Source organism: Lolium rigidum, chromosome 2 (assembly GCF_022539505.1).
Source record: "Lolium rigidum isolate FL_2022 chromosome 2, APGP_CSIRO_Lrig_0.1, whole genome shotgun sequence".
NCBI lineage: Eukaryota > Viridiplantae > Streptophyta > Magnoliopsida > Poales > Poaceae > Lolium > Lolium rigidum.
Genome location: NC_061509.1, coordinates 88,874,381 through 88,946,469, shown reverse-complemented (window position 1 = coordinate 88,946,469; position 72,089 = coordinate 88,874,381). Strand labels below are relative to the sequence as shown.

The window sequence follows — 72,089 nt, the reverse complement described above, 5'->3', positions numbered from 1 at the left end:
TCATGGTCTCCGACAACATTGGTAACGCGGAGAAACTTGAAGAACTCCAACTTCACATTTTCTTCTTTTTCCAACTTATAGCCGGAAAATGCTCCCATCCTGCGGGACTTCATCCATCGACGATCCGAAATACATTTCCGGGTTACTTCCCTGCTTGCGAATGAGAGCCCACTTATCTTCACGCAATTACCCGGAATCTTAAAAGACTCAAACGGTTCCGCCAATTCTGGCGCCATTTTCGCGCGATTTGTGCGGTAACTTATCTCTAGCCATTTTTACCGTTTAGGGTTTAGGACACGTGTCACGCATCCAACGGTGCGACGCTTGCGTTCCGACCACAGGATGCGGAGCACGAATCTCGTCCCGCCGGCCTATAAATATCCGCCGTCGACGCCTTAACCCTCATTCACCCCCCTCTTCACCTCTCTGCCGAGCGCCGCCTCGAGCTCCCTCTCCGCCGTGCCGGAATCTCGCCGGAGCTTCGCCGGAGCTGCTTCGCCGCTGCGTCGAGTTCATCCTGTTCTTAACATCAGCGAGCCACCGTGCGGAAACCTCATCGCCGGCGACTCCGACCACCGCAGAAGCCATTACGGTGAGTTCTCGAACTTCGCTCTCGCGCCGTAGTTGGTAGGGATGAATTTGGGGAAGACGATGCTGGATCCGACTAAAGAACGTTTTCCGCCATTCGTCTTTTCTTCAGATGTCTTCAACAAGTCTGCCTCCAGCCTCTGAACCGATCATGGCCACCCCAATCTCCTCCGCCCCTCCACCTTTCGTCCCAGTTAAGCTGGGTCCTTCAAAGGATTCCGGCAAGGAAACCGAAGGGACTTCTGCTAACCCGGAGAAAGCCTCCGGGGAGGATCAGGCGGAGCACAAGGCGGAAGAGTTCGCCGCCAAAAAATCAAAGGCTCGTCAACGAGATGCTGAAGCCAAGGGAAAATGGTGGCCATGCACCACCACCAAGGCGGAGCTGACAAATCTCGAGGCGGAGAGCTTCCTTCAACCCGGAAGCTGGAGGTCAGTTCCTAATGCCTTAGCCCCAGCTCCGGAGGACAACGAGATGGTGCTGACGAAAGCACTGGTGGAGCGGGGTTTTTCATTTCCGCCTTCGGACTTTTTCCTGGAGATCCTGAAGGTTTATGGGCTCCAGCCCCATAACATCTCTCCGAACAGCGTGCTTGCGATCAGCAATCACGTCACCCTGTGCGAGGGCCATCTCCGGGTAAGTCCCGAGCTCCCCTTGTTTCAATACTACTTCACCGTCAAGAAGGAGAGGATCCGGAACTCCACCGAGCTTGCAACATGCGGATCCATCACCTTCATGATCCGCCCGGGCCGCGTCTACCCCCACACCGACCGCCACAAATCCGCGCGGTACTGGTCTGGAGGCTTCTTCTACTTGAAGGACGTTTCCGACCCGGCGAGCACAAGGAAGCTGCCGCCGTTCAAGAACTGCCCCGCCACCGAGCTTCCGACATGGACGCACTGCCCTCACCTCTCCGAAACGCCCCAGCTCACACGCGCCGTCAGGCGGATCTGCAAGCTCACGGAGGAGGGGCTGACAGGGAAGGACTTGACCCTTTCCTGGTTTACCAAGCGGATCCAGCCGCTCCAACATAGGGACCAGCTGATGTTCCAGTACACAGGGCGCGACGACCCAATGCGCGCCACAAAAGACAACCTTTCCGCCGACGCCATCGACAAGAGGATCCGGCTCCTCATCAAGGTTCCGCGTGAACTTCACGTTCACGTGTGCAACAAAGACATTCACATGAATGGCTCCGGAACCGCGGTACGTCGTCTCGACTTTTTAGTCCATTGCTTTTCTTCGCATTCAAACTTTTTTGTTTAAGTGTTTAACATTATGCATTAGCTCGAGGCGCTCGAAGAAAGTGAACTCGGAACTCTGCTTCGGGTTCCATCCACCGGGAACACGGATCCGGAAGCTGCATCAGAGGCGGAAGCCCACGAGGCCCCGCGCCCTCCTAAGAGGAAAAGGCCTGCTCCTTCCAGCCCCGCCGCTAAGCGCGCCCGCGAAGTGCCTAGCACTGCGGCTACCCGGAAAGCGGAGGCGGAAAAGAAGCGCCTCAAGCTGATTAACACCAGCAACAAGGGGCAGCCCGCCATCCAGCACTTCTTCAAGCCTTCCGGGTAAGTGTCTATTTCCGAGATCCAAGTTCTGGCTTCACGAGCAATCCCTCACTTAATTGTTATGCTTTTTTTCTTTTTACTGAAGCTCCGGCAGCCAGCCCCCCAAGGCCCCAAAGGTCTTGAAGAAGAAAGTCAAGCCGTCTCTGGCTTCAGTTCCTGTTACTCCTGAGGTGGAGGTCCCACCCAAAGCTTCATCTGCTTCCAAGCCGGATCCCAAGGATGTTATTGACCTTGAAGACCTTCCGGAAGATCCCGCCGACCACGGCGATTCCGCCAAGGGTGCCTCCTCGTCTGCCCCTCCTCAAGATCAACCAGGCGCCACTTTCGTGGAGCCCACCGAGGAAGAATATGAGGAGAAGGTAAAGCTCGTTCAAGCCTCCAACGCGATCCGGGTGGACCCTCGACCAACTCAGTCTCTGCAAAAGCTTACCCTCGCCCAGCGCCACACGGAAGTTTCCGCCATGCTGAACAAGGTCTGGGGGAAGTCGGATGAGGAGATGCAAGAGCTCACCGTCCTAGAGAACGATTTGAAAGAGTTTTTCGCCAAGCACAAAGAAGTGCGGCAGGTAATACTAGCCCCAAGCATTGGGTCAGACATTTTCGTGTAACATGTGTTAGCCGATGCTTTCTCAAGATGTACCTTAGGCGGAAATTTAAAATTTTATTCCTTCAAGAATTTGAATTCCTCGCCAGCCCCCCAGATTTTAAATATCCGGCTAACTCCTCTCTGCTTCTCAGACGATGCGGAAATTGCACGAAGATCTCCGCGTTCATGTATTGGAGCAGATCACGGAGATCGAAGGGCTGCGTCAGAACGCGAAAAACAGCCAGAAGGCTATCCAGCTTCTTGAGACCCGCCTCCGTGGTACGAGATCCGAGTTTTGATTTCGTATACTGATATAACTGTTCATGATGTATGATATGTGCAACTTTCCGCCTTCAGAAGAAACTGCCAAGCACTCCTCGCTTGATGAGCTGTCCGCCAAGGTCAAGGTGCTTGAGGCGGAGAACGAATCCCTCAAGGCCTTCATCCAAGAATCCTCCAACAAGGATACTGAGGCGAGGAAGGAGCTCTCCGAGAAGCATGCCCGCGACCTGGCGGAGCTGAATGAAAAACTGAAGAAGAGCCAGGGTCGTGTGACTTCCTTGGTAGCCAAGAACAAAGTTCTAGAAGCGGAGGCGGAGGCCATCGACAAACTTATCTTCCGTAAGCGTTTTTCCGTGTCGTTGCTCCGACTACCTCATATGCTTTTCTCTCTAACGGAACTGGACCTCCTTCTTCCACAGCGAGCCTTGGCTTCGAGTGGTCAAAAGAGTCGAACCTGAAGAGGACGGAGGCATACGATGAAGCGCGGATTTCCATTGACGCGTTATTTGAAGCCTGTCACGGAATCGCCAAGACTCTGTCTCTGAAGAAGGCCAAAACTACAATCATCGATACGATGACCAATCTTATGGAACAAGTGCCGGACTTCATTAAGGATTGGCAGAGATCTTCTGCACGCGGAGTCGCCTCCCTGGTCCTAGCCACCTGCAAGGCTCACTTCCCTGCGCTCAACTTTGCGGATGTTGCGCGCGGAGCCCCAAAGGGTTCCGACATGGGCGCCATCCTCGCGGAAACCCAAGGATACGAGCAGTTGTTTGTCAGGCGAGTGAATCACTCGTTCTGGTATAACAAGTACGACCTGCCTCAGGGATTTTTCGATGCAGAGGAGGAAGAAGGCGAGCCGGAGTATTACGGGGAAGGATCCGGGTCAAGCATCGAGCGTTCTGGAGAAGGCTCTGGTGATGACTCCGAGGGCGGCTCCGGCGACAGCGACGGCGACGGCTCCGCCTACCAGGAATCTGAAGAAGAGGACTCCGAGTAGAGTTCCTGTTTAAACAAAACAAAGTTGCATCATTTTGGCCCCAGAGTGGGTTTGTAATAAGACTTTAAATTCTTAAGTAGCTAGGGACGAAACAACTATGCATGGGGCGGAAACACTTATCCTGCTATCCGTTAATATTATGCGCATGTTTCGTTTTATGTCGGAAAGCAAGTGCTGATTTTGTTGTTTTCCGGCTTACCCGCTTGACCTTCCGCGAGCCGGAGGACCTTAGCCGGAAACACTCGCCAGCGGCGACAAAGCCCAATGGCAATCCGTCAATAACCGCGGAAACAAGCCCCCAAGCATAGGTGCCGGAAATTGCTACTAGGAATCCACGAGTTCGCAACAGATAACAATTTAATCAGAAAACTTAAGCTTACGTCCTAAAGGACGATTTTTAAAAATCACAACTTTTATACACGCCTAGGCGGAAATATCCAGCTCTGCGGTTTTAGTCGGAAAACATACATGATCTAAAAGTGAACAAGTAAAGGAGGTAAAAGACTCAAAGAGTGAACCACAAGCTTTATTTCATTGATCATGTATAATTATTACAGAGTTTGTAACTCGGAAAAAATACGCTAAGTGTAGAAAAGACGTAGCTGTGCGATGTTCCAAGGGCGATCTGTCTCGTCGTAGATGTCATCCGGATCCTCACGCTTGCGTTTCCGGTGCCAATTAGCAGGTCTGTCCTTCAGCTCTCGGAAATCAACAAGGTAGTACGATCTGTTATGAAGCACTTTGCTAACGACGAAGGGTCCTTCCCACGGAGATTGCAGCTTATGGTCTTTCACCTGACGAAGGCGGAGGACCAGGTCTCCTGCCATGAAGGAGCGATTCCGAACTCGACGACTGTGATAGCGTCGGAGCTTCTGCTGGTAAATGGCGGAGCGCTGGTCGGCTAAGTTCCGAGCTTCCTCGATCAGGTCCATAGATAGCTGTCTGGCCTCGTCAGCTGTTTCTTCATTGTAGGCGGAAACTCGCGGTGAATCGTGGATGATGTCGGAGGGAAGCACGGCTTCGGATCCGTATACCAGGAAAAATGGTGTAAACCCTGTTGACCTATTAGGGGTAGTTCGTAAACTCCACAAAACAGCTTCCAACTCGTCGGCCCAGGCTCCAGCTGCTCGTCGCAGCGGTTCTTCAAGGCGTGGCTTAATTCCTGACAATATTAGGCCGTTAGCCCTTTCAACCTGACCATTTGATTGTGGATGAGCCACAGATGCAAGGTCCAGTCGAATCCCTACTGTCTCACAATAATCCTTCAATTCTCCCTGTGCGAAGTTTGTGCCATTATCTGTGATTATGCTGTGTGGGATGCCGAATCTCATCACGAGGCTGCAGACAAATTTTAGTGTCGTAGCACCGTCGGCTTTCCTCACTGGCTTTGCCTCGATCCACTTGCTGAACTTGTCAACAGCGACCAGAAGGTATTCAAAACCGCCAGGAGATGATCTTTTTAACTTACCAACCATATCGAGCCCCCAGACCGCAAACGGCCAGGTGATAGGTATGGTTTTCAGCTCTTGGGCTGGAGCGTTTGGTTGAGTAGCGTAGTACTGACAACCTCGGCAGGTCTTGACTATTTTATCAGCATCTTCTTTAGCTGTGAGCCAGTAAAAACCTAGCCGAAAAGCTTCTGCAACGAGTGACCTGGGGGCGGCATGATGCCCGCAGTCCCCTGCATGTATCTCTCTGAGGATTTCAATGCCATCTTGACTGGAGACGCATTTGAGAAATACCCCTGTTGCACTTCGTTTGTAGAGCTGTCCATCAACGATTGTGTAGGATCTTGCTCGTCTGATGATCTGTCGCGCGAGGACCTCGTCCTCTGGCAACTTCTGATCGATGAGGTAGTCCAGGAAAGGCTGTGTCCAAGCCGGAATGATAGCCATCACTTCTCTAGCCGGAGATACTGCCACCTCTGGGTTTTCCGGGTTAGCGCCCTTCACCGAGGGTATCCGGAGATGCTCCAGGAAAATTCCAGGCGGAATTGGCTTCCTGCCGGATCCGAGCTTGGATAGCATATCTGCCGCTGTGTTGTCATCTCGCCTGACGTACTTGACTTCGTATCCGAGGAAATGTTTGGCGATCTCGTCAACTTCGTCTCTATAGGCCGCCATGACGGAGTTTCTGGCGTTCCAGGTTCCGGCTACTTGCTGTGCCATCAGGTCTGAATCTCCGCAACATATAATGTGCTTGATCCCTATCTCCTTGGCGATGCGCAATCCGTGTAGTAGAGCCTCGTATTCCGCTATATTGTTTGTAGCTTCGAAGTGTATCTGCAGAACATACTGCAGTTCTTCTCCGGTAGGAGACTTCAGGGTGACTCCGGCTCCCGAGCCTTGATGCTGCTTGGATCCATCGAAGTGCATGACCCATGTCTCAGGTTCCGGCTCCAGGTTCATATCCGGAGCTTCTGTCCAATCTGCGACGAAATCTGCCAAGACCTGGGATTTGACCGCGGTCCTGGCTTTGTAGTTGATGTCGAAGGCGGATAACTCAATGCCCCATTTTGCTGTGCGTCCTGTTGCGTCAGCGTTGTTGAGAATCGTTGACAGCGGAGCCTTGCTCACGACTGTTACTGGATGCTCCTGGAAGTAGTGTCTCAGCTTCCTGCTGCCTAGGAATACTCCGTAGGCTAACTTCTGAGAGTGAGGGTAGCGCTGTTTGGACTCCGTAAGGACTTCGCTAATATAGTAGACTGGCCTTTGGACTCTGTACTCGTGACCTTCTTCCTGTCGCTCCACCACGATGACGAGGCTGATGACCCTGTTGGTAGCTGCCAGATAAAGGAGCATAGGCTCTGACTCTCCTGGAGCTGCTAGGATAGGTGGGGAGGTGAGTATGTCCTTCAACCCTTGAAGAGCTGCATCCGCTGCCTCGTCCCAGACAAATTTGTCTATTTTCTTCAATAGCTTGTACAGGGGAAGTGCCTTCTCGCCAAGACGGCCAACAAACCTGCTGATTGCTGCGACACAACCAGTGAGCCGTTGCACATCTTTGAGACAAGATGGACTTTTTATACACAAAATTGCCTTGATTTTTTCCGGGTTTACTTCAATGCCCCTGTTAGAGACAATGAAGCCAAGGAGTTTTCCAGCTGGTACGCCAAAGACGCACTTCAGCGGATTCAACATCATCTTATACCGATGGAGATTCTCAAAGGTTTCTGTGAGATCGCTGATCAAGTCGGATCCTTTCCGGGTCATGACCGCGATGTCGTCGACGTAAGCGTGTACGTTCCGGCCTATTTGGTCCTTCAAGCACCGCTGCATCGTACGTTGGTAGGTGGCACCTGCGTTTTCAAGCCAAAAGGCATAGTAACATAGCAGTACGTGCCAAACGGGGTGATGAATGAGGTCGCCTTTTGGTCAGACTCCTTCATTCGGATCTGATGATACCCGGAATACGCATCAAGAAAACACAGAAGTTCCGCCCCTGCCGTCGAATCAATGACTTGGTCAATGCGCGGCAGGGGAAACGGATCTTTCGGGCAATGTTTGTTCAAGCCAGAGTAATCGATGCACATTCTTAGTATTTCAGTGTTCTTTTTGGGTACAAGAACGGGATTTGCGATCCAATCAGTGTGGATAACTTCTATTACAAAACCTGCCTCTAGTAACTTTGCTAATTCCATTCCTATGGCGCGACGCTTCTTGTCTCCAAAGCGTCGCATAGCTTGCTTCACCGGTTTAGCCCCGGGTTTATGTTGAGGTAGTGCTCGGCGAGTTCCCTTGGTACTCCGGACATGTCAGAAGGCTGCCATGCGAAGATATCCATGTTAGCGCGGAGGAACTCGACGAGCGCGTCTTCCTATTTGGGGTCCATGTTGGCTCCGACCGAGACCTGCTTGGAATCGTCGTCTTCCTTGAAGTTGACTTTCTTGGTCTCTATCGCGGCCTTGAAGGAGGTTTTGTGCTCGGAGATCTGCTTCTTGGTGGTCTGCATTTCAGTCGGATCCACCGCGGCTCTGTAGCCTTTCAGCTCTTCTCCAGATATCACAGACTCTGCGAAGGCGGCTTCGCCTAACTCGCACTCATGAGCCTTTTTGTAGTCTCCGGATATGGTAATCATACCCTTAGGACCCGGAATCTTGAGCTTGTTGTAGATGTAGCACGCTCTTGCGTGGAACATGTGGTAGGTGGGCCTGCCGAAGATGACGTGGTAGGAGCTCTTGAAGGGCACAACTTCAAACGTGATCTTCTCCTCGCGGAAATTGTGAACATCGCCAAAAGTCACGGGAAGTGTGATGCTGCCGAGGGAATTCGCCTTCTTACCCGGAACCACGCCATGAAACTCAGTGTTGCTGTGTTTGAGCAGTTCATTGGTGAGGTTCATCCGCTCTAGAGTCTCCAAGTACATGATGTTCAAGCTGGCTCCACCATCCATGAGGCATTTGGAGAAGTCATACCCGTCTATGCGAGGACTTACAACCAAGGCGTAGCATTCTTTTGGCACAATGGCAGGGTGATCCTCCCTATCAAATGTGCACGGGACTTCCGACCACCTGACATATCGCGGCACAGCCGAACCGTGGCGTTCGGGATCCGGGTAGCTGACTTGGTAGCGCGGACCGTTGGGGTTCCGAGGAAAGTGTGGTAAGCCCCCACGCTCTTTTTCTCGAATGGGTTGGATTTACTCGCGGACCCTGCCTTGGGATCCGGCGAGTTATCATCCTCATCCATCGCCTCGGAACTCGTCTTCCTCTTTGTCCTTGTTCTTGCCCTTGCCTCCCTTGCCGCGTGGGCGGTGCTTCCGGGCTCGCTTGTATCCTGCCTCTGGGTCGTTCTTTAGATCATTGACCCACTTGCAGTTGCGGTTGGTGTGAGTGGATTTCCCTGTAACCGGATCCAAGTGGGCCAGGCAGGGCATGTCTCTGTACTCCTCATAGGTTTGCGGGGCGCGGGATCCACCAGCTGTGACCTCAGTGCCATGCTGCTGACCCCTGCCGGCTCCGCCTCCACGGCCGCGTCCTCTTCCGCCTCCTGAACCTCCGTGTTGAAACGCCATGGCGACCATCTCGGATCCGCCACTCTTCTGGTCATCAGGGTTCTTGCGTTTATGGCTGCTGCTGTTGTCGTTATCACGGTTCTTCTTTTGTTGATGTAGGGGGATTGCTGTAGCTGCGAGATCACCGCCTGCGTCATCATCGGCGGCAGTATGATCACTGGCAATGGAGATCATTTCATCCAAAGTCAGTTTATTTGAGTTAGCCAAACGAGTGAGCGTATGCCTCAGCAATCCTCCCCTCTGCAGTCCACCAATGAAGGCGTACATGGCAGTGGTGTGGTCGACATTTTCGCACTCGTTCCTGCATGCCAACCATCGTGTGAGGAAGTGTCTTGAGGATTCTCCCTTCTTCTGGATACAGGCTTGCAAGTCGCTTGCCGTGGCAGGTCTTTTGTAGGTGCCTCTGAAGTGTTTCTCGAAAGCGGTCTTCAGGTCAAACCAGCAAAAGATGGAATTCTTCTCGAGGTCACTGAGCTAGATCCGGGCTGGACCTACAAGGTACAACTGGAGCATGCGGCAGGCGATATTAGGGGTTCCTCCGGCAAAGGTTACTGCGTTATAGTAATCCTTAATCCAGGTATCCGGCCTTTCGGTGCCATCATAATGCTTCAGGTTTCCGGGTAGCTTGAGGTTCATCCTTGGCTTTGGTTCCTCTCGAATCATCCTGCCAAAGCACTTCGGACCAATGTAGTCGGTTCTGTATTTGTTGAGGCGTTCCCGTGCGTCGCGCGGGCCGTGGCGAGGAGATTGTGAGCGAGAGCGAGATCTCCGGCCGCCGTCTCCGCCTCCACCTCCGCCGCCACCGCTAGGTGGTGGTGAGGGAGACCTGCGAGGGGGTCGATCCGATTTCTTGCTTCCGCCTTCAGATTCTCCTCGGCCTTCCCGGTGCTGGCTCCGGCTCCTGTGGCTGCCTTCGCCGTGGCGCTGGCTGCCCTGGTCGTTCTGGCTCCGGCGAGGCTCCAGGTCGCGCTCCTCATTCCGACTCCTCCTAGGCTCGGGCTCACGATCGTTGTTCTGATTCCGGCGAGGTTCCGGCGTGCGCTCCCTGTTTCTGTTTCTTGGCAGCACGTTGTCGCGGATAACAATCCCACCATGCCCCTGGGGCCTGGTGTTTCCGGCTGGACTACGGCGGCGAGGGGGACGCGGGTAACCATTAGGTGGAGGAGAGGGGTTGCGGTACTTGTCTCGTCCAGAGTACATTGCATCCTTTCCCTTTCTTGGATCTGATGGAGGCGTCCTTGATGGGACGGGGATTGGATTTGGGTGTTCTCTGGCTTTCCTTCTGCGTTCCGAAGATCCGGTTCGCGATTCGTCATCTCGATGGCGGCACCGTCGTGCGCGAGTGGAGACGCAATGCTCCGGGTTAGATTCCAATCTGCGCGAAGTGTCCGCCTTGCTCTGTCTGCCTCATTGCTCGAAGCGACGAGCGTGCGAACGTAGTCGATGTCGATCTCCTCGTTCTTTTTCTTCAAGATCTCTGCAGCCTTCGTCATATTGTCCTTTGGGGTTGCGAACGGCTGCTGCTCCGTTGGAGTTGCGAAGGTGATCCTGCGGGGAGCTATCAAGTCGCGCCGGACCCTTTCGACCTCATGATGAGCTTCAACGATCTTGTCCTCCCAATGCTTTCGGAGTTCCTTGACCTTTGCCAGTCCTTCGTCCACCTCCTGCTCACGCTGGATGAAGTCTTCCACAAAAAACTGCGGCGTGCTTCCTTTCCTCTAGCATGGCGGCTGCGGTGTCCTTAAACTTCTTGGCTGTGGCCAGCATTTCCAATCTCTTAGCTTCTAACGCTTCTACGTCTTCGGGAGTAATGGGTTTGTTAAGAATATCCGAGCGATAAACTGCATCCATGCCTGCTTGTGCAACCATCTCTTCAGGTGACAGGAGGTCCTCCGAGGAAGAATCCCTGCGGGGTCGCTCCCGTGACATTGGAGATCCTTGACGGGATGGCTGAGGGTCGGATTGGGTGGTTGCCCCTTCTGATCCAGGTTCTCCCAGCACCGCTACGGTTGCAAGTACTTGCTTAGGCTGGGCGGAGTCAACTTCAGGCTGATCACCAAAAACGTACTCCCCTAGCTTGCGGTTGAACTCGTCAGTATCCATGGAGGGGGTATCTCCGGAAATTGGGCTCAGATTGCCCAAAATCGACTCTTCAGCCGGAGTTTCGCTTTCTCCGACAGGCTCAGCCTGATCCGGAACAGCGTCGTTTTCCGGTGCCTCTACCTGCTCAGGACCAGCTCCGTCTTCTTGAGGGGCGGTTCCGGCGGTATGGGCCAAGAAGTGTACGAAGTGGCACCTCTGCTTTTCTAACACCTGGGAGACCCAGGCGGATCTGCATTGGTCTTCCACCGTTATTTCCTGCTCAAGGGTGGATTGGGTGGGCTTTGAAATTTCCAGATCCGAGGCGGAATCTTCCTTGGGAAGCTCCTGCATCTCAGATCGGATCTTTGCGACTCGCGTCCAGCTCTGCGGCGGTCGCGTCTGCGTTACCTACCAGTGGGTTTCCGTCGGAATCGACGGTTTCCCCGATGAAGATGTGTATGCCGCCAACTGGGACGATGGAGAGCTTGACGGGGTTTGTCCTAGCCGGAATCCAACACTCATCCGGGGGGACGATCGGCAGATTTCCGGCGTAGAGGACGCGCCCCACAGCGATGGTGTCGTCGTAGCTTCCCATGGCGGAACCCTCCCGGTTCCGGCCTCCAGACGCCGCAGGCCCCACGGTGGGCGCCAACTGTCGTTGCCTAATCGACGATACCCCGGAGGAGGGATCCTCACGAGGGGGAGAAGAAGTAGGGGCCATAGGGCGGAGTGCACACGGGACGGTGGTACGCGATTTACCCAGCTTCGGAACACCTGCACGATGACAGGGCCTACTGCTGCTTGTCTGGAATTATCTGGGCGCTTTCGCGATGTTACAATGAGTTTAGGTTCTTCCTCTAGGGCTCCCGGGATCCGGCTTATAAAGGCGCACGGATCTAGGGTTTACATGGAGAGTCCTACCCGGATACAGGTTTCCTAACTACGGTACAATGTCTTGCCGTGTACGCCAAGGATCCGCCCTTGCATCTACGTCGTACCGGATCCGGGTCCCTTAATGGGCCTCCATGGATCCGGGTTCCTCCTCAAGGTCGGTCGGATCCGGCTCCCTGCTCCTGGGCCGGACATCTTCCGTCAGGATCAACAGCAACTGGGCCGCCCGATGGGCCACATGCCTCATCACCATCTGTGGGCCACCCGGGCTTGCCGGATCTAGGCACTGTCGATGGTACACCCATGAAGTATACCCACAACAATCGCAAGACCAATGACTCAACTGTTGAAGAAGGACAAGAAGTTTGACTGGACTGATAAGTGTGAAGAGAGTTTCCAGCAACTCAAGCGCAGATTAACCACATCCCCAATTTTGATCAAGCCCGATATCACCAAGCCATTCGACGTCTATTGTGACGCATCCAAGATTGGTCTTGGATGTGTGTTGATGCAAGAGGGCAAGGTGATATCATACCTATCAAGGCAACTGAAGCAACATGAGCAGAACTATCCAACCCATGACTTGGAGTTAGCAGCCGTAGTCTTAGCCTTGAAAGTTTGGCGTCATTACCTCATGGGTAATCGATGCGAGATCTATTCGGATCACAAGAGCCTGAAGTATATTTTCACCCAGAAGGAGATGAATATGAGGCAACGGAGATGGATAGAGTTGATCAAGGATTATGATATGGAGATTCACTACCACCCCGGTGATACGTCTCAAACGTATCTATAATTTCTTATGTTCCATGCTACTTTTATGATGATACTCACATGTTTTATACACACTTTATGTCATTATTATGCATTTTCCGGCACTAACCTATTAACGAGATGCCGAAGAGCCGATTCTTGTTTTCTGCTTGTTTTTGGTTTCAGAAATCCTACAAAGGAAATATTCTCGGAATCGGACGAAATCAACGCCCAATATCTTATTTTCCCCGGAAGCTTCCAGAGCACCGAAGAGGGGCCAGAGGGGAGCCAGGGGGCCCCACCCCACAAGGCGGCGCGGCCAAGGGGGGGCGCCCCCCTATTGTGTGGGCCCCCCAGGACCCTTCCGACTCCGCCTCTTCGCCTATTTAAGCCCTGGTGACCTAAAACTTCGATACGAATAAGCCACGATACGAGAAAAGTTCCAGAGCCGCCGCCATCGCGAAGCCAAGATTCGGGGGACAGAAGTCTCTGTTCCGGCACGCCGCCGGGACGGGGAAGTGCCCCCGGAAGGCATCTCCATCGACACCACCGCCATCTTCATCACCGCTGCTGTCTCCTATGATGAGGAGGGAGTAGTTCTCCCCCGAGGCTAAGGGCTCTACCGTAGCTATGTGGTGCATCTCTCTCTTTGTGATCTAGTTGAATATCATCTATGTGCTACTCTAGTGATGTTATTAAAGTAGTCTATTCCTCCTCCATGATGTAATGTTGACAGTGTGTGCATCATGTAGTACTTGGTATAAGCTATGATTGTGATCTCTTGTAGATTATGGAGTTAACTATTACTATGATAGTATTGATGCGATCTATTACCCCTTTCATAACCTGACGGTGACAGTGTCCATGCTATGTTAGTACTCGGTATAATTGCAATGGTCTATTATGCACTCTAAGGTTACTTAAATATGAACACCGGATGTTGTGGAGCTTGTTAACTCCGGCTTGAGGGAGCTCTTGTAGCCCTACACAATGAATGTTGTTTGTCATCCAACAAGAGAGTGTAGAGAAAGTAGCATTTATCTATTCAGTTATGTGATCAATGTTGAGAGTGTCCACTAGTGAAAGTAGGATCCCTAGGCCTTGTTTCTAAGCATTGAAACACCGTTTCCAACAAGTTCTGTTACATGTTTGCTTGCTGCCATCTTTATTTCAGATTGTTATTACCACTCATATTCATCCATATCACTTGCATTTTACTATCTCTTCGCCGAACTAGTGCACCTATACATCTGACAAGTGTATTAGGTGTGTTGGGGACACAAGAGACTTCTTGTATCGTAATTGCATGGTTGCTTGAGAGGGATATCTTTGACCTCTTCCTCCCTGAGTTCGATAAACCTTGGGTGATTCACTTAAGGGAAACTTGCTGCTGTTCTACAAACCTCTGCTCTTGGAGGCCCAACACTGTCTATAGGAAAAGAAGCGTGAGTAGACATCACCCGGCAAGGCCAATGTGGTAGCGGATGCCCTGAGTAGACTGCCGTGTCAGTTGAATTCCATGATCGCAATAGAACAGCCTAGTTTGTATCAAGAGTTTGAACAGTTTAGGCTTGAACTAGTTAGTGAAGGATTCTTAGCCAGCATTGAGCTCCAGCCCACTTTGATGAGTCAAATCAAGGAAGCTCAGAAGGGAAATGCCAGCATTGATGGAATCAAGAGTCAGATAGCTGCACGAAAAGCACCGGGATTCACCGAGGATGAAGAAGGAGTTCTTTGGTACAACGGACGCCTATGTGTGCCGTCAGATTCAGAATTGAAGCAAGTCATTATGAAGGAAGCCCATGATACCCTGTATTCCATTCACCCCGGAGGAACCAAGATGTATCAAGACCTAAAGGAACAATTTTGGTGGCACGGAATGAAGCGAGAAATTGGAGGCTACATCGCCAAGTGTGATATCTGTCAACGAGTCAAAGCAGAACATCAGCGACCCGCAGGACTGTTGCAGCCATTACAGATTCCCGAATGGAAGTGGGATTCTGTAGGAATGGACTTTATCACAGGTTTGCCCAAATCAAGTAGAGGAAATGATTCCATTTGGGTAGTGGTCGACAGATTAACCAAGGTCGCCCATTTCATCCCTGTCAAGACCACATACCAAGGCCCAAAGCTAGCTGAGTTATACATCTCCAGAATAGTCAGCCAGCACGGAACCCCGAAGTCTATTGTGTCAGATAGAGGATCTCAATTCACCTCAAGATTCTGGCAGAAAGTACATGAAGGACTAGGAACCCGGCTGAATTTCAGCACAGCTTATCACCCGCAGACTGACGGACAAACCGAGAGAGTCAATCAGATTTTGGAGGATATGTTGAGAGCCTGTGTACTAGAGTATGGATCCAAATGGGAAGACTGCCTGCCTTACGCAGAATTCTCGTATAACAACAGTTAGCAAGCCAGCTTGCAAATGGCCCCCTTTGAAGCCCTGTACAGAAGGAAGTGCCGTACCCCTCTGAATTGGTCGGAAGTCGGAGATAGTCAAGTCTTCGGCCCCGATATTCTCCGCGAAGCCGAAGAGAACGTTCACAAGATCTGTGAATACCTCAAGACAGCCCAGTCAAGACAGAAGAGTTACGGCGACAAGAGACGCCGAGAGATGACCTTCCATATCAGAGATTTTGTGTATCTCAAAGTCTCACCCCTCAAAGGAATGCAGAGATTCCAACTCAGAGGAAAACTTGCCCCCAGATATGTTGGACCTTTCAAAGTTCTGAGTCGCCTAGGAGAGGTCTCATATCAGCTTGAACTGCCGGAAGAAATGTCAGCTGTGCACAATGTGTTTCATATATCATTACTTCGGAAGTGCCAAGAAGTGCCAGAGAAGACGGAGGTGTTCAAGAACATCGATCACAGATCTGTTGATATCAACAAGGACCTGACCTATCGCGAAGTGCCTACTCGCATCCTTGAAGAAGCTTTCAGGACCACCCGCACTAGGAGTATCAAGTTCCTGAAGATTCAATGGAGTAACCATACCGAAGACGAAGCCACTTGGGAGCGAGAAGAAGATATGAAGAAGGAATTCCCCGATCTCTTTAGTACCTAGTTTTTTTTTCTTTAAGATCTCGGGACGAGATCTTTTGTAACGGGGAAGGGTTTGTAACATCCCAAAAATTTCAATCAATAAGAATGGTGGTTTCCAAAATTCAAATTTAGCAACTAACAAAAACTTTTATTCTTGCATGTAGTGTTATGCATAGTATGTGTGTACTTGAGTGATCTTGCCATGATGAGTGTTTGCAAACCTTACCAATGTATTAAAACCCTACACTTGATCCCTTGTGATCACCAAGAAAAGCAAGAACAAAAAGAAAAGAATCAAAGTTAGAAAATCACAAAATACCTCACATATGGTTTATGCTATTTTTGCAAATCTTGAACCTAGACCATTTTGGTTTGCACCATTGGTTGGAAATGGTTACTAAACACTTATAAACACTTTTGGAATCAAAGAAACTCAAATCAAAATGAAAATAAATTGAAATTCCAACTCACATACACTAATGGTCACCTGTGACAATTATAGCCTGATGCCTACTTTGAGCCCTGTTATTTAGAGATTTCTAAACTACACAATGCCAACTCTTTGCACCTCATCAAATACAACATCAAAGTGAACCACTTTGCTCAAGAACTCATATGCAAACTCTTCTTGGATTCAAAGATATGATCAAGCAAAGTGAGGACTTTAAAACAGATTTAAGATCATATGCATTTTGTGATTTTGCAAATCAACTCAAATTTGACCACCACCACCACCACCAGTAGACTTCAATTATTATATGATTACAACTCATCAAAATTCATTCAAAAATTCAAAACTATTTGTCTTGCGGCCATTTCATCAAGCACCTTATGTGCAATAATCTGCCAACCCTATGCAACCTTATGTCCAGCAGTTCTTTGCCTCCACCATCAACCCTAGGTCATCAAATGTACTCCACCGACCTCTCTGAACATTGCCAAGCACAATAGACAAGGAGTGGTACTTTGAATCATCACCAATTTGACCTAAACAAACCATGCCGTGGCATGGCATGGCCACTCTCTTGCTCCCCCTCTCTCTGGTGCACTCCAACGTGCACGGCCTTGTCAACTCGCTTCCTCTCACTCCCCTGAGCGTGCAAGACACGTTGCTCGAGCCAACGGTGCACCACACGCGCCAGGACGTGCACGCCCAGAGACGCCCACGCACGCCAGAGCGCGCATGGTGAGCGTCACAGACACGCACGGCCACGACGTCGTCTGGTCACCTCCATTGCCCCCTCCCTTTTCTCTCTGCGCCAGAAGGACCCTCGTGACACCAGCAATGCCATGGACAAGCCCACTTGGCCGCGGGAACCCTGTGCACGACACCAGGGCCGACGCCATCCGCCACAGACGCCAGGACGCGAGGACGATGACGAGCGCCACGGACCCTCGTTTTCACCGCAATCACGCCCTGCATCACCGCCAGGACGTCGCCTGCTCGCCTGCGTCATCGCCAGGACCTCTCCGCCCCTGTAGACGCGTCGTCGATGATGACCTGCCCCGCTCCTCTCGGCCTCGCCTCGCCGCTATAAAAGGAGGGCCTCCCTCCTCAATTCAAGCACACCACTCCTCCCCTCTAATCTCACTGAGCCTCCTCGACCTCTTTCCCCTCTCCAATCCTCACCGTAGCCATCCAATTGATCGCCAGAGCCTGCGGCGGTGCTGAGAAGGAAGACGTCGATTTTGGCCCCCATTGGAGTCGCCGTCGGCACCAGCCGCCTCGCCGTCATCCGCAACATCGTCCTGCATCAACGCCGTCGATCGCCGGAGCCCAGGAGCGCCGCCGACTTCCTACCTCCGCCGTGCCAGCACCTGCTTCTCGCCGCCGACGACGACGACGCTCCGCCGTCGGATCATCGTCTAATCCAACGCCTCACACGCTGCGTACCGTTTCGGTGAGTAACCCCGCCGACTAGTGGCCCCCGCCTGTCAGGCAGCCCACGCGTACTGGACGCGTGGTGGGCTGGCCTGTGCGCATTTAAATGAATTGGGCCCAGTTATTTTCCCCTCGGCCCGTTAAATTCAAATCCGAATTTCTGTTTAATTAAAAATTGCTCACAAATGCCATTTTCAAATTTGAATAGTTTCAAATCTACTGGGCCAAATTTGATGAATTTGGTATTGTTGGAAAGCTTATGAAAAGCTCTTTCCAACTCCATTAGTATCAACTTCAAATTCGTTGTAGAATTAATGTGACAAAAATAACAAGGCAGGGACTTATGTAACTTCAAACAATTTTAAAAATCAACCCTAAGTGATTTTGAGTTGATTCCAACTCTCATAAATCACATTTCACATACTCTACAAGATTATGCGAAAACATCACCTAGTTGTTTGTATGATCATGGACTAGAACAAAATAGTGGCTAGGTGGCCATTTCTAGTCCATTTACACTTATCCAAAATGATTTCTCAAATAATATGAGAGGTTCCCTCTCATTAAAATTATGGTCCTAAGCAATTCAAAGTGATGTGTCGACTTAGTCTATATCATCTCATATTGGAATACTTAGAGACATTAAATTGTTGTTAAAGTAAGAATTAAATGGTATGAGGTTAGTACCTCATTTAAATCATTTTCCCCAAAGGATAGATATGAAGTGTTGCCCTTGAGCAACATGAAATCATACCTTATTATTATTTGAGGAAATTAAATTGTAAAAAGATTCAATGAGAGGAAATTATTTCTCTCTTACAAGTTTTCTTAACACACAAGCCAAGCCCCCTTTTGTGATTAGGGTTATGATGAATGAATAGCTTGTGTGAACCATGTGTGTGCTAGTATAGCCTTAAGACTTGTGTGGTGATTGTATACCTCGTATTCGATTTTAGACGCTAGTACCGAGGAGTATCAAGAGGAGGAGGAGGTCTACTTCCAAGGAGAAGAAGACCACTTTGATCAATACACCAACCAAGGCAAGCTAATATTCTTGCAAAGTGCAAAGCTCTACAAGAGCAAGGCATTACCCCAATTTACTTTATGCTCAATGGTCCTATCCCAAGTTTTTACTTTACAAGCTTTATTGAAATTGATTTACCAAAGTTACTTTTGATTCATGATTTCACTTGGTTAGTATTGGATTGGTACAAGAGCATCAAAGTTAGCCTAGAAGCAATGCAAACTACTTAGCACCCCTCATATTTAGTTGCTAGTGCTAAATTAAAAATGACTACTCTAGATGGGAACATGTGATTTTGAAATGACTTTGAAAACCTTGGAATGATGAGTTATTCCATTGAAAGATTTTGAAGGTGAATGTGACTTGAATTGAATTGGTGAACTTGATAAAATTTGATGATTGAGTTGGATGCGATACCATTCCAATTCTTGAGTACCCCCACAATACCTGATTATGGGTAGGGCTTAACTGGAAGTTTATGTATCTTAGTATGGGTTCCCTCTAAACAAGCATCATAGAGGTTATGCCGAGGCTGCCTCCGTTAAAAGTGAAATGACGTGAAATGAGGTGAATGTACGACCCAAGCCCTGTGCAGTTCCCGGGATAACAGTTGGCTATCACCGGGAGGCCAAGCTCATGGGGAGAGGTGCCTATACTAGGGTGTGTAAGTGAAAGGTTAACGGTTGATGATCCGCGTACCGAGTTACGATTATTCAAGGTTATCCTTGACGGATGCAATCAAATGTTGTGGCACAAGTGTGCAACCTCTGCAGAGTGTAAACCTATTCGAATAGCCGCGTCCGCGGTCATGAACAGTTGGAAAGGCCATATGGTTCCATCATCAGAAATTTTCTTCAAATATGACTTGTGAATTGAATTGAAAGGTGACTTGGTTTTTGAATCACAACAGAGTTGTGGGAATGAACCTAATGTTCCCACTGAAATTAGTTAGCAAATGAGGAGTCTTTTACTAAAGTATTTATGAACTAAAATTGGCTTTCTGCAAATAACCCTAGAGCTTAGAACATTCTCAATAGAACTACTAGTGCTTACATTAGTATTAGTTTGCGAGTACTTGAAAGTACTCACGGCTGTGTCCCTGGCTATTCAAATGGTCAGACTATGAAGCTGAACATCAATATGAAGATGACGGCCAGCAGGACGTCTATGACAACTAGGAGCTTCTCCTAACGTCAGGAGTTGCCTGTGGAATAGATAGTCCACTACTACTTCGCTTCCGCTACGTATTATGTAATGATCAATAGATCAAGTGTTGTAATGAGACTGGATCATGTGATCATTTTTATGTAATGACTATATTGGTATTGTAATGAATGATGGCTCTATGATATTCAACTGTTATGTCTCGCAAAAACAATCTTCATGGGATTGCGATGTATGGCATAATAGGCATCTGGACTTAAAAATCCGGGTGTTGACATGGCGCCACACATCCTGCCACGTCAGATCGGTGCAGACCTCAGCGTCGAGGACGCCACGTCGGATGGAAGAGTGGTGCCGCCCGCACGGGCGCCACACAGTCAAGTGTGGCACTGACGTGTGGGCGCCACACAAAAGGGTTAGATGGGTGAAATAGTTTGGCCGGAGGGTCAATCTGTGCTACAGTTCCATAGTTTTAGAAAGGAAAATGATTGCTTTCCCCCGGGGGTTCCCAGCTTCGCAACCTCCTGGTGCATCACCGTCGGGATAAGAGCATCGTGCGGACGCGGACAACTGAGGGAGACACAGCTCCACGTGTGTGGGCCCCATCTTTTCCTCTCTTTTTTTGTTTCTTCTTTTCAACTCCCTGCAACCTTATCCTCACGAGTCACGGCCTGCGCTTCTTCCCAGGAGACCTCGTCGCCGGTCGCCTTCCCGCAACTCCCGCGCCTCCCAATGGTTGGATTCCGTCGACCTCGCCGGTTGCCGGCGCTACTTCGACCCCTCCGCCGAACCCCGCGCTCGCATCCTGGCGCCATAGCTTCCCGCCGCCATCTCGTTCGTCCGCCACCGCGCCCCGTGGCTTCCTACAGCCGCGCGCCTCAACCTCGCCATCCTCCGTCGCCCATCTACCTTGTACTTCGCCGCTGCCCACGGGATCCTCTCTTCTCCGCGAAACCTCCGCGAGCTCGCCGCTTCCTCCCGTCGCCCCTACCGATGGGAGTTGGTTGCCGGTGTCGGCGGTCGGATTCGCGGCCGTTCGCCACCGCGACGGCCGAACCGAGCTTGGCCATGGAGAAAGCTCAGATGCCACCTTGCTAGGAGCTGCAGCCTTTGGTGCTTCAAAGGAAGGGCGGCAACTCATCGCTGCTAGGAGCACCCGACGCAGCTGCCAGGAGTGAGCTGGGATGCCACCTATGCTACCAGGGGTGAGCGAGGGTGCTACCAAAGCACGCCGGTGCTGCTACGTATGGCAAACATCATTGCTGCTAGCGAAGTAGCCGATGCTACTCTTTTGCTACAAATGTCATGTCTTTTTTGCTATAATACCATATAATTTATGCTACAAATATTTTGTGGTTTTGCTTCCATATCAAATTATTTATGCTACAGGTGAGGGTTCCGCTGATGTCTCAAGCAAGGTCTTCATTATGTCGAGTTTGCAACATAGGAATAGCTTTTTTGCTACAACTTTTTAGCGGTTTTGCTACAATTGCACTATATGTTTGCTATGGGGTCTCCGACGAGGTCTCCGGTGAGTTCTCCGGCGAGCTCCCCGTTGATGTCACCGACGATTTTCATTTTTGCTACATTAGCATATTTTTTTTGCTACGTGGTCTCCGGCGAGGTCTCCAGCGAGCCCAGCCTTTTTATTTTCTTTTCTGAACGAACCGTTTTTTGCTTCAGTCATTTGCTGCCGGGGGTGATTTTTTGCTGCCGAAGGTGCTTTTTTGCTACATGCAAATCTAACCGTCAAAATGGTTGATCCAGGGACCCGGGGGCTGGGGAATCAGATCCCCCGGGGACGCCCAGCCCTCTCCAGTCTCCACTGGCCTCTCACACCGCAACCGCTCTAGCTTCCCAAATCCCTAGGCCAGATCGACATGGCAACCACGCCGCCGGCGCCGCCGCCGGCGCCGGACTGGGCCGGGCTCCCTGACGATGCTCTCCTTACAGTGTTCAAGCGGCTGGGCGCGTCCGAGGTGCTCATGGGCACCGCCGTCGTGTGCCGCAACTGGCTCCGCGTCGCCACCGGCGAGCCCGACCTCTGGCGCCGCGTGGACCTCTCCGACTGCTTCGACCCCACCATCGACATGGTAGCCATGGCGCGCGCTGCCGTCGACCGCGCCCACGGCTGCCTCGAGCATTTCAGCGCCGATTGTTTCGTCAACGACGCGCTGCTCCTCTACATCGCCAAGAGGTTGTCACCCACCTTCTGCTTCTTTCTAAGATTGTTATCGGTCGCCGTGGATCAGAAACTTGTTCCCACTGTGCGATTTTTTGGGTTTGGTTTAGGCCTTCAGCCCGTCATACTTATCCGTGTGATCGGTTCTCCGAATTTCTAATCGCAGTCTTCATGGGTAGATCCTGATCTTGTTGTTATGATCAAAGGGGCTAATAAGGTGCCATACTTTTTATAGTGATGCTACCATGTGCCAACTTCAGAGGAACGAGCAGCATTCTAATTTCAGTACTGGGGCCTTATTCTTGGTTTTTATATAGAAATTCAGTTTTCTGTTTGGAACGTTCAAGGGGAAGTGTCCTCTTGCAGTTCATGAAGAAGAGTGGAATGTTCCTGTTTATAAGCAAAAAACTGGCCCAAAAACCATACACCACCTTATGGCAACGAAAGCCCTGTCACCCACATAACATGAGACCAGCGCCACACTGCTGAGCACAAACACACCCAGCTCTAGGGTTGCCGAGCCGACAATCACCGCCCGCTCATGAGTCAACGTGCCTCACAGCCCGGATGCTTCACAGCGATTTTCGATTCAGAAAACACGTATCACAGTTAGTGATATTGTGCACTGGTTGGCTTTGGAAAAGATTCCTGGTCGCCTGAAAGGGCACATAAGAGGATAACTGCCCGCAGTCTGTGGTCACTTCACTAACAGCTTGGCCCTGCACTGACATACCAGCAAGACCGACCCCATCGGGCTGTGCCGATTGGGCCTGAAAACACCGCCACCTCCAGAAAAAGATCACTACCTTTGCCATGCAGAACCATGACCCCACCTTGCTGAGCCTGTTGCTGTATCACTTTCTGAGATTGTTGCCCTGGTGAAAATATCGACCATCCAAGACTGCCCCAGCTGACAAGTCAACTCCGTGCAAGAGCCGCAAACTCTGACCTGTCCACAAGGGTGAAATATTGCTTTTCTGAGTGGTTTATGCCTTTTGTGAATGTTTGTATCTCAAGGATGAGAATTTAGTGTTTACAAACTAGATTTTTGTGCAACTTTAGGTAATTAAGGGTTCTTCTTTGTTTATATGACGGCGGTTGAGTTTGTTCTGTTTAGTCCATTTTTTATCATTATCTTTGGTGTGGGTGAATACACAGAGATATATGATCCTGTAAGTTTTACTAACACGGTGTTTTGTTGTTGTCATGCCAAAATGTTTTTTATCATTGTGAATACAAGATTAAATCAATTGGCAACGCGTTATCCGTATTACCTGCGTGTAGTTAAATTAATTTCGATAGTACACAAATGCATCATCCCGCAGTAGTGTCCAACGGAATATGGTCCACACCTTCACCAGTGAACTGAATAGCCATGGAACTAGATATATGCATTGTCAGCAAAGCGAGACATGATTGACCTGTTCTTTGATGCTCGTCGCTCGACGCTGACCTGCTTTGTATTGAGATGATGTGTGCGTGTGTTTTAGATTAGTTCAACAACCTATTTCTGATGCACTGCTATAAAAATAGGAAAGATACAGAACCAAAAATGGGGATGATGCATCCTTGTTTTGACAAAGATCTTAGCTCTTTTTAGAACCCAAGTTTATATAGCAAGTGGTGTTTCTGGTTTTCAGTATCGATGATATCTTGTTACTTTTTGCAAGAAACATAGCTCGGATTAATGTTTTGTACTTTGGTCTTCTTTTTTGTGAGAGGGTACTAGAGATTAATGTTTTTTGCTTTGGTCATCGTCTGTGAAGAGGGTACCGCAGATTCATGTTCTGCGGTTCGGTTGTCTTCTTCTGTGAGGAGTTTACGTCAGATTTTGTGAACTTCTTACCATCTTTGTGGATTATATGGTCTATCCAAGTGTGGGTTTCCTTTGATTTTTGTATTTCCAGTTACCTAGGTCATAACCATCTTGTATATAGAGCTGTTTTTGTTGCCTTCTATGATGTCCAGGTTTGGTGTGTAGTTCACTGATAATGCTTGGGTGAACTCCTTCAGAAGAGTATAAGACTGCAGAAGCTTCCACTGTTCCAAAAATTAACCTTCCAGTTTGTTTTCTGGTTGTGTTTCTCTGTTTTGGTTGATGGTTAATGAAAGCATATTTATTCAAAGTAAAGATTTCATGAAATTTTCTACTACTGTCTCACGGCTAATAGCTGACATATGACATAAGACCAATTGCTAAATCCATATTATGTGTGGCCTTTAACTTCAGGTTTATTTAGACATTGGAATTGTGCACCGCCAACCAACATTTTTTTCATTGAATTCTGTACGAACTGTTCTAATTGCCTATCTTATGAATGTCTAAGATATTTTTTCACAGCTCCTGTGAGGATTTCAAGGAATATGTAGTTGCTTTATTCACGCACTCACAGCAACATGCCTGTCATTGATATCACCAACTAAGGTCACAAAAATAGCTTATAATTTTGAAAGTATTGCTGGGATTGTTTGGTTTAATGTTCATTGTCATGGTTCGTTAAGTTGATGGTAACATGGCCAAAACAAAATATCGATTACTGGAATTTATTTCTTTGTTGTGCACTTGTGCTACCATAGTTCTCCACTAGGCTGTTTTTTTTTTCAAGGGAAATTGCACTATGCAGCTTGGGGAAGTATATAAGATGACTAGATGAATAGCCACGTTGTATTTTCTATTTTGTAAGGCAGGAGGGAAATAGCACTATGTAGCTTAGGGAATATAAGCTGACAATATGAGATTAGCTATCTTTTATATGAGGAGCGTACATCTTATGCATGGTATCTTGCATTATTATTTGTTGGTTTTGCTTCGCTTGGACGCAACTTGTATGGTGGAGTATCAATCCACGCAAAGATACAAAAGGGACTGAAGCGTTTTCTTGAATTGGTAAATTGCGAGAAGTTGATGAGCTCAATAAGCAATATATAATTATTTTAATGTCGTAATTTTCTTGTTTGGCATTTGATTTTTTTGGTCTGAAGATATGTCAATATATGTAATTATTATAGCTTCTGTTCCACCATTTTCCCTTAAGAGTGCACCTTCTGTATCTTTAGGGAACTTATGGATATCTTACCGCATGTTCTTGCTGTCAGGTTGTTGATCAATGCTCTTTTATCTAACTGAAGTACTACGATTTGCAGAACTAAGGGCTTGAAAAGCCTTCGGCTAGTTAACTGCATGAAGGTCTCAGACAAAGGCTTGGTTGCTGTGGGCAAGAGATCCCCACATCTTGAGGAACTAGAGCTTACTACCTGCTCCATCAAAATTTCAATGAAGGCTGTTGGCCAAGCACTCCCGCAGTTGAAGCGCCTGCGGCTGAACAAGCGATGGGTCAATATTCCATGTGAAGAATCTTTTGACAACCACCAAGCCTTGGACATAGCCAGCAGCATGCGTGAGCTACGTCACCTTCAACTCTTCGCCAACCGGCTACACAGCAATGCACTTGCTGCCATCCTCGACAACTGCCACCACCTTGAGTCCCTTGATCTGCGTCAGTGCTTCAACGTCCACATCGATGCAGAACTGCGAGCGAAGTGTGCAAGGCTTAAAGACGTGAAGCTACCCAAGGACTCAGCCAGTGACTATGAGCACGAGTCATACATCGAGACACTCTCACTGAATACCCTCCCGCTTCTTTTCCCCAACTATGGTGCCCAAGGATCTAGTGACGAGGACGATGAGGAAGATGACTTGGACGCACATCTTGGTCATTTGGCTGAATGACCGGTGATTACATGTGCATGGGCTGGTCATCCATGACAGGCTTGTCGAGAAGTTCACAATGATTATCAGCCGTCCTGTTTGTGGCATCTCCATTGTATCTCTTCCATCATAAGACCTTTCTACGTTGGAGAATTTTGCTCGTGTTGTCTTCTCCTTTGTATGTAGCTTATATTTTGGATTCCTAAAAGAGCACCTGAGCTTGCACCTAAACTAAATGTGGTCGGCCTGATCTTCTGTTTTGTACCTTATGGTATATGCGAAGTATTGTGACGGTATGTTCTGTTATCTTCGGGCGTTTCTTCTTGAAACTTGAAGTGGCGGTAGAACTTGAGCTCTTTTATTGTTATTTCAAATTAATTTGAACGACCTGTTCCTTATTAGAATCTAATGGCAAAGATTAATTTCTACGCTTGTATATTTTCTAACGTAACTAAACATTATGGCCCTTGAGATTACTTGAATATCTAGGTTTCTTGAAATCAAACTTCTCCATATCATAAAGCTATACTGTATAATGAATCTAACAGAACAAAGTTGATGTTGTAGATGATATTCATGCTTTTTTTTTTATCTAAGCGTGGTTGAATTTAAGGTAGCTTGACTTAGTAATTACGGATCCAACCACAGGTTGGTTCTCGCGATATTTTTCTACTAGCTACCGATCTACGTACAGTCGTACATGATCATTTTGTTCAACTGAACCCCCGTGCAAGCCGATGCACGTTACATTGGTTCGGCAGGTGATCTGAGCGTTTAGGGATTCGTTGAGAATCTGGACCCGATAACCAATGTTGACCATTGAACCGTGATTTACGATACCATAACCTCTTGACGCTAGCAGTCCGACATCCGCCGACACGCCGAGAGCTTGGTGAGCCCTGCTTCTTTCTCCGGGAATGTTGCTCTTTCAACCGATTCTCTTCTCTCCGTTTCACTTTTGTTTTCGATTATTAATTACGCAGGATGAATTTCTCTTACTGCTTGGCTTCGTATTGGACTTAGCCAACTTTTATTTAGAAAGTGGTGTCACGAGCATGGGGATCAAATAGTTTGGAAATTTAATTCGACTTCCGGATGCATATGCTCTCTCTACTAAAAATTTATATTTTAAAATATAAAAAAATTGACAAAAATTCTACATGTACATCTCCACAATAATGTGTTCGTCAAGTTTCACGAGGAACCAATATTTTATGTGATCTACATAAAAAGAAAACATCTGGGAGTGGTGTTTTGGAACATGGGAGCATATGCTCCCTCTATTTTGAAATACATCTTACCATATTTTGAATTTCAAAAAATTGAAACCAAAAATTCACATGTAAATCTTCTCGTGCTACACGCTTAGAAAGTTGTTTCATAAAAAAATCGACTTATCATGTGACGTGTGTAAAAAAGATAAAACTCAGTACTAAAAATAATGTTTTTCACAAGATAAGTTTCCTCCTTTTTATTTAGACCACAAAAATATTGGTTTTTCATGAAACTTGACGAACAAACATATAGTATGAAGATGTACATGTAAAAAAATTTGTTAAAATTTTTCGACATTTCGAAATATGATTTTTTTGGTAGAGGGTGCATACGCACCTAGGAGCCGAATTGAATTTCCGAGAACATTTATCTTATGAAAAGCCTTATTTTTAGCATTGAATTCCATCTTTTTACACACTCCACACGATAACGCGATTTTACATGTAACGACTTTGTGAGTGCATAGCACGTGAGTATGTATGTGTGATTTTTTCATTTTATATTTTTGAAAAATTCATATATGTAACATGCATTTCAAAATAGAGGGAGCATATACTCCCATATGCCAAAACACCACTCTCCTTCAAAAAAGTCTAGTGAAGCGGCACGGTCTAGCCATATAGATGACCATAGTGGCATGGTTCCATAGAAACTACTAGATGTCATTACCGCCATCGAAATGGTTTCCATGCTTCAATCGTATGATTTTACGATATCGCAATATCAAGCTAGAACGGTTTCAATTTGTAGGACGGAAAAGAAACCTCATCCTTTTGTGCACACTAACCAATGAAGGTCTACCCTCTCTCGAAGTGAGCTATTCGCGTAGGGGCCTGCATCCGCATGTCCTTCATCTATAATGGCTCCTCCTCCTCCTTCACCTTATTCGGTGGAGGTCGCATGGTCTTCTTTCACCTTGGAGCGATGGAGAAAAAGGAGGCACCGTAGCGACGACGGCAGAGGCACTGCCTTCTCCTTATTCAGGACAAGCGACGACGTCTAGAAGGCGATTCGGGTGGAGCGACCTGGCAGCAACGTCAGCTCCATCTTGAGCGTCGGGAAGACGATACAAGTGGAGCACCATGGAGGCGTCAGCTCCATCCTTGGGGCTACTGTGTGCAAAAAGGTATGCGACAACAAGGACCTCGAAGGCGCAAAGAAGACGACTGATGCTGCCTAACGCTGGGTGTTGCGTGGAGGAACATAACCGTAGTGGGCGAGGACATCGTAGAGCATGCAACCTTCCTACCATATGTGTCATCCTAGGCAGTTGAACGGGCCACCGTAGGGGGCATAGAGGAACGTGAGCTACACCTCACGCTCATGCTGGAAGAGCAGCAACCCTCCCCATTGGGTGGCATAGTGACGGATTTGGATGTAAGCGTCCAGAGCAACCCCCTCTAGTATTGGCGGGACAAGTAGCCCCCAATGCTAATCTTCGAACCACCGGGAGGCGCGTGTCCGGTGGCACAAGAACGTTGTTCTGGGCATACTCTAGTGTGGGGAGAGGAGATAGAGAGAGCGTGTGTGTGTTTACGGAGAGGATGTGCGCCGTGCCGTGCTTATAAAGTAGTAGTGGATGGGCTCGCTGTTGCGTGCATTAAGTCCGGCAGGGAGGCACATGATCGCCGCGAGTGGAGATACACCATCGGTACGTGGGGAAGGTGGGCCGCTTATAAGTTGCTGCCAAGGGTGGCCCATCTGTCCGATCAGACATGGGGCGGGGTGTCGACACTTCCACACCGGTTCTTATGGATCCTTGTCGAGGACTCTATTGAGAACCCATTTTGGGACCTTAGGTCTTTTGGGTGCTTCTGTGGAGATGCCATGAGCACAAATGAAAGCATTTTCATCTGCAAAAAAAAATGCTATATTACAGACTTACAAAACCTAGAAAATACAGTATTTGCAGCACATTTGCAACAAAACCGGCAAAAAAGGGCATATACAAGATCGAGCAAACAGCCGGCTTTGCCGGAGTCAGAGTTTCTTTGACTCATCGGGAGTCCTGATCTCTTCTGAGCGCCGCGCGCGGCTGCTAGACCTTCCTGCTGGCCGCGGCGGCGCTGCTCCAGGTGAGCTGGTCCTGCAGGAAGAGGCAGACGGCGGTGCAGTCGTCGACGCGCGACGACGGGTACTTGGTCCTCCACCTCTGCACCGCCGCCTCCACGACGGCCTTGGACGCGTGCTGCTTGCGCGGCGTGGCGCAGACGATGGACACCACCTCCTCGTTGCTGAGCACGTCCCACACCCCGTCGCTGGCGAGGATGATGAAGAGGTCGGCGCCGGTGATCCGGTGGGCCGTGACCTGCGGCGTGGAGATGACGCCGTGGTGCTTGAGCCTGGAGTCGCCGAGCGCGCGCGCCATGGCGAGGCCCGGGCAGTTCTCGCCAGGCAGCCACACCCGCATGACGCTCGGCTCCTCCTTGAGCGCGAACACGCGGCCGTCGCAGCGCTTGATCCTCTCGGCCTCCTCTGCAAAATTCAAAAGCTTAATTAGATCGCTGCATAGTGATAATAATGGAGTCTGGTTCTTGATAGTCAGGAGTGTGTGATGGTTGCATACCAGGCAGACAGGGCTTCTGATCAGTGGTGAGCTGCACGGCCTTCAGGTACCCGGAGTTGGACATGGTCGCAAGAACCGCCCTGGAATCGCCGAGGTTGGCGATGATGAGGTCCTTGCCCTGCTTGATGGCGCACACCGCCGTGGTGCCGCTGAAGGAGCAGTCCATGTTGGCCTGCGCCTTGAGCTCGTTGTCCATGGCCTTGAACGCGTTGGTGCAGGCCTCCCTCCACTCCTCCAGCAGCTGCGACGGGTGCGGGGACGAGTTGCCGCTGCTGTCCGTGGAGGAGGAGGGCGAGGCGTCGCTGAAGTGTTCCGCGTCGTCGAGGTCGGCGTCTGCCAGGAAGAGCGCGTTCCGGTGGCTGAGCACCATGAAGGGGAGGTAGTCCCTCACCAGCTTGCTGATGAGGTGGCCGTTCCTGCCGTGGCCGTCGAACACGCCGCAGAAGACGCCGTCCTCCATGCCGAATCCCTGGTGGACAGAATCAAAATGAAATTAGTCAAACTGACCAGATACAGACCATGTTATTGCATTATGAATTCAGTTGGTAGGTGAGGTTAGTGGTATCCGGTAAAGCAATCTTTGGGTAAGATTTGGAATCTCAGGAAAAACACATGGTTGCTTTGGGAGCAGATATTGGAACCTTTAGAGGATCACATGGTGTGTCTAAAGGATTAGGCAGCATCAGGTGCAATAGTTGCAGACAAATTAGCTGCAAAATCTGAATGATCACACCTTTTGGTGTAAAGAAACAATGATTTGCACGACAAAGATAGTAGTGCTACTCATTACTCATCCCAAGTTTAGTTAGCACCCTTCACCCTAATAGAATTTCCTTCGCCTTCTCTCTGACAAGAATTACAGATGGAACAGTTTGTCAATTTGTCAACTGTTTTTTTTTGTTGATAATAAAAACTATACAACATTTTGAAGAGGAGATTTGTCTTTTTAGCCTAGACCACCCGCAAGTCATCTTCCTTGAAGCGGTAGCCATAACATTGATGACTAGACAGGTGATAGAAGAAAATTAAATGGAACAAGTTGACCCGGTACCAGAAGAGATTAGTCGAGCTCTTCTACATGAAAATATCTGTACTGTGTAGAGCTACCAGAAACTTCAAGCAAAATGAACTGTTCCTGTTCGCAACTACAGTGAACCAATAAAGGCACAAATTCCAGTATAGAACCTAACCAATAAAGGCACAAATTCCAGCATATATACGAAATAATCGCACAGGGAAAGAAGAAAATTAATCCCCAGATAGCTGCAGAACGGGCTAGCAGGTCTCATGATCAGCTGGTAATCATGGAAGCTCGCAGCCGGTGTCAAGAACACCCAGCCAGAGCTAAGAACAGCAGAAGTTCGAACACGAAACGGAGCAATCCAATCCAACCCGACAAGATGAAAGAAGGAAGATGAAGCTGTAGAAAGAAAGAGCTACTACCTGGCAGAGGATGACGGAGTCCTGGTTGGGCCCTTTCTTGCCCTTCTGGGAGAAGAGGGAGGCGACCTTCCTCGCCGACGCGGCGTCCCCCGCTGCCGCCGCCGCCACGCCTTGCTCGTCCATCACGTACACGATGTTCTCGTCCGTCTCCTGCCCCTGCTCCAGGTGCTCCGTAGACGCGCAGATCCCCATGTAGACCCTTTCAAAGATTCTGCTGGGAGGGAGCAGGAGGAGGAGGAGGAGCAAGCTCTGGTGTGGTGTGGTGTGCTTCTGAGCTCAGACAAAGCTCCAGCTATTTAAGAAGGCTGCGTGTAGATTCGCAGGGAAGGACCGGGGCAGCGGGAGAGGGAGAGGTGGGGTCGGGAGGAAGCCGAACACACAGGTTGAAGAAGCTGCGGGCGATTTAAAGCGGGTGGAGGGATTAGGATTGGGATCGGGATGAGTAGGCAAGTGGTGGGCGTATATGGGTCATGGAGATGATTGTCTTTCGCGCGCGAGGCTTTGCCGCGTTTTCGCCGGTCCAGTGAACCCCGTCCCATGGTCCGGACCGGAGGTGGAGTATTTCCATTTGGTTGTTTGTTGACGATGTCTTTTTTTACTCAGCAATTTCATTGGCGTCGCTAACAAAAAGGCGTTTCGTTTGAGCGTCAATAAGAAATACTCGGTGGCTTGGATTGGACGGCCGGCGCTGGGAATCATGTTTTCGTGTTCCTTCTCTGGGTTTTTGTGGTTTCTTTTTTCCATTTTGAAGCCGTCACGTTTGATACGTATAGCATTAGCACCGTGCGGAGCGCGTGGCTGTGTGGAAGAAGGTGTTGGAAGTAGTACCTGCGCCTACTCCCGCTGACATGTGGAGCTAGGAGAATGGAAGTGTTCCTTCCTTTTGGCCGGAGGGGAATGGAATTGGTAGCTTAACCTAACGGCCCTGGCACACGTCTAGAATGTTTGGCTGACTTTTTTTTTAACATAAGGCTTAAGCCCGACTTTGTGTATAAAACCCTACACAGCATCAACATGTTCAATAATATAACGAGTTTCGATCCAAATGATCACAAACACACACACATCCAAACCAGGCATCAACATAGGTATCATAGGTACATGCATAAGAGAAAACAACCCACAAACGGGTGAGCCAAAGCAACCAGCCTCATACATGATAAATAGCCCTGGTCTTGGCATGAATGCCATGGAGGCCTCAAGTTCCCAAAGATACCTTGTCCTCAGAAGAGGAGGATGAGGGATCCATATGAAAATTCCCAGCACAAGTTATCCCACTCCACCTTATCGGCAAGACCCAACTGGCATCGGAACCTCAAACGCCAGCCTGCAGCCAAGTGCGCCCTGCTCCCGGGTGTAGAAGGGTTCGCGCAATAGCTGAACATGAGCGGGAAACGGTCCCGGAGAGGTGCAGCCCCAGTGCACAAGTCCAACCAGAAGAAGTTTCGCCACCCATTATGAACCTTGTGCTTGGATCCCAATTTGAAATACCGTTTGATTCTTTGTATGGAGTTCCAAAACTAGGAGCCCCAAGACGAGACATAGCTCGAGAAGAGATCCCTATCTCATACGTATTTCACCCATACGTGGTCATCCCATAGACCCTCCATTATAGTAAAGCTTCCAAGTCCATTTTAGCATCAGGGCTATGTTCATGAACTCGGTATTAAGGACCCCATGCCCCAAAACTCCCAAGGTTTACACACCGTGGGCTAATTTACCATGTGATACTTCCTCTTATGTCCCACTCCTTCCCAAAAGAAGCGGGAGCACGGAGAATCCATCTTAGCATGAGTAGTGTCATGGAAAATATAGATGCCCGATACGTCTCCGACGTATCGATAATTTCTTATGTTCCATGCCACATTATTGATGATATCTACATGTTTTATACATACTTTATGTCGTATTTATGCATTTTCCGGCACTAACCTATTAACGAGATGCCGAAGAGCCAGTTGTTGTTTTCTGCTGTTTTTGGTTTCAGAAATCCTAGTAAGGAAATATTCTCGGAATTTGACGAAATCAACGTCCAGGGTCCTATTTTGCCACGAAGCTTCCAGAAGACCGAAAGGGAAACGAAGTGGGGCCACGAGGCGCCGCCACAACAGGGCGGCGCGGCCAGCAAGGGGCCCGCGCGGCCCTGTTGTGTGGGGCCCCCGTGGCGCCTCTTGACTTGCCCTTCCGCCTACTTAAAGCCTCCGTCGCGAAACCCCCAGTACCGAGAGCCACGATACGGAAAACCTTACTGAGACGCCGCCGCCGCCAATCCCATCTCGGGGGATTACGGAGATCGCCTCCGGCACCCTGCCGGAGAGGGGAATCATCTCCCGGGAGGACTCTTCACCGCCATGGTCGCCTCCGGAGTGATGAGTGAGTAGTTCACCCCTGGACTATGGGTCCATAGCAGTAGCTAGATGATCGTCTTCTCCTTATGTGCTTCATTGTCGGATCTTGTGAGTTGCCTAACATGATCAAGATCATCTATCTGTAATGCTATATGTTGTGTTTGTCAGGATCCGATGGATAGAGAATACTATGTTATGTTGATTATCAATCTATTATCTATGTGTTGTTTATGATCTTGCATGCTCTCCGTTATTAGTAGAGGCTCGGCCAAGTTTTTACTCTTAACTCCAAGAGGGAGTATTTATGCTCGATAGTGGGTTCATGCCTCCATTAAATCCGGGACGATGACGGAAAGTTCTAAGGTTGTGGATGTGCTTGTTGCCACTAGGGATAAAACATTGATGCTATGTCCAAGGATGTAGTTATTGATTACATTACGCACCATACTTAATGCAATTGTCGGTTGTTTACAACTTAATACTGGAAGGGGTTCGGATGATAACCTGAAGGTGGACTTTTTAGGCATAGATGCATGCTGGATAGCGGTCTATGTACTTTTTCGTAATGCCCAATTAAATCTCACTATACTTATCATATCATGTATGTGCATTGTCATGCCCTCTCTATTTGTCAATTGCCCGACTGTAATTTGTTCACCCAACATGCTATTTATCTTATGGGAGAGACACCTCTAGTGAACTGTGGACCCCGGTCCATTCTTTTACATTGAATACAATCTATTGCAATACTTGTTCTACTGTTTTCTGCAAACAATCATCATCCACACTATACATCTAATCCTTTGTTACATCAAGCCGGTGAGATTGACAACCTCACTGTTTCGTTGGGGAAAAGTACTTTGGTTGTGTTGTGCAGGTTCCACGTTGGCGCCGGAATCCCTGGTGTTGCGCCGCACTACATCCCGCTGCCATCAACCTTCCACGTGCTTCTTGACTCCTACTGGTTCGATAAACCTTGGTTTCTTACTGAGGGAAACTTGCTGCTGTACGCATCACACCTTCCACTTGGGGTTCCCAACGGGCGTGTGCTTTACGCGTCATCAATGCCCATAGCAAAAAGCAGGATGCTCGAAAAGCAAGAGTTGATCAAGTCAAGTCGACCATGAGATGAGAGGAATAAATCCTACCATGGGTCAACCCTATGACCCACTTTATATGGAAACAGTACCAGTCCACCACCCTAAGACTGCGAGCGCTGACCGGATGCCCTAAGTACTTAATGAGAACTTGCTAAGTTTGCAGTTAAGTATGTTAGCCACCCTATGTGGGTCAGCTGGCATGACCCCCATCACAAGCATTTCGCTTTTATCAAAATGATCTTGAGACCAAACTTGTCTTCAAAACACAAGAGGATGAACTTGAGGTTGGCAATTGATACGTCTCCGACGTATCGATAATTTCTTATGTTCTATGCCATATTATTGATGATACCTACATGTTTTATGCACACTTTATGTCATATTCGTGCATTTTCTTGAACTAACCTATTAACAAGATGCCGAAGTGCCGGTTCTGTTTTCTCGCTGTTTTTGGTTTCAGAAATCCTAGTAACGAAATATTCTCGGAATTGGACGAAACGAAGACCCGTGGGCCTATTTTTCCACGGAGCTTCCGAAGACCGAAGAACATACGAAGTGGGGCCACGAGGTGGCCAGACCACAAGGCGGCGCGGCCAGAGGGGGGCCCGCGCCGCCCTATGGTGTGGCCCCTCGTCAGCCCCCCGACTCTGCCCTTCCGCCTACTTAAAGCCTCCGTCGCGAAACCCCTGAGGCGAAAAACCACGATACGGAAAACCTTACTGAGACGCCGCCGCCGCCGATCCCATCTCGGGGGATTCGGAGATCTCCTCCGGCACCCTGCCGGAGAGGGGATTCATCTCCCGGAGGACTCTACACCGCCATGGTCGCCTCCGGAGTGATGAGTGAGTAGTTCACCCCTGGACTATGGGTCCATAGCAGTAGCTAGATGGTTGTCTTCTCCTCATTGTGCTTCATTGTTGGATCTTGTGAGCTGCCTAACATGATCAAGATCATCTATCCGTAATACTATATGTTGTGTTTGTCGGGATCCGATGGATAGAGAATACCATGTCATGTTAATTATCAAGTTATTACATATGTGTTGTTTATGATCTTGCATGCTCTCCGTTTCTAGTAGAGGCTCGGCCAAGTTTTTACTTTTAACTCCAAGAGGGAGTATTTATGCTCGATAGTGGGTTCATGCCTGCATTGACACCGGGACGATGTGATGAAAGTTCTAAGGTTGTGTTGTGCTGTTGCCACTAGGGATAAAACATTGGCGCTATGTCCGAGGATGTAGTTGTTGATTACATTACGCACCATACTTAATGCAATTGTCTCGTTGCTTTGCAACTTAATACCGGAAGGGGTTCGGATGATAACCTCGAAGGTGGACTTTTTAGGCATAGATGCGGTTGGATGGCGGTCTATGTACTTTGTCGTAATGCCCAATTAAATCTCACTATACTTATCATGTCATGTATGTGCATTGTTATGCCCTCTCTATTTGTCAATTGCCCGACTGTAATTTGTTCACCCAACATGCTTTTATCTTATGGGAGAGACACCTCTAGTGAACTCGTGGACCCCGGTCCATTCTTTAATACTCGAAACACAAATCTGTTGCAATACTTGTTTTTACTAATTTCTCTCGCAAACAATCATCTTCCACACAATACGGTTAATCCTTTGTTACAGCAAGCCGGTGAGATTGACAACCTCACTGTTTCGTTGGGGCAAAGTACTTTGGTTGTGTTGTGCAGGTTCCACGTTGGCGCCAGAATCTCTTGTGTTGCGCCGCACTACATCCCGCCGCCATCAACCTTCAACGTGCTTCTTGACTCCTACTGGTTCGATTAAACCTTGGTTTCTAACTGAGGGAAACTTTCCGCTATGCGCATCACACCTTCCTCTTGGGGTTCCCAACGGACGTGTCAACTACACGCATCAAGCAAATTTCACGGCGCCGTTGCCGGGGAGATCAAGACACGCTGCAAGGGGAGTCTCCACTTCTCAATCTCTTTACTTTGTTTTTGTCTTGCTTTATTTTATTTACTACTTTGTTTGCTGCATTATATCAAAACACAAAAAAATTAGTTGCTAGCTTTACTTTATTTACTGTCTTGTTTGCTATATAAAAACACAAAAAAAAATTAGTTTACTTGCATTTACTTTATCTAGTTTGCTTTATTTACTACTGTTAAAATGGCCAACCCTGAAAATACTAAGTTGTGTGACTTCACTAGCACAAATAACAATGATTTCTTATGCACACCTATTGCTCCACTCGCTACTACAGACAGAATTCTTTGAAATTAAACCTGCTTTACTTAATCTTGTTATGCGAGAGCAATTTTCCAGTATTAGTTCGATGATGCTGCTGCCCATCTCAATAATTTTGTTGAACTATGTGAAATGCAAAAATATAAAGATGTAGATGGTGACATTATAAAATTAAAATTGTTTCCTTTCTCATTAAGAGGAAGAGCTAAAGATTGGTTGCTATCTCTGCCTAAGAATAGTATTGATTCATGGACTAAATGCAAGGATGCTTTTATTGGTAGATATTATCCCCCTGCTAAAATTATATCTTTGAGGAGTAGCATAATGAATTTTAAACAATTAGATAATGAACATGTTGCTCAAGCTTGGGAAAGAATGAAATCTCTCGGTTAAAAATTGCCCAACCCATGGACTGACTACTTGGATGATCATCCAAACCTTCTATGCAGGACTAAATTTTTCTTCGCGGAATTTATTGGATTCAGCTTCTGGAGGTACCTTTATGTCCATCACTCTTGGTGAAGCAACAAAGCTCCTTGATAATATGATGGTTAATTACTCTGAATGGCACACGGAAAGAGCTCCACAAGGTAAGAAGGTAAATTCTGTTGAAGAAACCTCTTCCTTGAATGATAAGGTTGATGCTATTATGTCCATGCTTGCGAATGATAGGACTAATGTTGATCCTAATAATGTTCCATTAGCTTCATTGGTTGCCCAAGAATAACATGTTGATGTAAACTTCATTAAAAATAATAATTTCAACAACAATGCTTATCGGAACAATTCTAGTAATAACTATAGGCCATACCCTTATACTAATGGTAACGGTTATGCTAATTCTTATGGGAATTCTTACAACAATAATAGGAATACACCCCCTGGACTTGAGACCATGCTTAAAGAATTTATTAGTACACAAACTGCCTTTAACAAATCTGTTGAGGAAAAGCTCAATAAAATTGATATTCTTGTTTCTAGAGTTGATAGTCTTGCCTCCGATGTTGATCTTTTGAAATCGAAAGTTATGCCTAATAGGGATATTGAAAATAAAATTGTTACTACAGCAAATGCCATCCAAGTTAGAATTAATGAGAATATAAGATTAATGGCTGAACTGCGTGCTAGGTGGGATAGAGAAGAAAATGAAAAACTAGCTAAAAAGGAAAATGTAGCTAAAGTTTGGACTATTACCACCACTAGCAATGCTAATGATTCATATGTTGCTGCACCTCCTACTATCAATGGTAAAATAATTGGTGTTAGCAATGCTTCTACTCCTAGTGCAAAGCGCGCGAAATTACCTCGAAACCGCTAAAACTGCTGAAACTCGCTTGTGATAAAACTCGCTGAAATTTTTTTCAACCTTGGGGATGATAATCCCATTGCTTTAGATTGTAATGATTTAGATTTTGATGATTGCCACATCTCTGAAGTTATAAAGTTCTTGCAAAAACTTGCTAAGAGTCCCAATGCTAGTGCTATAAATTTGGCTTTCACAAAACATATTACAAATGCTCTCATAAAAGCTAGAGAAGAGAAACTAAAACTTGAAACTTCTATTCCTAGAAAGCTAGAGGATGGTTGGGAGCCCATCATTAAAATGAGGGTCAAAGATTTTGATTGTAATGCTTTATGTGATCTTGGTGCAAGTATTTCAGTTATGCCTAAAAAAGTCTATGATATGCTTGACTTGCCACCATTGAAAAACTGTTATTTGGATGTTAATCTCGCTGATAATGCTCAAAAGAAACCTTTGGGGAAAGTTGATAATGTTCATATTATGGTTAACAATAACCTTGTCCCCGTTGATTTTGTTGTCTTGGATATTGAATGCAATGCATCTTGCCCCATTATATTGGGAAGACCTTTTCTTCGAACCGTTGGTGCTACTATTGATATGAAGGAAGGTAATATTAAATATCAATTTCCTCTCAAGAAAGGTATGGAACACTTCCCTAGAAAGAGAATGAAGTTACCTTATGATTCTATCATTAGAACAAATTATGATGTTGATGCTTCATCTCTCGATGTTACTTGAGATACACTTTCTGCGCCTAGCTGAAAGGCGTTAAAGAAAAGCGCTTATGGGAGACAACCCATATTTTTACTACAGTATTTTAGTTTTATATTTGTGTCTTGGAAGTTGTTTACTACTGTAGCAACCTCTCTTTATCTTAGTTTTATGTTTTGTTGTGCCAAGTAAAGTCTTTGATAGAAAAGTAAGTACTAGATTTGGATTACTGCGCGAGTTCCAGCATTTCTTTGTCTGTCACGAATCTGGGTCTATCTCCCCGTAGGTAGCTCAGAAAATTAAGCCAATTTACGAGCATGATCCTCAGATATGTACGCAACTTTCATTCAATTTGAGCATTTTCGTTTGAGCAAGTCTGGTGGCCTAATAAAATCCATTATTACGGATCGTTCTGTTTTGACAGATTCTGTCTTTTATTTCGCATTGCCTCTTTTGCTATGTTGGATGAATTTCTTTGATCCACTAATGTCCAGTAGCTTTATGCAATGTCCAGAAGTGTTAAGAATGATTGTGTCACCTCTGAACATGTGAATTTTTATTATGCACTAACCCTCTAATGAGTTGTTTCGAGTTTGGTGTGGAGGAAGTTTTCAAGGATCAAGAGAGGAGTATGATGCAATATGATCAAGGAGAGTGAAAGCTCTAAGCTTGGGGATGCCCCGGTGGTTCACCCCTGCATATTATAAGAAGACTCAAGCGTCTAAGCTTGGGGATGCCCAAGGCATCCCCTTCTTCATCGACAACATTATCAGGTTCCTCCCCCGAAACTATATTTTTATTCCGTCACATCTTATGCACTTTGCTTGGAGCGTCGGTTTGTTTTTGTTTTTTGTTTTGTTTGAATAAAATGGATCCTAGCATTCACTTTATGGGAGAGAGACACGCTCCGCTGTAGCATATGGACAAATATGTCCTTAGGCTCTACTCATAGTATTCAAGGCGAAGTTTCTTCTTCGTTAAATTGTTATATGGTTGGAATTGGAAAATGCTACATGTAGTAACTCTAAAATGTCTTGGACAATTTGATACTTGGCAATTGTTGTGCTCATGCTTAAGCTCTTGCATCATATACTTTGCACCCATTAATGAAGAAATACTTAGAGCTTGCTAATTTGGTTTGCATATTTGGTTTCTCTAGAGTCTAGATAACATCTAGTATTGAGTTTTGAACAACAAGGAAGACGGTATGGAGTCTTATAATGTTTACCATATGTCTTTTATGTGAGTTTTGCTGTACCGTTCATCCTTGTGTTTGTTTCAAATAACCTTGCTAGCCTAAACCTTGTATCGAGAGGGAATACTTCTCATGCATCCAAAATACTTGAGCCAACCACTATGCCATTCGTGTCCACCATACCTACCTACTACATGGTATTTATCCGCCATTCCAAAGTAAATTGCTTGAGTGCTACATTTAAAATTCCATCATTCACCTTTGCAATATATAGCTCATGGGACAAATAGCTTAAAAACTATTGTGGTATTGAATATGTACTTATGCACTTTATCTCTTATTAAGTTGCTTGTTGTGCGATAACCATGCTTCTGGGACGCCATCAACTAATCTTTGTTGGATATCATGTGAGTTGCTATGCATGTCCGTCTTGTCCGAAGTAAGAGAGATCTACCACCTTCATGGTTGGAGCATGCATATTGTTAGAGAAGAACTTTGGGCCGCTAACTAAAGCCATGATTCATGGTGGAAGTTTCAGTTTGGACATATATCCTCAATCTCATATGAGAATAATAATTGTTGCCACATGCTTATGCATTAAAGAGGAGTCCATTATCTCGTTGTCCATGTTGTCCCGGTATGGATGTCTAAGTTGAGAATAATCAAAAGCGAGAAATCCAAAATGCGAGCTTTCTCCTTAGACCTTTGTACAGGCGGCATGGAGGTACCCCATTGTGACACTTGGTCAAAACATGTGCATAGTAAAGATCCGGTAGTCCAAGTTAATTAGGACAAGGTGCGGGCACTATTAGTATACTATGCATGAGGCTTGCAACTTGTAAGATATAATGTACATAACTCATATGCTTTATTACTACCGTTGACAAAATTGTTTCATGTTTTCAAAATAAAAGCTCTAGCACAAATATAGCAATCGATGCTTTCCTCTTTGAAGGACCATTCTCTTTACTTTTATGTTGAGTCGAGCTCACCTATCTCTCTCCACCTCAAGAAGCAAACACTTGTGTGAACTGTGCATTGATTCTTACATACTTGCATATTGTACTTGTTATATTACTCTATGTTGACAATTATCCATGAGATATACATGTTACAAGTTGAAAGCAACCACTGAAACTTAATCTTCCTTTGTGTTGCTTCAATGCCTTTACTTTGATTTATTGCTTTATGAGTTAACTCTTAGGCAAGACTTATTAATACTTGTCTTGAAGTACTATTCATGAAAAGTCTTTGCTTTATGATTCACTTGTTTACTCATGTCATTACCATTGGTTTGATCGCTGCATTCACTACATATGTTTACAAATAGTATGATCAAGGTTATGATGGCATATCACTTCAGAAATTATCTTTGTTATCGTTTTACCTGCTCGGGACGAGCATAACTAAGCTTGGGGATGCTTGATACGTCTCCGACGTATCGATAATTTTTTATGTTCTATGCCATATTATTGATGATACCTACATGTTTTATGCACACTTTATGTCATATTCGTGCATTTTCTCGGAACTAACCTATTAACAAGATGCCGAAGTGCCGGTTCCTGTTTTCTGCTGTTTTTGGTTTCAGTAAATCCTAGTATCGAAATATTCTCGGAATTGGACGAAACGAAGACCCGGGGGCCTATTTTTCCACGGAGCTTCCGGAAGACCGAAGAACATACGAAGTGGGGCCACGAGGTGGCGACACCACAAGGCGGCGCGGCCAAGGGGGCCCGCGCCGCCCTATGGTGTGGCCCCCTCGTCCGGCCCCCGATTCTCGCCCTTCCGCCTACTTAAAGCCTCCGTCGCGAAACCCCCGAGGCAAAAAACCACGATACGGAAAACCTTATAGAGACGCCGCCGCCGCCGATCCCATCTCGGGGGATTCTGGAGATCTCCTCCGGCACCCTGCCGGAGAGGGGATTCATCTCCCGGAGGACTCTACACCGCCATGGTCGCCTCCGGAGTGATGAGTGAGTAGTTCACCCCTGGACTATGGGTCCATAGCAGTAGCTAGATGGTTGTCTTCTCCTCATTGTGCTTCATTGTTGGATCTTGTGAGCTGCCTAACATGATCAAGATCATCTATCCGTAATACTATATGTTGTGTTTGTCGGGATCCGATGGATAGAGAATACCATGTCATGTTAATTATCAAGTTATTACATATGTGTTGTTTATGATCTTGCATGCTCTCCGTTTCTAGTAGAGGCTCTGGCCAAGTTTTTACTTTTAACTCCAAGAGGGAGTATTTATGCTCGATAGTGGGTTCATGCCTCGCATTGACACCGGGACGAGTGACGAGAAAGTTCTAAGGTTGTGTTGTGCTTGTTGCCACTAGGGATAAAACATTGGCGCTATGTCCGAGGATGTAGTTGTTGATTACATTACGCACCATACTTAATGCAATTGTCTCGTTGCTTTGCAACTTAATACCGGAAGGGGTTCGGATGATAACCTGAAGGTGGACTTTTTAGGCATAGATGCAGTTGGATGGCGGTCTATGTACTTTGTCGTAATGCCCAATTAAATCTCACTATACTTATCATGTCATGTATGTGCATTGTTATGCCCTCTCTATTTGTCAATTGCCCGACCGTAATTTGTTCACCCAACATGCTTTTATCTTATGGGAGAGACACCTCTAGTGAACTGTGGACCCCGGTCCATTCTTTAATACTCGAAACACAAATCTGCTGCAATACTTGTTTTTACTAATTTCTCTCGCAAACAATCATCTTCCACACAATACGGTTAATCCTTTGTTACGAGCAAGCCGGTGAGATTGACAACCTCACCTGTTTCGTTGGGGCAAAGTACTTTGGTTGTGTTGTGCGGGTTCCATGTTGGCGCCGGAATCTCCGGTGTTGCGCCGCACTACATCCCGCCGCCATCAACCTTCAACGTGCTTCTTGACTCCTACTGGTTCGATTAAACCTTGGTTTCTAACTGAGGGAAACTTGCCGCTGTGCGCATCACACCTTCCTCTTGGGGTTCCCAACGGACGTGTCAACTACACGCATCAGCAATTCCCACATCCGACAGTTGATGAGCACCATAGTGCCATCCGCATATTGCAGATGTGTCACTCCCACTGGAATGAGATGTTGGACAACTCCTTGGATATGTCCCGCATCATTTGCCTTAGACAGCGTCGCCGCCAGGCCGTCGACCATAAAGTCAAATAGAATTGGAGAGAGTGGGTTCCCTTGTCGCACTCCTCGCGCATTCGGCAAATATGGACTTATCTCACCGTTGATGCTGATAGGAGTATGGCCACCTGAGCGTTTTCGGATCATCCTTTCCGCAAGAAATCCCCCACAGCCTATTGGATCTTAGTTCATGAGAAATCTCGTGCAGGGCCACCACCCCTTCATGCAGGCACCTACCTTTAATAAACACGGTTTGTCTCCTATGGGCTAGAGGTGCGAGCCGAATAGCATATGTCTTAGCAACAAATTTAAAAATAACATTGATAAGAGCAATTGGCCTAAACTGTTTAATAGTGCGAGACATCAAACCTCCCTAGGGCAAAGTCGATCAGGAGTTGAAGGATGGGCCCCTTTAAGCTTTTGAAAGGACACAAATTCCTCCTAGGGGGGAGGGGGGAGGTTTAAAAATTCTATGAGATGGGCTTAACAAATGCGAAATAAAAGTAGTGTTTACTTTATCAATCCCAAAACCTATATACAATGGTTCACCTATGTGCACCAACAACTTATGCTAAGTAAGACAAGAAAATATGTGATAACAAGATATATATAACTTCAAGCACGGAGGCTATCACAAAGTAAAGTGCAGAAGTAAATAGCTCAAGTATAAAGAAAACCGAGGCATACAAAGACAATGATTTATCTCGAAGTTCACACTCTTGGGAGTGTTAATCTCCTTTGGAGAGATGCGGTGGCTTAGTGCCCCCGAACGCCACAGGAGGCCTCGCCTTGAGATGTGGTTTCACGATGCACACAAACGCCACAAAATCCTCACCCCAAGATGCGGTAGCACACCACACACCGAACGTAGATGGACTTCCCCTCAAAAGGAAGGAACTATGTGAATCATCCCTCGTGTCTATGTGTGCTCCACTCTCGGTTACCTCAATCCTTTATTGCCTTATTGTATCTTGCTTAGTGGTAGCTTGCTTAGTCGTGTATCTTATCATCTAAGTAAATTCACTTAGTTGCATATATAGCGAATTTACCTTATGCGTCTTATGCCTGCCATGACCCAAGTGGCATAGTCACCGATGTTGAGATGAGTCGCCGTGCATTGAGATCATAGTGCAAGCTCGGTGGAGAAGGACAAGATTGTAATCCTGTTTTTTTGCATGGTCCTTTTTGTAAGAAAAAGTGAGGAGCATGTTGTTTTTCTTGATTATCCCCGGGGTCCTCTTTGTAACTTATAAGCCCACTGATATTAATTAATGTATTTTATGGGTCATTCAAGACTCTTCCTTGTTTAAAAATAGGAATTTTTTTAATCAAATGCTCAATAATTTTAAAATGAGAGATTATCCATTATTTTGAGTCACACTGGGGGTTAAACCCACTTACACGCTTCAATTGTAAGTTGACAATTGCATTAGTATGATGCTCATGAGATGAGTTAAATTCAATAAGTATATTTTATGCCATGTTATGGTTGGTTAACACTAAATTTCATAGCGTGCTTTAGTTCAGATTCCAGCATACGATAAGAAGTGCTCACCTGAATTAAAATCCCAGTTTTGCAAGCTAAGGGCATCTATGTTGAGGAGAAATGAATCTAGGCCTTTAAATAGTGACCTAAAATACTTCCCTTTATCACTTGGTTAGGGGAGTGGATGTACAACCTAGCTATCCAGGTTCAAGTTCCCAGGAATGTAGGCTTCTTATTATTAAAAAAACACTGTAGGGGCTTCCCCTACCGTATTCCTTTTAAAAAATACTTCCCTTTAGCGAATTAAATTACAGTTGACTGCCAAAAAATAAAAAATAAGATAGTTGACCACCGTCCGTGGTGGAGGTCATTCCCTCCCACGTGCCACTGTGATGTCGCCCCTAGCCGGTGTTCCTTCTTCTCGATCTTACTGGCCTCGAAACATGGGTCATGGTGAGACGAAGGTGGTGACTGCAAGACCGTCGTGGAGTGTGCTTGTGGGTGGCAAGATTAATGGAGTGCTATGGATCGTCCGGGATTGTGTTTTTTGGGAGTCGGGAGAAATCCCTGTCGTTTCAACACCAACACGGTGGCGCCTGTGGGCATCGCTGTCTTTCCTGAAGGGTGTCGGGGAAACCCTAGGAACAATACGAACAACAATGTCGTCTTCATCGATTGCCTTCTTGGAGGTGCTGCTTGATACCCGGCGCTTCGGAGTGCTAGGAGCATGGTGAAAATCCTTCGGAGGGTGCATCGGTTCTGCGTCATCTTCGTTTTCATCGAGCCACTGATCTCGACTTTGTTTTCTCTTCTTTTTTTATTTCTATTGGGCGTGATGTGTTGTTATCCCTAGCAGTGGTCTCGGTGTTGTATCAGTCGCCTGATATACTAATGTAGCGGGATGAAAGCCTATTTCGACAACCGCAAAAAAACAGCTCGCAATATGTTCAATACTGGCTTAAAAAATGGAAATTCAATTCTTCTTCGGGATGCATATGCTCCCTCCATCCAAAAAATATATTTTTAGTTGTCAACAAATTGCAGGCTTTTTTTCGCATGTACACTTGGAGAAAATCTATGTGGTCTCATACAGTTTTGCGGAAAATCGATAATTTTCATGGTCGATGTAGAAAAGACAAAACATGTCTCACAAAAAGCTTATTTAGAACCATATTTTTATCATTTTTACATAGCCCAAATGACAAGTCGATTTTTCATGAAGACTTCATAAGTCGTAGCATGTGAATATGTACACGTGATTTTTTTTGTTTAAAGTTTCTTAATATTTTAAAATGTATCAATGAGTTATTTTAAAATAAAGGAAGCATATGCATCCCAAAGTAAAAAATATCAGTTACCTTAAAAAATACGGTGTAAAACATTGAAAGATGAAAAAAATAGCCATTAAGTAATTCGCGCTTGGTTATCTATGGTCACCTACACTAGTCAAGATCTGGCATCTGGGTCCAAAGAATTGTGGCTGGTTACGTCAAAATGACCCTTTCGACATTTCATAAGGTTCAACCTAATTTGGCCTTTCAAATTTGAGATACTCTGGTTGTCTTCTTGCTCAACTTGACTCAGCAACAAACCATGACCATGCCATATGGATGTATTTAGTGTATAAATATATCTAAACTTAGATAAATCTAAGACCGCTATTTATGAATGAATGGTGTAGTTGATATCTTACGGAGAACATTTTATACTCTTAATTAAATACTAACCTAATGACTACTGAGAGTCAATAGAACTTTACAATTATTATATCAGCAGCTACATTCAAATGATAGAAAAATGCAATATGGTCATCAATAGAATATTTTTTTCTTCATAGAATTGTCAACATGATGCCTGCCATGTCAGATTCAATGTCATAGATGAGGCAAATTTATACTCCCGTCCCCTTGACTTTCTGGAAGCTAAGCTCAGATCTTGCTTTTGTCGAAAAAAAGCTCAGATCTCGCCGATGCCATTTCAAGGCCAGATCTATTTTCTTCTGCAAGGAGGTAAATTTAATTTATGTTTCGATTACTGCCACACATGAAAATTCCTCCCAAGAGCCGTCTCCCGTCTGTACACACGAAACATCAGTATATGCAAACACTCTGGCATGGCAATCTTCCCGATAGGCCGGGGCAAGTAGTTCTTCCAGTTCCGTTTTTCTCTGTAGTGAAACCGATGGTGATACACATGTTGCTAGGCGTCGTTTTAACCAGGATCGCTGTCACCGGGCAGCAATCGATCGATTAGTGAACTGTACCTCGTTTTTTCTTCTTCAGAATTGTGCGAACAGGCGACAGCGAGCACAAACCCCATCTATTGTTCCGATGTACAGCTTTATAGGGACATGAAAGAGTCTTATCCATGAAGATGGGTAAGCTGGCGAGCTAGCAAGCAGGCACCAAGTGTTCTGGCTTCAAAGGTGATTTGTCAGCAATGATATGTAGATCTGATTTATCAGTGTTCCTTGCCTGGTACCAGCTTGCTCGGATTGCTACACTTTACATGCCAGCTTCTCCCAGGAAAAAAAAATGTTGTTATGTTGGGAGCTTGAATCCTCATCGTCTTATTTTAAATTAAATTTTTAGACAGAAGGATGGAAATAAGTCCGGCTTTGAATTAACAAAGCCATCAACCAGCTAGGAGTTACACCATGAGATATAAAACACACAAGCGCCAAACGCACACCAAAACCCACAACAGAGGACAACGCAGAAAATGTCAAGCCGAAGCGCTAGCTTGATCCATGAAGAGGGAGCCTTGTCTTCTGTTGCACTAGAGCCATCACGGCCGTGTCCACACCAACAAACCTTCACCACACCAAGGCTGTAACCCAAGGGGAAACTCAACGACGACCCGGCCACCTAGCAGAGCTGGAGGAACCAAAGGAGGGGGTGGGGTCTTGCGGCGACGCCACCAAGAAGGTGAATGGCACAAGAACATGTTATCATCATCGGCTAAGAACAAGGTCCTGCAAAGTTTTCATCCAGACCTGAAACAACCACCCCTGGAGCTCAGGCTAACTCCAGACCAGAACACAACATCTTCCCCTAGCATTGGGGTAGGCACACCGGCAATAGTTGTGACCTGACGTCGACCTAGCAGAGCCCCCCAAGGCGCTAGCGAGGACATCAGCTATCGCAGCAGAACCGTGTAAAAGTACCCACCCGATGTTGCGAGAGGGCTGCGATACCAACAAGAGGTCATAGGGTGATCCACAAGAAACTAGCAGAGAGGCTAGCACGAAGCGAGGCCCCTAGGGGGATAGACTGATGCGGAGGGACGGAGTCCATCATCTCGAATAGTAGGGCCCTTATCGGGACGCTTTCAACAAGGAACGACACCCGAGGTGACGCCGTTACCGACACAGACCATGCCGTGCACGACTTTCGCCGAGGTCCAAACCTGACCAAAAATCCGGTCGCCGTCACGAGAACGCAGAGCGAACAACGTAGAAATCACTACTGCACGCCAACCGAAGACACATTATGATCTAGCCCCAACTAGATTCACTGCAGGCTGAGCCAAGAGCTGGTTGGCCAGACCCGACTAGACCCAAATCCAAACACCACCTACAACGCTAGATCGAAGGCACCACAGCGGCGGCACCACCACCAGCAGCGCGTCAACACCTACACGAGCGCGACCTAGTAGGAGGGGAAAACCACAACTGCGAGAGCAGCTGCAGCAAGGAACATGCTGCCTACCCCGGCAAGCACGCGTCAGCCCCGGGACCAACTCCCAACGGGCCAGCAAGGACATCGCCCACAACAACGCAATATCATCGCCTACAACGACGACAAACTGCCAGAGACCCCAGAGAGGCAGGACACCGATGACCACGGACAGATCCGAGCCCCACTGGTCCAGATCAAACTTGGATGTAGGCGACAAAGGAAGGCATGACGACGGAGGAGATGCAGCAAGTAGCACGCCCAAAACCTCCCGCAGATCCACTAGATCTTTGTCGGGCCTGCCAGGCCCAGATCTGGGCCCACAAGCTCAGATCCGGCCGTCACCATGCCCACGCCGGTAGGCACCGGCGGCCAGCGCGCCATGAGGCGCCACCGCCGCACGCGCCCACGCAGCCGACCGTCAAGGTTGAGATAGCACCGGCCAGGGCCGGAGGCAGCGCCACCGAGCCTCTCCACCGCAAGGAAGGGGATCGCCCCGTCGGCCCGGGATCCGCACGTGAAGGAGAACAACCGCCACCACCGGCACCGCGCGGGCCTTATCTGGCGGCTCGCGTTGGCGGTGGCGACGAGGGAGATGGGATGGAGGGGGCGGGGCTGGAAGGGGGGGGGGGGGGGCGACGGGAGCGAGGGTTCGGGAAATTTAAACGCATGACTTTAAAATCTGGGCTTTTTCTGAATTTTTACACGAAATATCATATTTTTCTTGAAATGTCCAATCTCTGGTGTGAAAAATAATATGGAAAAGAAATGTTGAACGGTGGCTTCTCCTCTATCCATAGCATTCGCGGTAGTTGATAGATACAATGGAGTTCTCAATTCTTTTTCCAAAAAAGAAAAGTGTAAGAGCATCTCCAGTCGCGTCCCTAAACCGTCCCCCAAGGATATTTGGAACACGTTGGATAAAAAAACGTTTCCAGCCGCGTCCCCTAAACCTATTTTTTGTCGAGCGGCCCGATACGGTGTCTGGCGCCCCAAGCCTGTTCCCGCGCCACGGGGAACGCTCAGGGCACGCCGGACATAACGAAAAGCGAGGCGAGGCGTGGCTGGACCGACGCGTCAGTGGCTCGGGAGCTAAAACCCCGTCGCCTACCTTTGGTCAAGCGACGTTAATGGCATCCCAAATTTCCCAGGCGACGCAGGGACGCGTCTCATCTAGGGATGGCACCCGTAGGGTATGGGTACGGGTAGAGCCATCCCATACCTGTACCCGTCGCCTTAAATCTTACCCGTTACCCGTACCCATACCCGTCAATGGGTACAAGTTTTTCCCATATCCGTCACCCGACAGGGTAAATGGGTACCCGCGGGTAAAAAATACCCGTTCTTACAGCACATCTAATTGATCAAAAAATATGACATGAGGTGAACCGATCCTAAATATGGATCTAAATCTCACTAACCTACCGAAGATTGTGAGACTGGAAAGCGTGAGGTTCAGCCTAGCAACGTGAAGGCGTGATTAGGAGGGAATTAAGTAGGTTTAGAATATTACAATGACCCACTATTTAAATTTAGATGGGTAAATGGGTATGTGGGTATGGGTTCTACCATCACATACCCGTACCCGCTCTATCCGATGGGTACGATATTTTTCCCATTTACAAACCCATGGGTAATATTTTATCCCATACCCGTACTCTTATTGGGTTTTTACCCGGTGGGTACGCGGGTCATGGGTACCCATTGCCATCCCTAGTCTCATCGTGCATAGGCGCGTGGCCGTTCGCGCCAGCGTTATTGCGTCCAACGACCCGCTGCCGGTTCGCCTGCCGCCGCTGTACATTAAGAGGCTGCGGTTTATCCCAATCTCTTGCCACTCCCAAATCTTGTCCTCGCCACTCCCAGATCTTCTCCTCGCCGCTTGATGGCGTGTATTTCACACGTTCGTTGGGCAACCCCAAGAGGAAGGTATGATGAGCACAGCAGCAAGTTTTCCCTCAGAAAGAAACCAAGGTTTATCGAACCAGGAGGAGCCAAGAAGCACGTTGAAGGTTGATGGCGGCGGGATGTAGTGCGGCGCAACACCGGAGATTCCGGCGCCAACGTGGAACCTGCACAACACAACCAAGCTACTTTGCCCCAACGAAACAGTGAGGTTGTCAATCTCACCGGCTTGCTGTAACAAAGGATTAACCGTATTGTGTGGAAGATGATTGTTTGCAGAAAACAGTAGAACAAGTATTGCAGTAGATTGTATTTCAGTAAAGAGAATTGGACCGGGGTCCACGGTTCACTAGAGGTGTCTCTCCCATAAGACGAACAGCATGTTGGGTGAACAAATTACAGTTGGGCAATTGACAAATAAAGAGAGCATGACCATGCACATACATATCATGATGAGTATAGTGAGATTTAATTGGGCATTACGACAAAGTACATAGACCGCCATCCAAGCTGCATCTATGCCTAAAAAGTCCACCTTCGGGTTATCATCCGAACCCCTCCGGTATTAAGTTGCAAAACAACAGACAATTGCATTAAGTATGGTGCGTAATGTAATCAACAACTACATCCTTAGACATAGCATCAATGTTTTATCCCTAGTGGCAACAGCACAACACAACCTTAGGGGTTTCTGTCACTCCCCCAGGTGTCAATGCAGGCATGAACCCACTATCGAGCATAAGTACTCCCTCTTGGAGTTAAAAGCATCTACTTGGCCAGAGCATCTACTAATAACGGAGAGCATGCAAGATCATAAACAACACATAAGCATAACTTTGATAATCAACATAACAAGTATTCTCTATTCATCGGATCCCAACAAACGCAACATATAGAATTACATATAGATGATCTTGATCATGATAGGCAGCTCACAAGATCCGACAATGATAGCACAATGGGGAGAAGACAACCATCTAGCTACTGCTATGGACCCATAGTCCAGGGGTAGACTACTCACTCATCACTCCGGAGGCGACCATGGCGGTGTAGAGTCCTCCGGGAGATGATTCCCCTCTCCGGCAGGGTGCCGGAGGCGATCTCCGAGGATCCCCCGAGATGGGATCGGCGGCGACGGCGTCTCGGTAATGTTTTCCGTATCGTGGCTCTCCGTGTCGGGGGTTTCGTCACGGAGGCTATTTGTAGGTGGAAGGGCAGGTCAAGAGGCGGCACGGGGGCCCACACCACAGGCCGGCGCGGCCAGGGGGGCCGCGCCGCCCTAGGGTTTGGCCACCCCGTGGCCCCTCTTCGTCTCTCCTTCGGACTTCCGGAAGCTTCGTGAGAAAATAGGCCTCCGGGCTTTTATTTCGTCCAATTCCGAGAATATTTCTTTACTAGGATTTCTGAAACCAAAAACAGCGAGATAACGAGCAAGCGGCACTTCGGCATCTTGTTAATAGGTTAGTTCCGGAAAATGCACGAATATGACATAAAGTGTGCATAAAACATGTAGATAACATCAATAATGTGGCATGGAACACAAGAAATTATCGATACGTTGGAGACGTATCAGCATCCCCAAGCTTAGTTACTGCTCGTCCCGAGCAGGTAAAACGATAACAAAGATAATTTCTGGAGTGACATGCCATCATAAACTTGATCATACTATTTGTAAAGCATATGTAGAGAATGCAGCGATCAAAACAATGTGTATGACATGAGTAAACAAGTGAATCATAAAGCAAAGACTTTTCATGAATAGCACTTCAAGACAAGCATCAATAAGTCTTGCATAAGAGTTAACTCATAAAGCAATAATTCAAGTAAAGGTATTGAAGCAACACAAAAGAAGATTAAGTTTCAGCGGTTGCTTTCAACTTGTAACATGTATATCTCATGGATATTGTCAACATAGAGTAATATAATAAGTGCAATAAGCAAGTATGTAAGAATCAATGCACAGTTCACACAAGTGTTTGCTTCTTGAGGTGGATAGAAATAGGTGAACTGACTCAACATAAAAGTAAAAAGAAAGGTCCTCATAGAGGAAAAGCATTGATTGCTATATTTGTGCTAGAGCTTTGATTTTGAAAACATGAAACAATTTTGTCAACGGTAGTAATAAAGCATATGCATCATGTAAATTATATCTTATAAGTTGCAAGCCTCATGCATAGTGTACTAATAGTGCTCGCACCTTGTCCTAATTAGCTTGGACTACCTGGATTATCACCGCAATACATATGCTTTAACCAAGTATCACAAAGGGGTACCTCTATGCCGCTCTGTACAAAGGTCTAAGGAGAAAGCTCGCATTTGGATTTCTCGCTTTTGATTATTCTCAACTTAGACATCCATACCGGGACAACATAGACAACGAGATAATGGACTCCTCTTTTAATGCTTTAAGCATTCAACAACAATTAATTCTTTTCTCATTAGAGATTTGAGGATGTTTGTCCAAAACTGAAACTTCCACCATGGAACATGGCTTTAGTTAGCGGCCCAATGTTCTTCTCTCACAATATGCATGCTCAAACCATTCAACTCGAGTGTAGATCGCCCTTACTTCGGACAAGACGAACATGCATAGCAACTCACATGAAATTCAACAAAGAGTTGATGGCGTTCCCCGGTAAACATGGTTATCGCACAACAAGCAACTTAATAAGAGATAAAGTGCATAATTACATATTCAATACCACAATAGTTTTTAAGCTATTTGTCCCATGAGCTATATATTGCAAAGGTGAATGATGGAATTTTAAAGGTAGCACTCAAGCAATTTACTTTGGAATGGCTGGAAAATACCATGTAGTAGGTAGGTATGGTGGACACAAATGGCATAGTGGTTGGCTCAAGTATTTTGGATGCATGAGAAGTATTCCCTCTCGATACAAGGTTTAGGCTAGCAAGGTTATTTGAGGCAAACACAAGGATGAACTAGTACAGCAAAACTCACATAAAAGACATATTGAAAGCATTATAATACTCTATACCGTCTTCCTTGTTGTTCAAACTCAAAACTAGAAATTATCTAGACCTTAGAGAAACCAAATATGCAAACCAAATTTTAGCATGCTCTATATATTTCTTCATTAATGGGTGCAAAGCATATGATGCAAGAGCTTAAACATGAGCACAACAATTGCCAAGTATCACATTACCCAAAACATTTATAGCAATTACTACATGTATCATTTTCCAATTCCAACCATATAACAATTTAACGAAGGAGAAACTTCGCCATGAATACTATGAGTAGAAACCAAGGACATATTTGTCCATATGCTACAGCGGAGTGTGTATCTCTCCCATAAAGTGAATGCTAGGATCCATTTTATTCAAACAAAACAAAAACTAAAACAAAACGACGCTCCAAGAAAAAGCACATAAGATGTGGCCGAATAAAAATGTAGTTTCAGGGGAGGAACCTGATAATTTGTTGATGAAGAAGGGGATGCCTTGGGCATCCCCAAGCTTAAACGCTTGAGTCTTCTTAATATATGCAGGGGTGAACCACCGGGTGCATCCCCAAGCTTAGAGCTTTCACTCTCCTTGATCATGTTGCATCATACTCCTCTCTTGATCCTTGAAAACTTCCTCCACACCAAACTCGAAACAACTCATTAGAGGGTTAGTGCACAATATAAATTGACATATTCAGAGGTGACACAATCATTCTTAACACTTCTGGACATTGCATAATGCTACTGGACATTAGTGGATCAAAGAAATTCATCCAACATAGCGAAAGAGGCAATGCGAAATAAAAGGCAGAATCTGTCAAAACAGAACAGTTCGTATTGACGAATTTTAAAATGGCACCAGACTTGCTCAAATGAAAATGCTCAAATTGAATGAAAGTTGCGTACATATCTGAGGATCATGCACGTAAATTGGCATAATTTTCTGAGCTTCCTGCAGGGCAGTGGGCTCAGATTCGTGACAGCAAAGAAATCTGGAACTGCGCAGTAATCCAAATCTAGTACTTACTTTTCTATCAACGGCTTAACTTGGCACAACAAAACTCAAAACTAAGATAAGGAGAGGTTGCTACAGTAGTAAACAACTTCCAAGACACAAAATAAAAACAAAGTACTGTAGGTAAAAACATGGGTTGTCTCCCATAAGCGCTTTTCTTTAACGCCTTTCAGCTAGGCGCAGAAAGTGTGTATCAAGTAACATCGAGAGATGAAGCATCAACATCATAATTTGTTCTAATGATAGAATCATAAGGTACCTTCATTCTCTTTCTAGGGAAGTGTTCCATACCTTTCTTGAGAGGAAATTGATATTTTATATTACCTTCCCTCATATCAATAATAGCACCAACAGTTCGAAGAAAAGGTCTTCCCAATATAATTGGACAAGATGCATTGCATTCAATATCCAAGACAACAAAATCAACGGGAACAAGATTATTGTTAACGGTAATGCGAACATTATCAACTTTACCCAAAGGTTTCTTTGTAGAATGATCAGCAAGATTAACATCCAAATAACAATTTTTCAGCGGTGGCAAGTCAAGCATATTATAAATTTTCTTCGGCATAACGAAATACTTGCACCAAGATCACATAAAGCATTACAATCAAAATCTTTAACCTTCATCTTAATGATGGGCTCCCAACCATCTTCTAGCTTTTTAGGAATAGAGGCTTCGCGCTCTAGTTTCTCTTCTCTAGCTTTTATGAGAGCATTTGTAATATGATGCGTGAAAGCCAAATTTATAGCACTAGTATTAGGACTTTTAGCAAGTTTTTGCAAGAACTTTATAACTTCAGAGATGTGGCAATCATCAAAATTCAAACCATTATAATCTAAAGCAATGGGATCATCATCCCCAATGTTGGAAAAAATTTCAGCGAGCTTTATCGCGAGCAGTTTCGGCAGTTTTAGCGGTTTCGAGCAGTTTTTCGCGCTTTGCATTAGAAGTGGAAACATTGCTAACACCAATTCTTTTATTAGTATGAGTAGGAGGTGCAGCAACATGTGTAGCATTAGCATTACTAGTGGTGGTAATAGTCCAAACTTTAGCTATATTCTTCTCTTTAGCTAGTTTTTCATTTTCTTCTCTATCCCACCTAGCACGCAGTTCAGCCATTAATCTTATATTCTCATTAATTCTAACTTGGATGGCATTTGCTGTAGTAACAATTTTATTTTCAATGTCCCTATTAGGCATAACTTTCGATTTCAAAAGATCAACATCGGAGGCAAGACTATCAACTCTAGAAACAAGAATATCAATTTTATTGAGCTTTTCCTCAACAGATTTGTTAAAGGCGAGTTTGTGTACTAATAAATTCTTTAAGCATGGCTTCAAGTCCAGGGGTGAATTCCTATTATTGTTGTAAGAATTCCCATAAGAATTAGCATAACCGTTACCATTATTATAAGGATATGGCCTATAGTTATTACTAGAATTGTTCCGGTAGGCATTGTTGTTGAAATTATTATTTTTAATGAAGTTTACATCAACATGTTCTTCTTGTGCAACCAATGAAGCTAACGGAACATTATTAGGATCAACATTAGTCCTATCATTCGCAAGCATAGACATAATAGCATCAACCTTATCACTCAAGGAGGAGGTTTCTTCAACAGAATTTACCTTCTTACCTTGTGGAGCTCTTTCCGTGTGCCATTCAGAGTAATTTATCATCATATCATCAAGAAGTTTTGTAGCCGCCCCCAATGTGATGGACATAAAGGTACCTCCAGCAGCTGAATCCAATAAATTCCGTGAAGAAAAATTTAGTCCTGCATAGAAGGTTTGGATGATCATCCAAGTAGTCGATCCATGGGTTGGGCAATTTTTAACCGAGAGATTTCATTCTTTCCCAAGCTTGAGCAACATGTTCAGTATCTAATTGTTTAAAATTCATTATGCTACTCCTCAAAGATATAATTTTAGCGGGGGATAATATCTACCAATAAAAGCATCCTTGCATTTAATCCATGAATCAATACTATTCTTAGGCGAGAGATAGCAACCAATCTTTAGCTCTTCCTCTTAATGAGAAAGGGAACAATTTTAGTTTAATAATATCACCATCTACATCTTTATATTTTTGCATTTCGCATAGTTCAACAAAATTATTGAGATGGGCAGCGGCATCATCGGAACTAACACCGAGAAAATTGATGGTTCATGACAAGATTCGAGTAAAGCGAGGTTTAATTTCAAAGAATTCTGCTTGTAGTAGCGAGGTGGAGCAATAGGTGTGCATAAGAAATCATTATTATTTGTGGTTGTGAAGTCACACAACTTAGTATTTTCAGCGTTGGCCATTTTAGCAATAGTAAATAAAGCAAACTAGATAAAGTAAATGCAAGTAAACTAATTTTTTTTGTGTTTTCGATATAGCAAACAAGATAGCAAATAAAGTAAAACTAGCAACTAATTTTTTTTGTATTTTGATTTAGTGCAGCAAACAAAGTAGTAAATAAAATAAAGCAAGACAAAAACAAAGTAAAGAGATTGAGAAGTGGAGACTCCCCTTGCAGCGTGTCTTGATCTCCCCGGCAACGGCGCCGGAAAATATGCTTGATGGCGTGTATTTCACACGTTCGTTGGGCAACCCCAAGAGGAAGGTATGATGAGCACAGCAGCAAGTTTTCCCTCGGAAAGAAACCAAGGTTTATCGAACCAGGAGGAGCCAAGAAGCACGTTGAAGGTTGATGGCGGCGGGATGTAGTGCGGCGCAACACCGGAGATTCCGGCGCCAACGTGGAACCTGCACAACACAACCAAGCTACTTTGCCCCAACGAAACGGTGAGGTTGTCAATCTCACCGGCTTGCTGTAACAAAGGATTAACCGTATTGTGTGGAAGATGATTGTTTGCAGAAAACGAGTAGAACAAGTATTGCGATAGATTGTATTTCGAGTAAAGAGAATTGGACCGGGGTCCACAGTTCACTAGAGGTGTCTCTCCCATAAGACGAACGGCATGTTGGGTGAACAAATTACGAGTTGGGCAATTGACAAATAAAGAGAGCATGACCATGCACATACATATCATGATGAGTATAGTGAGATTTAATTGGGCATTACGACAAAGTACATAGACCGCCATCCAAGCTGCATCTATGCCTAAAAAGTCCACCTTCGAGGTTATCATCCGAACCCCCTCCGGTATTAAGTTGCAAAACAACGAGACAATTGCATTAAGTATGGTGCGTAATGTAATCAACAACTACATCCTTAGACATAGCATCAATGTTTTATCCCTAGTGGCAACAGACACAACACAACCTTAGGGGTTTTGTCACTCCCCAGGTGTCAATGCGAGGCATGAACCCACTATCGAGCATAAGTACTCCCTCTTGGAGTTAAAAGCATCTACTTGGCCAGAGCATCTACTAATAACGGAGAGCATGCAAGATCATAAACAACACATAAGCATAACTTTGATAATCAACATAACAAGTATTCTCTATTCATCGGATCCCAACAAACGCAACATATAGAATTACATATAGATGATCTTGATCATGATAGGCAGCTCACAAGATCCGACAATGATAGCACAATGGGGAGAAGACAACCATCTAGCTACTGCTATGGACCCATAGTCCAGGGGTAGACTACTCACTCATCACTCCGGAGGCGACCATGGCGGTGTAGAGTCCTCCGGGAGATGATTCCCCTCTCCGGCGGGGTGCCGGAGGCGATCTCCGAGGATCCCCCGAGATGGGATCGGCGGCGACGGCGTCTCAGTAATGTTTTCCGTATCGTGGCTCTCGGTACTGGGGGTTTCGTCACGGAGGCTATTTGTAGGTGGAAGGGCAGGTCAAGAGGCGGCACAGGGGGCCCACACCACAGGCCGGCGCGGCCAAGGGGGGCCGCGCCGCCCTAGGGTTTGGCCACCCCGTGGCCCCTCTTCGTCTCTCCTTCGGACTTCGGAAGCTTCGTGAGAAAATAGGCCTCCGGGCTTTTATTTCGTCCAATTCCGAGAATATTTCTTTACTAGGATTTCGAAACCAAAAACAGCGAGATAACGACGAAGCGGCACTTCGGCATCTTGTTAATAGGTTAGTTCCAGAAAATGCACGAATATGACATAAAGTGTGCATAAAACATGTAGATAACATCAATAATGTGGCATGGAACACAAGAAATTATCGATACGTTGGAGACGTATCACCGCTCCAACCAATATCGCCGTCCTCCCGCAAGCCTCACAGTGAAGGAGGTGTGGGCGCTGTACCGCGCGGGGTATCCCGTCCCGCCGGACATGCGCCTATCAAGAAGCGGCGGCTGAAAGATGGCCGTGAACGGCATAGGCGTCCCACCGCCGCCGTCGCCGGGCACGGAGTCCTGGAGGGACGCCATTAGGCCCGGCGGTCTGCACTCGACGCCGAGGAGCGGGCCGATCCGGTCTGGGCGGCCAACGGCAACGATTCCTGGTGGATCGCCTACTTCCAGGCACAATACGACATGGAGATGCACAACACCACCGGCCTCGTCGGCGGGCCGAACAGCTGGAACAGGGACGGGCGCGCCCTGTTATGGGGCGTTCTGGTGCGCACCCTGCAGAACGTCATCGACGGCATGCACAACGGCGCTCCAAGGTTGGAGGCGCCATCCTCACCGCCACCGTCTCCGTTGTTCTCCTCCAACTCTTCATCGTCAGGGCCGGCCCGATTGACGCCGTCGTCATCGCACCGCTCTGCGCCCTACACCTTCCCCAAGCGCATGGTGAAGGAGGAGCCGGCGACGCCCGTCAATTTGAGGCGCGGAGGCAGTGGCACCCGGCAACAGCAAAGGCGCGGCGGCGCCTTCCTCATCCTGAAGCCGAAGGTGAAGGAGGAGCAGGACGACGAGGAAGCGACGAAGGTGGCGCTGCTGGCGGAGTACGAGCGGCAGCAGCGGCTCATCGCCAGCAGCGACAACCCCGAGGACTGCCCAGGGCTGCGAGCGACGTGCTTGGCGTCGCTGAACGACAAGGACGCCTGGAGGGGCGACCTCGACACGGCGATCGCCATGTCCATCCGCGACACCGGCAATCCGATCGCGGACCTCACCAACGACGGCGAGGTAGGACCAAGCGGCCTGGTGAAGGACGAGCCCGTCGACGAGCCCGACGAGCGCGTCAAGCAGGAGGTCGTCACCAACGACATGTACAACTTGCACCAGTACTACGACGCCTCCGGCCGTCGCAAGTACTTCTAGATTACGGTTTAGTTTAAATTTAATCGAATCTCGTTCGAATCTATGTAATATATAGCTAGTTTGGATGAATTTAATTAAATCTCGTTCAAGTTTTAAATTTTCAAAATTTTGTTTAGGGGACGCGACTAGGGAGCGACGTCCCCAAACGCAACACGAACAAAACACATCTCCAAACACTCGATCCGACGCTGTTTGGGAACGGTTTGAAGGACGCGACTGGAGATGTTCTAAGGTGGCCATTGGCAAAGCTCTTTTGGTCCTGTCCTTAAAAAGTAAACAAGTTGTTGATATACTTGAAATCTAAGAGAAGGGTTGAAAAAGCGAGAAGGCATATATAGTGGCGGTTGTCCGCATGGGACAGAAGAGGTCAATTTGCTTCATATGTATCTCGTGTGCTGTTGACTACTAACAACATGTACACTATGTACATAACCGAAAAAAACTAGGTGCGGGAATTTGCAGGTGTCAAAATCACTCACGAGGTGGGGTCCGTACTTCGTACCAATCTACTCGGCATTTCGGACTTTTTCTTCGTTGGTTGCAGTTAATTCTCCCTCGGACTATTCATGTGCGAGTTGGCCACGGGTCGCTCAGCTCTGAGGGCGGCGACCTAAACGTAGCCCACTACCGGTCCTCTCCAGCTATCTTCCGTGACTTGCCGCCACCAGAGACAGCCATAGGCCCATAGGGCAAGCTCATCGGCTTGCCAATGACGGTTTGTTCATCATATTACAAAGTTATTAATAGTGAAATTAGAACACTTATTATATGATGATCAACTTCAAAGTAAGAATCTCAATCTATACTACTCCCTCTGTTCCATTCTATAGTGTCTATAGTTTTTTGGCACGGAAATTAGCGCAAGAGTATTTTTTACACAAGACACATAGCTGAACGGTTTGAGATCAACGTAAAATTTGGGAAATTCATATCTTCCTAACTGACCATAACAAATTTGAGAGCTGAACAATTTGGGAGCTGAAGGGGGAAGGGGTAATTGAAAAAAAGCTAAGCTACAACCTTATATTCTGAAATAAATGCCAAAAATCTATAGGCACTATAGAAAGAAACGGAGGGAGTATTATATTGGAGTTGGTCGTAAATCATACAACACGTTTGGTGAAGGAGATTCAGAGCATTCGGTCTCCGCTCCGTCGGATTAGTTTTTTCCAGTCCTCCCCACGTATGACAGGATCAATTAAAGCGATTCTCATTCAATTAGCAGTAATAGCATTTCCTTCTCTACATTCAGTTGGCTGCAATAAGAAAAGCCATATGAACGAATGAATCAATTCGATATTCGTTGTCAATTGCGACATTTCCTCCCCACCCAGAATCACGCATTGCCTTCTACATGCTGCCCCGCCCATGGTTGCAGCCTCTGAGTTTCACATTCTCAAGCAGCGTGGCCTCAGCAGGGCCTCTCAGATGCAGCCACCCCACCTGCACCCCGGTCGCCCACTCCCTCGAGACCATCCCCAGGTCCCTCCGTCTACCGCCACCCCGTCGAGGTCTGGCATGCGTCGGCGTTCTTACACTAGCGCCTACCCGCAGAGCGCCGTCGCCTACGAGGAGGCCCTCCGTCACAAGTCCGTCCTCGCACCGACGTCGCCATCCGCCCGGTGTCATCCATTCCCACTTCAACCAGTCATCGGCGCCAAAGCGTTGTGACCGCCGCCGCATGGGAGATATAGCCAGAACCGGGTACTTGGGTTGTTCCCAAATCCCAGTCGACATCCCCCGTAGGTGCATGTAATCTCCTGTTGGAGTGGTGACACTTTCAATCTTATACTGATGCCCAGTAGACTCGATCCATGGAATTCCTTTACAGTTTATGAGAGATTCACTTTATCTTCTTCATAGCTATCTGCAGTACAAATGAAAGATTTCTTAAAATTATATGCTTTGCTGGTGCATGGAACATTGTGCCTTGTAATATTTGTTAGCTGCAAATTTCTTGAGCTTGCCAAGGAAGATTCGATATGTTCAGGATTAGTTGGTGATTTATCCAGTCGAGAAATATGAACCTATACAGAACCTCAAGAAAAAATATGTGTTGATTGTTTTTTCCGTATCCAGTCCGTATTAAAGTTAACTACCAGCTGTATTTCTCATTCGGTCTTAGTGATCAGTTTTTAATTCTTAATGTGCACACCGTCTTTCAGGAATAGCAAAAGGATATTTTTTTTCTTCAGGATTGTCAGGTGATTTAAAACCTTGATGATAGCATGTGAAAGGCTTTGTCTATGCATCATCTGGTGTGTTAAACTATCTCTCTGGTGTCAAATTGTTGTCTTGTCATATTCTTTCGTTTGCTGCTTTAAAACCGTGAGGATAGCATGTGAAAAGCTCCCATCTGACATGTTTGCTGCTGCTATTTTTGGTACAGTTCTGATGATATTTTATCTATTATATACTAAAAGCAAAATAAGGGTGTTTTTCGAGGCACCAGGTTAATCCACATATGCTAAAAAAATATAAACCGGTGATTCTAATGTTAACGTCTGAGATTAAAAGATAAAAAGTGTAACGTACAACAATATAGGTGTACACTTAAATTTATGGCACGTATGAAACTAACTTTTTTTTATGGCACGTATGAAACTAGCTTTTTTAATAGAAAAGGAGTCCAGGTGCGTGGAACAGGCAAATATATATTACTGATGTGATCTGCTTTTTATTAGAAACCTGGAGCTACACGTACTGCACGTCATAAGCCCTGTAATCCAGGAAGTTTGTGTCCAACACTCCAAGTAAATAAATCGTGTAATCAATAGGGACGCCGTCTCTGTCCAAATCTAAACAAAACAGAAAAATAATAGATTTGCGGCCCCCAAAAGGATTAAGCTGTGATACTCCATGGACGTAGCTTTGTACAGTTCTCTAGGCCGGTTTGCATTCTGGCGAATTAATTTTATATAAATAGAGAGACTCTTTCAAGTACGAATATTGCCAGGGCAGTGCTGAGGATCCTCCGGAGGATATCCCCGCCCCGAACCTCCGCCTCCCCTGCCCGACACGTGTCTTTCAGGACCACACCCATGTGAAGCACTCCGGTTCCCCCCGCGCACGCATAGAAAGAAAAAATAAAAACAAAACAATCCCCATAGACAGGACAAACACGCCCCTACTGGCCGCACATTCATCCCTCGACGCACGGACCTCGCCGGCGATGCATCGACTCCGGTTGGCAGCACCTCCACCCGTCTATGCAACTTCGGGACCTTGCAGCACCGCCGGTAGCACTCCGACGGCTGAGAGCATGGAGTCGGTGTCGAGGTCGGCGGGCTTGCAACACCACCACGGATCTTGACGGCAGGCTTGCAGCATGGAGGTGGCGCCGTCAACGGCGACGTTCACCGCTCGCAGCTCCGGCGGCGTAGCGTTGCAGCTCCGGCGGCGCACCATTGCAGCTCCGGTGGCATACCATTGAAGCTTCGGCCGCCTCTTGCAGCTCCGACGGCGTAGCTTTGCAGCTCTGGCGTCGCACCATTGCAGCTCCGGCGGCGCATCATTGCAGCTCTGGTGGCGTACCATTGAAGCTTCGGCCGCCGCTTGCAGCTCTGGCGGCGTAGATTTGCAGCTCGGCCTCGCACCATTGAAGCTTCGGCCGCCGCTTGCAGCTCCGGCGGTGCACCATTGAAGCTCCGGCGGTGCACCATTAAAGCTTCGCCGCCACTTGTAGCTCCGGAGGCGCACCATCACAGCTCGCCCCGCGCATGATTGCAGGTCCCCGACGCATGATTGTAGCACCGCCGCACCTTGCAGCTCCGACGGGGCAACTTTGGAGCTCCCTCGACGCATAATTGCAGCTCCGGCGGCGCTCCTTTGTCACATCGCGCCCCCATGGATGGCAGTCCCACCGTATGCCGGGCACGGGCGACGCGGTGGATGGCGGCGGCGCCCTGTACGAGGAGGCGGGTTGGAGGTCGGCAGCGGCGGTCCCCGGGCACATGGCGGCGCGGTGGAAGTCGGGGCGGCCTCCCGGTGGCGGTGCTCGTCTTGTCGCAGCGAGCAGTCGCAGCACCGAAGGTGCGCTGCCGAGGTAAGGCGCGCGGCGGCGGCGCCGGCACGGTGCTCCGGCGGCCCAACGGTAGGTGCAGTGCAGGACGCAGCGGGAGCTCAGTCCGTCAGCGGGGCTCGGTCCGGCGGACACAGCGCACGGGAGTGGTTTGGGGATTTTTTTTCGGTGGAGAGAAGATGGAAACGAGATGCAAGAGGATAGGGATAGCAACGGGAGTGGGCCAAGGACGTGTGTGGTCCACGTGATGAGGAGCATCCAACGACGCTCGAGCCAGAGGTTACATCGCACGCAACCTTCGAAGGATATGCAGTATTTTCCATATTGCCACTTAAGTGGATTGAGGGGGTACGCACATAAAAAATAGATTTAGATGTTCGTGTGTAAGAGCAACTGCAAAGTCAATACAGATACTAGGACATGTTAAGTTGGATTTTTTCCTTACGTGTTAATACATTTAAACCAATTCGCAAAAAAAATACATTTAAGCCAAGCAACACACATGTATGCTATAAATAATTTATATGCGAAAATCAACTATGAGTACACACAAAATAAAATTGTTACGTTACTCTTCAAAAAATATTTTGTAAAATTTTATTTTCAAGTCGGCATGTATATTTTATTTTAATTTCATAAATTATATTGTTTAATTACTTATTAAATAAAAAATATATACCATAGATAAAAATATACAAAAATGGGTCTCCGATTAAACAAAAAAAAATAGCAAGATCCCACAAAGTCAATTTTCTACAATAATAAGTGATGAAATTTTAGGCCACCAAAAATATAAAAGTTGGACTCGCCTCCTAGATAATACGGAGTAGAAGTCACACATGCCACTATCTCAAGAAGTTGGACCCTAATTTTTGTAATATATTATAATCTATATGAGTGAAAAGTATTGCATTATAAACCAATATATCAGATGTTATAGGTAAGGGAAAAGAACAAATATTTAAAGGGTGTATTTTAGCCTACATTGGGTATTATTTTTATGTGATAAAGAAGTTACTCCCTCTGATCCATAATAAGAATGTTGTATATCATGGAACAAATGGAATTACTAAGAGGAAGGATATTGGCACAAAGTTAAAGAATAAAATCATTTTTAGTTGGCCAACCATTCAATGAGTATAAATTATATTCAGTTTCATTTCAATATAAAATTTATTTTGCAGTTCCATTCCAAATAACAACTCAAACAATCCCGCATTCGCTCATAAATGATTCTTCAACTATGCATACATCTACCACACAACATATCTTTAAAATGAATGTTAACTTGGAATACTACCCTAACACATTTTGGGTTGCTTTTATAATCATATCATTTCCTTTTACATAATAAGGATATCAGTTAAACACCAAGTACTTTCGATAGATCAAAGATGATGCCCTCGCATTTGCGAGGGCCACCTTGCTAGTTTTTCTAAATGACAAACCTAGACTGTGCAAGTTGATGGATACGAGTATGATGATGTAGTGGCTACCTTAACAGAGCAAGCATTACGGAAAGTTCATAGACTCATCAGTGGTTTAATGGATAGTCTTCATGCAGTTGATATCTGGAGATGTTGATTTAGTAATACCCATTTCTGAGATTGGGCAATAGTCCTTCTATACACTGATGCATTATGTTGAACAGGATGAAATCGGTTCAAATTGAAGATTTAAGCCTCAACGAGTGTCCATATTGTATACTAATCTGCGTTCATTTTATTTATTTATTATGTGCAATCTTGTTTCTATATTGTCAACTGACTAGATATGGATCAGCTTGGATTACACCTGCATCTTGTAGGTAATAATCCGATGTGCTTTTTCAGTTCCACATCCATGTGAATATGGTAGACATGACTTGCCCTTTCAGCTCATGGCGGCAGTATGATGACAAAAATCCAAGGTTGCACAAAGTTGTTGGAAGTGGGGTCGTTTACAAATTCTTACTTTTATTATATTTCACTTTAGTTAGAACTAGCAAGGTGGCCCTCGCAAATGCGAGGGCATCATCTTTGATCTATCGAAAGTACTTGGTGTTTAACTGATATCCTTATTATGTAAAAGGAAATGATATGATTATAAAAGCAACCCAAAATGTGTTAGGGTAGTATTCCAAGTTAACATTCATTTTAAAGATATGTTGTGTGGTAGATGTATGCATAGTTGAAGAATCATTTATGAGCGAATGCGGGATTGTTTGAGTTGTTATTTGGAATGGAACTGCAAAATAAATTTTATATTGAAATGAAACTGAATATAATTTATACTCATTGAATGGTTGGCCAACTAAAAATGATTTTATTCTTTAACTTTGTGCCAATATCCTTCCTCTTAGTAATTCCATTTGTTCCATGATATACAACATTCTTATTATGGATCAGAGGGAGTAACTTCTTTATCACATAAAAATAATACCCAATGTAGGCTAAAATACACCCTTTAAATATTTGTTCTTTTCCCTTACCTATAACATCTGATATATTGGTTTATAATGCAATACTTTTCACTCATATAGATTATAATATATTACAAAAATTAGGGTCCAACTTCTTGAGATAGTGGCATGTGTGACTTCTACTCCGTATTATCTAGGAGGCGAGTCCAACTTTTATATTTTTGGTGGCCTAAAATTTCATCACTTATTATTGTAGAAAATTGACTTTGTGGGATCTTGCTATTTTTTTTTGTTTAATCGGAGACCCATTTTTGTATATTTTTATCTATGGTATATATTTTTTATTTAATAAGTAATTAAACAATATAATTTATGAAATTAAAATAAAATATACATGCCGACTTGAAAATAAAATTTTACAAAATATTTTTTGAAGAGTAACGTAACAATTTTATTTTGTGTGTACTCATAGTTGATTTTCGCATATAAATTATTTATAGCATACATGTGTGTTGCTTGGCTTAAATGTATTTTTTTTGCGAATTGGTTTAAATGTATTAACACGTAAGGAAAAAATCCAACTTAACATGTCCTAGTATCTGTATTGACTTTGCAGTTGCTCTTACACACGAACATCTAAATCTATTTTTTATGTGCGTACCCCCTCAATCCACTTAAGTGGCAATATGGAAAATACTGCATATCCTTCGAAGGTTGCGTGCGATGTAACCTCTGGCTCGAGGGTCGTTGGATGCTCCTCATCACGTGGACCACACACGTCCTTGGCCCACTCCCGTTGCTATCCCTATCCTCTTGCATCTCGTTTCCATCTTCTCTCCACCGAAAAAAAATCCCCAAACCACTCCCGTGCGCTGTGTCCGCCGGACCGAGCCCCGCTGACGGACTGAGCTCCCGCTGCGTCCTGCACTGCACCTACTGTTGGGCCGCCGGAGCACCGTGCCGGGCGCCGCCGCCGCGCGCCTTACCTGGCAGCGCACCTTCGGTGCTGCGACTGCTCGCTGCGACAAGACGAGCACCGCCACCGGGGAGGCCGCCCCGACTTCCACCGCGCCGCCATGTGCCCGGGGACCGCCGCTGCCGACCTCCAACCCGCCTCCCTGTACAGGGGGCGCCGCCGCCATCCACCGCGTCGCCCTGTGCCCGGCATACGGTGGGACTGCCATCCATGGGGGCGCGATGTGACAAAGGAGCGCCGCCGGAGCTGCAATTATGCGTCGAGGGAGCTCCAAAGTTGCCCCGTCGGAGCTGCAAGGTGCGGCGGTGCTACAATCATGCGTCGGGGACCTGCAATCATGCGCGGGGCGAGCTGTGATGGTGCGCCTCCGGAGCTACAAGTGGCGGCAGAAGCTTTAATGGTGCACCGCCGGAGCTTCAATGGTGCACCGCCGGAGCTGCAAGCGGCGGCCGAAGCTTCAATGGTGCGAGGCCAGAGCTGCAAATCTACGCCGCCAGAGCTGCAAGCGGCGGCCGAAGCTTCAATGGTACGCCACCAGAGCTGCAATGATGCGCCGCCGGAGCTGCAATGGTGCGACGCCAGAGCTGCAAAGCTACGCCGTCGGAGCTGCAAGAGGCGGCCGAAGCTTCAATGGTATGCCACCGGAGCTGCAATGGTGCGCCGCCGGAGCTGCAACGCTACGCCGCCGGAGCTGCAAGCGGCGGCTGGAGCTGCGAGCGGTGAACGTCGCCGTTGACGGCGCCACCTCCATGCTGCAAGCCTGCCGTCAAGATCCGTGGTGGTGTTGCAAGCCCGCCGACCTCGACACCGACTCCATGCTCTCAGCCGTCGGAGTGCTACCGGCGGTGCTGCAAGGTCCCGAAGTTGCATAGACGGGTGGAGGTGCTGCCAACCGGAGTCGATGCATCGCCGGCGAGGTCCGTGCGTCGAGGGATGAATGTGCGGCCAGTAGGGGCGTGTTTGTCCTGTCTATGGGGATTGTTTTGTTTTTATTTTTTCTTTCTATGCGTGCGCGGGGGGAACCGGAGTGCTTCACATGGGTGTGGTCCTGAAGGACACGTGTCGGGCAGGGGAGGCGGAGGTTCGGGCGGGGATATCCTCCGGAGGATCCTCAGCACTGCCCTGGCAATATTCGTACTTGAAAGAGTCTCTCTATTTATATAAAATTAATTCGCCAGAATGCAAACCGGCCTAGAGAACTGTACAAAGCTACGTCCATGGAGTATCACAGCTTAATCCTTTTGGGGGCCGCAAATCTATTATTTTTCTGTTTTGTTTAGATTTGGACAGAGACGGCGTCCCTATTGATTACACGATTTATTTACTTGGAGTGTTGGACACAAACTTCCTGGATTACAGGGCTTATGACGTGCAGTACGTGTAGCTCCAGGTTTCTAATAAAAAACAGATCACATCAGTAATATATATTTGCCTGTTCCACGCACCTGGACTCCTTTTCTATTAAAAAAGCTAGTTTCATACGTGCCATAAAAAAAAGTTAGTTTCATACGTGCCATAAATTTAAGTGTACACCTATATTGTTGTACGTTACACTTTTTATCTTTTAATCTCAGACGTTAACATTAGAATCACCGGTTTATATTTTTTTAGCATATGTGGATTAACCTGGTGCCTCGAAAAACACCCTTATTTTGATTTTAGTATATAATAGAATAGATAGTATATAATAGATTTGGGTTGCTATTTGCGGATTAAATCTTGAGAATTTATAAAATGAGTTTGTTGTCTTTCTTACTCTATGTATTGGTACTTGTTGACTACAGACATTGTAAATTTTGCGTAGTTGAAACATGCAATATTCCTCAAGTTTGTGGTAGTTTACATATATGGTTCAATCTCAAGAGGTGCAGTTGTATGCCACTTCTGACCTGGTTAGTTTAAGGGATATGGAAGATGGTGGAGTTTGTCGCATTTGTTCTCGAAAGTTTGTACTCAAATTAGGTGTTAGGAAATCTTAGCAAATGGGTTTGCTAAAATTTGGCAGTATGATAAGCATTATTCTCTATGTGCTTTTATTCTAAGTTACACTATGTTTGGGTTACTCCAATGCAGGAGGATATTAGGGAATTATCTACTGATTATTAATATTGTGGCATGTGCAGGTGAGAAAGAAGCCAGTTGTTCAAGTTTAGGTTGCCTAGAGAGTTTAGGTCAAAAGAATAACGTTCCCCACGCTCTATATCGGTCAAACGCCTTAATGTCGTCAAAGCATCACAAATGTAAGAGGACTGATTCTCATTTTTTTTTATTGGAAAATCTTTTCTTAGTGATTTTGTCCTTCAGCTAGATTTGCTCATCTCCTCGCATGTTGTCTTTTATCTGAGCTCCTAGAGGCTATAAAACTGTTCAATGATGACATCGATGCTAACACCATCCATTGGGGTAGGTGGTAACCCAACGTCTTGGACATAACAATGGATGCACCAAGGAATATGGGGTCGCCTTGCCGAGAAGAACGACTACCAGTTGTATATCAACATCGCACTGCTTGACATCAACGGTGATGAAGCCTAAGACAAAATTTAAGTTGTTTTATAGTGAGCATCCAAAAGGAGGCATGGAGTAGATCTTGGTGAATAACAAATAAGTAGTTCAACCCTTGTTTTCTATTCATGACATCCAATTAGCTTTACCGAAATATGCTTCAAGAAGTTGGATTCATGTTGTTTTTTAGAAAAAAATATATTAAAAAGGCTACCAAGAGTATATGCTCTATACTCTTCGAAGACATCTTTTCTATATGCACACATTTTCACATGGATCATATTTACTGAAATGAAGAGGCCAAGGGGGAGGGAGCTAAAGAAATGCGTTCCCGTTGATAGCTATGCAGTGATTTTTTTAAAATATATATATATGTTGTGCTCTGTGTACATGGGATATAAATTCAGGAATTTACTAAAAAAGATGGTTCATATTTGACTTTGGAAATGAGATACCATGATCAATTTTAGCTTTTTAACATTAGTGCTTACGATACTATGTTGCTGGAAGATGTTGGCTTACTACACACATTTGGACTGGAAATTGTACTCTTCCTCTTTGGGATCAATTTAAATGATGATTCAATATACTGAGAGAGCTAGCTGTTTGACTTAAATGTAATTCAGTGCATCGTGTGATTTTGTTTGGACTCTTAAAATTGATATGTGTCAGAATGGTCAAGTATTCATATATATATTTCTTCAGATGTTTTGCATAGAGGAGTGACATGTGACAGTGGAGCGGGATAGAGGAGGAATATAACTCATTCTTGTCTTTCACTTTAGGGTTATAAGCGGGTAAGAAGGGGCGGTGAGGTGACAGATTAACGCATAGTTGAAATAAGATAATCGGTACGTCCGTAGCAACGCACGGGCATTCAACTAGTGTTATTAGTATTTGACCAATGGATCTAGAAGTTATTGAAGGTGAAGTGTTTTCTGAGAATGAGAAAAGCTAAAAGAGAAACTACAAATAATTTTTGGCAGAAAGAAAATAAGACTAGAAAGTCTAGCTCAGATGTATATAGATGATATACATGTTATGAATGTATTCTTTGATTGGTCACACACTGAAGTTCTTGGGTATTCGTACCAGATTGATTGGTATGAGATGTCATACAATACAACGCAATACAAGAATACGATGGCCTAAGTGACTAATAAGGAATATGATAATAATGCATGTCTGGAACATAATAAAGTGTTATTATGTTTGTCGTTGGCATTCTACCTAGCCCTTAGGATTTATAATAAAGAACTTAATAATTATTATTTTGCTCTGGTCAAATGAAGACAATGAGTTGTTCAAATTATGACCTTACTCCATGTACGATGGATAAGTTATTATAAATCTTAATGGTGAAACACACATGCATAACACTGACGCTAAAATGCCATAAGACAAATGATTTGAATTCCACTTATTTGTGGAACCGCCATTTAGGTCATGTTAGAAAGGAACGCATGAAGAAACTCCATGCAAATGGATTTTTGGAGTCATTTGATTTTTGAATCGTTTGGCGCTTGCAAATCTCTTCTAAAAGAAATGACTGAAATACCGTTCATAGGCCAAGAGTTGAACGGGCAACTAACTTAGTGAAAACATACATGATGATGTATATGGTTCACTGGGCATAGTTGTGTGCGGGAGATTCTTCTACTTCATAAAAACTTCCAACAATGAATTGAGTATATATATGTGGATATATTTATTCGATAAGGAAGAAGTTTAAAATATTTGAATGGATTCAAATAAATTTCAGCATGAAGTGGAAATCATCGTAATAGAAAAGTCAAATATCTATGATTGGATCATGGTGGAAAAATTTGAATTACGATTTTTAGCGAACATCTAAGAGAGTTATGAAATTGTTCTACAACTCACGTTTCTTGGAGTATCATCGTGATGAAAGAGTATCCGAGAGACGTATCCAAACCTTGTTGGATTAATGATGAGATAATATAAATTGATGCCATTATATTTTGTGGATTATGCTTTAGAGACTACCGCTTTTACACTAAATAGAGCATCATCATAATCTGTTGAAATGACACCATACGAGTTATGACATGGGTATAAACCCTAATAGTCCTTTCTTAAATTTTGGTATGCATAGCATAAGTAAATAAGTTTACAACCAAAATCGGATGAATGTCTTTGTTGGTTATCCCAGAGAATGATTGGGAATTTTTTCCACTATGAAGTCAAAGACAAAAGTGTTTGTCAATGTTTCTTATTTCCAAGAAATTGTTTCTAGCGAAGTTTTTGAGTGGGAGGACAATGAAACTTGATAAGGTTTATGAACCTGAACATGATGATCAGAGTAACACAGCATCGGAATGGTTCCGGAAGCAGCCACGAAGATCATAGCTCCCATGTCTACAAAGTGTTATAGTCATGGAGATCAAAGTACCTATTGAACCTTGTAGATATGGTTTACTTTGTGATCAAATAAATGATTTGTGAACAAAGGATTGATTTTGAACAATGATAAACCAACTACATACAAAGAAGTTATGATGGGTCCTGACTCCGTTAAAATGGCTAAATGCCATGGAATCCAAGATAGGTGAATACTTTTTGAAACTAAATAGATCTATAAAATTGATGGACTTGGATGGAATATTCTTGAAGAAGCTCGACTTGTCGAAAAGTGGTTTACGACAAAGTTCAAAGAGTTGACTACGATAAGATTTGATCTTCCGTAGCGATGCTTATAATCTATGTGGATTATTCTAAGTAATCGCTACATATTTCTTTTATGAGATATGCTAGTAGGATGGCAATATACATTACTTAAACAAAAATGTGTATTAAAACTGTATACAAGATACAACTGAGAGTTTTGCTAG

General features: G+C 46.0%; 2 protein-coding genes across 2 annotated transcripts; one reads left to right on the top strand and one right to left on the bottom strand.

Moving 5' to 3' along the window:
- The first annotated feature begins 21,724 nt into the window (after nucleotides 1-21,724).
- LOC124692064 (putative F-box/LRR-repeat protein 23) lies at nucleotides 21,725-26,024 on the top strand. Its single transcript, XM_047225358.1, has 2 exons — nucleotides 21,725-22,070; nucleotides 25,200-26,024. The coding sequence occupies exons 1-2, from the start codon at nucleotides 21,754-21,756 to the stop codon at nucleotides 25,783-25,785; spliced, it is 903 nt and encodes a 300-aa protein (XP_047081314.1). The 5' UTR covers nucleotides 21,725-21,753; the 3' UTR covers nucleotides 25,786-26,024.
- A 2,869-nt stretch (nucleotides 26,025-28,893) lies between these two features.
- On the bottom strand, nucleotides 28,894-31,476 carry LOC124692063 (probable protein phosphatase 2C 12). The gene is made up of 3 exons (XM_047225357.1): nucleotides 31,049-31,476; nucleotides 29,606-30,074; nucleotides 28,894-29,514 (listed from the first exon to the last, which is right to left on the bottom strand). Exons 1-3 carry the CDS (start codon nucleotides 31,238-31,240, stop codon nucleotides 29,078-29,080), a joined length of 1,098 nt encoding a protein of 365 aa, XP_047081313.1. The 5' UTR covers nucleotides 31,241-31,476; the 3' UTR covers nucleotides 28,894-29,077.
- Nucleotides 31,477-72,089: the final 40,613 nt, after the last annotated feature.

Excerpts from the sequence above, each read along its gene's own strand:
- LOC124692064 (XM_047225358.1), top strand. The coding sequence starts at position 21,754 with ATGGCAACCACGCCGCCGGCGCCGCCGCCGGCGCCGGACTGGGCCGGG. Across the intron at positions 22,071-25,199 it reads CTCCTCTACATCGCCAAGAG|AACTAAGGGCTTGAAAAGCC; the intron begins GTTGTCACCCAC and ends TACGATTTGCAG.
- LOC124692063 (XM_047225357.1), bottom strand. The coding sequence starts at position 31,240 with ATGGGGATCTGCGCGTCTACGGAGCACCTGGAGCAGGGGCAGGAGACG. Across the intron at positions 30,075-31,048 it reads ACTCCGTCATCCTCTGCCAG|GGATTCGGCATGGAGGACGG; the intron begins GTAGTAGCTCTT and ends TCTGTCCACCAG. Across the intron at positions 29,515-29,605 it reads TCAGAAGCCCTGTCTGCCTG|AGGAGGCCGAGAGGATCAAG; the intron begins GTATGCAACCAT and ends TGAATTTTGCAG.